Genomic DNA, 72089 nt, shown 5'->3' on the forward strand with positions numbered 1-72089 from the left:
GCAATGACATAAGCCATAGCAAGGTACTTAGCCTCGGCAGTGGAATGCGCAACAATAGTCTGTTTATTTCTCTTCCAAGAAATCAAGGAATCACTAATAAACATGCAGAAGCCAGTGTAGAGTTACGATCGGTGACATCACCAACCCAATCAGAATCAGCATAAGCCACCAAGTCCAAAGAGGAAGTAAAAGACAACAGTAAATCCTGAAAGATAGTACCCCGAAAATAGCAAAGAATCCGAACCAAAGCAGCCCAATAGGTAGAACGAGGAGCATAAACGAACTGACTAACCATATGAACAGCTTAGGCAAGATCAGGGTGAGTAACCGTCAGATAAACTAAGCAACCCACGAGCTCTTGATATAAAGTAGGATCATCTAGAAGAACACCATCAGCAGTGGTAAGCTTCACATTAAGCTTAATGGGGGTATCAGAAATCTTAGGGTCAGTAAAACGGGCACGATGAATAACCTCATTGGCATACTTGGCCTGAGATAGAGAGTAGCCCTTGGAAGAAGAAACTACCTCAATACCAAGAAAATACCGTAAGGGGCCCAAATCTTTCATTTCAAAGGTACAGAAAATATGCTACTTGACCTCAAATATAACAAAAGAGTTAGAGCCAGTGATGATCATATCATCCGCATACAGTAATAAGGTAACAAATCCAGCAGAGGTGTGGAGAAGAAATAAAGCAGAGTCCTGAGCATAAGGATGAAACCAAGTGCAGTAACAGCAATGAAAGCAATCATACCAAGCACAAGGAGACTGCTTCAGACCATACAGAGCACATGTAAACCTCCTCGGTGAGATGGCCATTAAGAAAAGCGTTCTTAACATCCATCTGATAAAGAGGCCAAGAACAAACAGCAGCGATAGAGATTAAAGTACAGACAATAGCCATCTTGACAACAGGAGCAAAGGTTTCCTCATAATCAATACCATACTTCTGTGAGAAACCTTTGGCAACCACACGAGCTTTGTAGTGCTCAAGAGAACCATCAGAATGAGTCTTGACTTTGTAGATCCATTTGCAACCAACCAAATTCTTACCAGCAGGTAAAGGAACCAACTCTCAAGTACTAGTTTTCTGTAAAGCAGACAACTCATCCTCCATAACTTAAATCTAATAGGGATCCTAACAGGCCTCCTTGTAAGACTGAGGTTCTGAAAAAGAATAAATACCAGACAAAAAAGTACGATAGGAAACAGAAAAACATGTATTAGACCAATCCAACCTGTTTGGAGGATGACACGCTCAAGTAGGATATCGATGTGCAGCAGGATCAAACGTATAAGGATCAGCATTAAGAGCAGAGACAACTAGTGGAGGGAGAGCGTGGCAACGAGAATAAAATAACAATAGAGTAGGAGGAGGAGTAGGTTGGGGAAAATGAGGAGACAATGGAGAAAAGTCGTGGGGAACAGTAGAAATGTACTCACTATGAGGGACCTTAGAAGGAAATGGATCAATGTAAACCAAATCCTCTTTAGAAACTGAAGCAGTGATATGAGGAAGCTGAAAGTAAGGCAGACGTTTGAGAAAAGAAATATGACAGGAGACGTAAAGACGACGGAAAATAGGGTTGTTACACCGATAGCCTTTTTGAGTAAGACTATAACCCAAAAAGACAAATATGACAGACCGGGCATTAAGTTTGGTCTAATCTTTACGGGGAAGAAGGACAAAACAAGCAGACCCAAACACACAAAGGAGGGAGTAATTGGGAAGTTGAGAGAACAGAGCTTCATAAGGAGACCAACCAGAAAGAAGAAGAGTAGGTATGCGGTTAAAAATAAAAGCAGCAGTAAGAACTGCCTCTCCCTAAAACGAAGTTGGAACTGAGGTAGAGAGAAAAAGAGACCTAGTTGTCTCAAGAAGATGACGGTGTTTACGCTCGGCTCAACCATTTTTGGCAGGTGTATCAATACAAGAAGTTTAGTGAATGGTACCCAAATTGGCCAAATACTCACAGAACTCAGTTTTAAAATATTCCCCATCCAAGTCATATCATAACAATTTAATGGTAGTCCCAAACTGTGTAGTGATCATAAACTATGATAGACTTATTTATTTTGATGATTTATTTAATTATGTTTTAATTTATTTGGAAGAGAAAAATATAATCAAAATTTATTTTACTATTTCTTACTAAACTTTTATCCTAAATAATGTTAGAATGTATTTAATATCCTAAATGTTGTTAGAATGTATTTAATATTTGCTTAAATCAGGAGTTCATTTCAAACAAAAAACAGAGGTTCAAACAGTCCAAAATAGAGGTTCAAACAGCCCAGCCCAGCACAGCAGGAGTTCAAAAAGTTCAAATCAGTAATGATCTTGTCTCCCACAAGTTCAAATTAGTAATGATGGAGTGGAAGATATTCAAATGAATACAACAGCTATAAGTTTCATTTTATACCAAAGCCTCTGATGTTAACAAGACACAGCAACTACAAACAACTTACAGAAACCAGAAAATATTCTTTGATCTAAAATCACTCTCATCTATTTTCTGAAAAATTCTTTGAGAAGTGTGCTTCAATTTTTGTTTACATCCTCTCTAAAAAATTATACATTGAGTCATATAGCTTTAAGCCCATCTTTCCTATGTGAGGGTTACAGAAAAATCGAAGTTTTATTTTTATATCTATCTTTGAGAGGTAATTCTTATAGCTTTTTGTGAGAGCAAAAACACATTCTTTTTAACCCTGTAAAAGTGTAGTACACTCAGTGTTTTTGGACTTAGAAAGTCTGTGTAAAACCTGTGGAGGATTGCTCCATCTGTGAAAAGGCTGCTAGCACCCAGTGTAGCTAGAGAATGGTGAAAAATCTCAAGTGAAACTTGAGGAGTGGACGTGGGTCGAGTTGAAGCCGAACCACTATAAATTTGTTTGCCTCTCTCTCTCTTATCTCTTTATTTTGTTTAAATTTCCATAGCTATATTTCATATTTTTATTGTGCTAAAATCATTAATTGACATAGTTGTTAGAACACTTGTTTTAATTATTTTTATTTCATTAACTATATTTATTTACTGTGCTAGTCATAATTTTTATTAGGGTATTATTACTTTTATTTGTAAAAACCTAATTCACCCTCCCTCTTAGGTTGTCTTTTGGGTAACAATTGGTATCAGAGCCTAGACTCTTGTTTTAGATTTAACCGTTTGGGAGTTTCGATCCGTGGCAACCTTAGCTGAAGGACAAGCCACAAATAGGCCACCATTGTTTGATGGAAACAACTATAGTCATTGGAAGGATAAGATGACCCTATACCTACAAGCCACTGATTATGCTATGTGGATTATTGTCACCAAAGGTTTAAAAATTCCTACCAAATTAGTAGACAATATTAGTATACCTAAAATAGAAGATGAATGTGATGAGAGGGATCACAAATTATTGCAAGCCAATGTTAAAACCAAACTCACCCTTGTTTATGGATTAGACTCTAAGGAGTATAATAGAATTTCAAGTTGTGATTCGGAAAAAGAAATTTGGAACAAACTTGAGGTAACATATGAAGGTACAAACCAAGAGGAGGAATCTCATATCAATATGCTTGTTCATAGTTATGAATTGTTTAAAATGAATTCTGATGAATCTATTTCAAGTATGTTTACTAGATTTACTGAAATTGTAAACTCTTTGAAATCTCTTGGCAAACTTATACTAACAATGAGTTAGTGAGAAAAATTCTTAGGTGTTTACCAAAGGATTGGAAAGCAAAGGTCACCGCCATTATAGAAGCCAAAAATCTCTCCACACTTGAATTGGATGAGCTTATGGATTCTCTTATGACTCATGAGATCACCATGAAAGGACATGAGGATGTTAAAAGCAAAAAGAAAAGTGGAATTGCATTCAAAGCCTCATCAAATGAAGAAGAACGCGAAAACTCCAGTGAGGATGAAAGTTATGACATGTTTAGTAGAAACCTCAAAAAGCACTTCAAGAAAAACAATTATGGAGGAAGAAGACCTTTCAAGAAAGAGTACAACAAAGATAACAAGAAAGAACCTATTAATTGCTATGAGTGCAAAAATCCTGGACATATAAAGATGGATTGTCCAAAATTGAAAAATCATGGAAAAGACTACAAAAGGAACAAGAAGGTCATGGTAGCAGCATGGGGAGAAAGTGAAGATGAAAACTTAAGTGATGAAGTTGAAAATGAAGTAGCCAACTTGTGTCTCATGGCTCTTGAAGATAAAGACTCTACTCAAGATGAGGTAACTATTCTTTATGAAGAACTTGAAAGTGCATTCGATGAATTACAAGATGAATTTAGAAAAGTTTGTGCAAAAAATAATGTGTTAAAAAAATCTGCTGCATCTTTATCCAGTAATGTAGAAGAATTAAAGAAAGAAAAAATTGTTTTGAAAAATGATTTTGATACCATCTCTAATGAGAAAACTACTTTGAAAAACAATATTGATGATTTAACAAAATCGCTTGAAAATTTTGTAAAATGTAGAAATAATCTCAATATGCTTCTTGGAAATCAAAAATGTATTTTCGATAAAGTGGGCATTGGATATGACCCTATTAAGAAACAAAAAAATCTTAATACAGTTTTTGAAAATGCACCTCTCATGACACACCTTCATATTACTTGTCATTATTGTAGAAAGAAAGACCATTATATATCTTATTGTCCATTCAAAAAGAATATGAGCATGAGAATCAAAAAGATTTGGATTATTAAGGGATCTAACAAAACTAACCAAGAAGAACCCAAGAAACTATGGGTACCAAAAATCAACACTTGATTGTCATCTTGTATTTGGTTTGCTTTAAGTCCAAAGCTAAAGAAGGGAAGTGGTACCTTGATAGTGGGTGTTCCAGACACATGACCGGAGATAAATCATTCTTTACTAAACTATCATCGAAAGATGGAGGATTTGTTACTTTTGGAGACAACAAGAAAGGAAAAATCATCAGTATTGGTAGCATCGGTATTTCTCCTAACCCTTCTATTGAAAATGTTTTACTTGTTGATGGACTTAAGCATAACTTACTTAGTATTAGTCAATTATATGATAAAGGTAATCGAGTTATTTTTGATAAATCACATTGCACAATTGAAAGCACAAATGATCATAAAGCTTTATTCGTTGGTAATCGTCATGATAATGTTTATGTTTTTCATGTCAATGATCTCTATGCTAGCGAAATGTTTATATGTTAATAATGAAAATAGTTGGTTATGGCATAGAAGACTTGGTCATGCTCATATGGATTTAATTGCTAAACTTTTGAGAAATGATTTGGTTATTGAACTTCCAAAAATTAAATTTGAAAAAAATCATCTTTGTAGTGCTTGTCAACAAGGAAAACAAACTAAAACATTATTTAAATCAAAATCTCATATTTCCACTACTAGACCTTTACAACTATTGCATATGAATTTATTTGGTCCCTCAAGGACATCTAGTCTAGGTGGTAAACATTATTGTCTTATTATAGTTGATGATTATTCAAGATTTACATGGGTTATGTTTTTAGCACACAAAGATGAAACATTTTCTTCTTTCACAAAACTCTATCGTAGAATTCAAAATGAAAAAGGCTTTCTTATTACTAATATTCGAACTGACCATGGTAGAGAACTTGAAAATGAGAAATTTGAATTGTTTTGTGATGAGCATGGTATTGGACATAATTTTTCAGCCCCTAGAACCCCTCAACAAAATGGTGTAGTAGAAAGGAAGAATAGAACTTTAGAAGAGATGAGTAGAACAATGCTTTACAAAAATAATCTTCCTAAATATTTTTGGGCCGAAGTCGTTCACCCGCATGTTGTATTTTAAATCATGCATTGATTAGACTTATTCTCAAAAAGACTCCTTATGAACTTTGGCATGATAGAAAGCCCAACATTAGTCACTTGCATGTTTTTTGTTGTAAATGCTTTGTGCATAATAATGATAAGTATAACTTAGGTAAATTTGATTCAAAATCTGATGAAACAATTTTTCTTAGCTATTCCTTAACTAGCAAAGCTTATTATGTTTTTAATAAAAGAACTCTTGTTGTGAAAGAATCTGTACATGTGACATTTGATGAAACTAACATCTCTGCTGAAAAGCAAATTGTTGGTGATGATATAGATTTGGAACTAAATGTGGAAGATTCAAGTATCTACAAAGAAGAGAACTAACCATGTAAGTTGAACAAAGAGATTGAACAACCTATTCTCCCACCTCAAGAAGAAGGAGGAAACAATGATGATTTTCCAAGAGAATGGAAGTTTATTCATAATCACCCTAAGGATTTAATCCTAGGTGACCCTACAAAAGGTATTGAAACTTGCTCTTCACTTAGAAACATTTGTAGTAACTTGGCTTTTCTCTCACAGATTGAGCCTAAAAACTTTCAAGAAGCCGAATTTGATGAACATTGGATGATAACTATACATGAAGAGCTTAACCAATTTGAGAGAAATAAAGTGTGGGAACTTATGCCAAAACCTAAAGATCATACCATTATCGGTACCAAATGGATCTTTCGAAACAAGCTTGATGAATCCGGCACAATTATAAGAAACAAGGCTAGACTTGTTGCACAAGGATACAATAAAGAAGAAGGTATTGATTTCGATGAAACCTTTGCTCCGGTTGCTAGATTAGAAGCCATTCGCATGTTACTTGTATTTCATGTTTTAGAGATTTCAAACTTTATCAAATGGATGTAAAAAGTGCCTTTTTAAATGGTTTTATAAATGAGGAAGTTTATGTTAAACAACCCCTAGGTTTTGAAGATCATGCTTTTCCAAATCATGTTTTTAAACTATCAAAAGCTTTATATGGTTTGAAACAAGTACCTCGTGCATGGTATGAACGATTAAGTAAATTTTTGATTGAAAATAATTTTTCTAGAGGAACGATTGACGCAACACTTTTTGTTAAAACTAAAAATGATGATTTATTTATTGTGCAAATATATGTGGATGACATTATATTTGGTGCTATTAATGAAATCTTGTGTAAGGAATTTGCTAAGTGTATGCAAGGTGAGTTTGAGATGAGCATGATGGGGGAGCTAAATTATTTCCTTAGGCTTCAAATCAAATAATGTAAGGAAGGAATTTTTATCAACCAAGCTAAGTACACAAAAGAACTACTCAAAAAGTTTGGTATGTATGACTCAAAAGTAGTTGGAACACCTATGAGCACATCCATTAAGCTTGACAAGAATGAAAAAAGTAAGTCCATTGATCAAACAAAATATCGAGGTATGATCAGCTCACTTCTTTATTTAACTGCAAGTAGACCTGATATTATGTTTAATGTTTGTATGTGTGCTAGATATCAATCAAATCCTAAGGAATCACATCTTAGTGCTGTTAAACGAATTTTTAGATATCTTGTTGGCACTCAAAATTTAGGACTGTTTTATCCTAGAGGTGTTGCATTTGATTTAATTAGTTACTCGAATGCTGACTTTGCCGGATGCAAACTTGATAGAAAAAGCACCAGTGACACTTGCCACTTTCTTAGTAACTCATCAGTATCTTGGTTTAGTAAAAAGCAAAATTTCGTTGCTCAACAGCCGAAGCTGAATATGTATAGCTTCCGGAAGTTGTTGTGCCCAAATACTTTGGATGAAACAACAATTGGAGGACTTTGATTTGCATTATGATCATATCCCTATTAAATGTGATAATACTAGTGCCATCAATTTAAGCAAAAATCCAGTTCAACACTCATGAGCAAAACATATTGAAATTCGACATTATTTTTTAAGAGATCATGTTCAAAAAGAGGATATTGTACTTGAATTTGTAAACACCGACAAGCAATTGACGAATATTTTCACAAAATCCCTAAGCGAGGATCGCTTCAATTTTATTCATAGCGAGCTTAGAATGTCGATTTTTACTTAAAAAGTTTTGTTATGACTGTGAAAGTTGAATTTTTGTTAAAATGATATATATGTATTGCTACATTGATATGGAAACATTTATATCAGTTAAATGCTCTTCAGTCCTTCATACATTTATTCTCCTTAACAATTTGTTATTCTCAACTATGTAATTTTTTTTGAGTTCTGTATCTTGAGATAAAATTAACTTTACATACATTGATTTTCTTTAAAACCCTTATGGTATTTTTTTTTTCATTACCCTTCCAGCAACACCGACGTCTCATTAAGTATAATTTCTGCTGGTATTATTTTATTTTTTTTGTTTTGCTAATAGGCTTCATTTTTTTTTTCTTTTCATTATTTATTATTATTATTATTATTTTGTTTTGCCGTTAGGCTTAATTTTTATTTATTATTTTCTACACTTTAATTTCATCTTCAAGTGCTTACATTAAAAATAAAAATAAACACAAATTAAAATATACATATTTACATAAAAAAAAATATATATATATATTCCTTTCATTTTTCCGCCCATTGGCCGACCTCACTTACTCGCATCTTCCGCCGATCTCTTCTTTTTTTTATCGCCTTGGGCGACCCTTGAAGACTCTGCCTCCGTGTTTTCACTGAGAGCGACGACTCCCCGCTGACTATCAAAGGCCAAGTACGACGTTGCTCCAAATCGCGCCATGGAGGTGGTCTTCCGTTTAAGCTCTTTATTTTCGGCCTTCAGTGCGCAAATCTCTGCTCGCGCATCCTTGTACATGCGTTGGAGCAGAGAGAGTTGACCTGGTGGAGCACACTCGTTCTGTTCTGCAGTCGATGAGCCAATTTTGTGACTGCAGTCACCGTCTCCATACAGGATGTCAATGTGAAATGATTGGTTTCAATATCTAATTGCGTTGCTATTATTTGCTCAATCAACATCATAGGAAGGTTGGGAATAGTAGGAGCCAGGGCACTCGGCCCCGCAGCGCTTGAGGGATCATTCAAGTCTGGAAAAAGAGTGAGGGGACGGAATGCGGCCATGTGGTAGCCGAGAGAGATGTACTCGAAAAGAGAAGAGGGTGATTAAGAAGAAGAAGACGGAAGAGAAGAAGACAAGAGGGAGAGAGAGCCGAGGCAGTTGATTGACCCGTTTCGCTTTTATCGGTCGGCTGATGCAAAAGCGAGGCCGCATGTCCGACGCAATTTTCGACGGAAAAGAGAGGTGTGCGCGAATCGTATATATATGCATATATATGTTTTGATTATCTATTTTTAATGCCATTTATCATTATCATTTTTCTCTTCCTCCTCCTCCTCCTCCTCCTCCTCCAAATTCTGAGCCATGATTTCTTTTTGATAATGTCACAGGGGGGGAAAATTAATGATATTATATATTATGTATTATATTCTGATATTATGTATTATGTATTATATTATGATGTCATGATGTTATATATTATGTATTATATTCTGATATTATGTATTATCTATTATATTCTGATGTAATGATATTATATATTATGTATTTTATTCTGATGTTATGATGCTATATATTATGGTATTTTTTTTCAAACTAATATGATGTTATGTATTGTGGTATCATGGTAGTGTTTTTTTTAAACTGATATAGACCAACTAATATTTATAATTTTTTTTCTTTTATAGTTGGTTAATCTCAAGTCTCATATCATGTCTCTGATTAAAACTTATTTATTACACATGTGCTAACCTATGTATTTAGAAATGAATTCAGTGAGCATGACTTGAGGGGGAGTTTTTCTTACTCCCAAATCAAATCAAAACATCATTGCGTGTCATCATAAAAAATGGAGAGATTGTTAGACTTATTTATTTTGATGATTTATTTAATTATGTTTTAATTTATTTGGAAGAGAAAAATAGAATCAAAATTTATTTTACTATTTCTTACTAAACTTTTATCCTAAATAATGTTAGAATGTATTTAGTATCCTAAATGTTGTTAGAATGTATTTAATATTTGCTTAAATCAGGAGTTCATTTCAAATAAAAAACAGAGGTTCAAACAGTCCAAAATAGAGGTTTAAACAGCCCAGCACAGCAGGAGTTCAAAAAGTTCAAATTAGTAATGATCTTGTCTCCCACAAGTTCAAATTAATAATGATCTTGTCTCCCATAAGTTCAAATTAGTAATAATGGAATGGAAGATATTCAAATGAAGACAACAGCTATAAGTTTTATTATATATACCAAAGCCTCTGATGTAAACAAGACACAGCAACTACAAACAACTTACAGAAACCAGAAAATGTTCTTTGATCTAAAATCACTCTCATCTATTTTCTGAAAAATTCTCTGAGAAGTGTTCTTCAATTTTTGTTTACATCCTCCCTCAGAAATTATACATTGAGTCCATCTTTCCTGTGTGAGGGTTACAGAAAAATCAGAGTTTCATTTTTATGTTTATCTTTGAGAGATAATTCTTGTAGCTTTCTGTGAGAGCAAAAACACCTTCTTTTCAACCTCGTAAGAGTGTAGTACACTCAGTGTTTTTTGACTTAGAAAGTCTGTGTAAAATCCGTGGAGGATTGCTCCATCTGTGAAAAGGTTACTAGCACCCTGTGAAGCTAGAGAATAGTGGAAAATCTCAAGTGAAACTTGAGGAGTGGACGCAGGCCGAGTTGAAGTCGAACCACTATAAATTTGTTTGTCTCTCTCTCTCTCTCTCTCATCTCTTTATTTTATCTAAATTGGCATAACTATATTTCATATTTTTATTGTGCTAAAATCATTACTTGACATAGTTGTTAGAACACTTGTTTTAATTATTTTTATTTCATTAACTATATTTATCTACCATGCTAGTCATAATTTTTATTAGGGTATTATTACTTTTATTTGTAAAACCTAATTCTCCCCCCCTCTTAGGTTGTCTTTTGGGTAACAGACTGAAATGTACGATATATTTGGTAGAAGTCAGATTTATGAGCCATAAGATAAACCCAAGTATAACGGGTGCAATCAACAACAAAAGACACATAGTATGCGGCACCCCCTTCAGTGAGAGTATGAGAGGGTCCCCAGACATCAATATACACAAGAGAAAATGGAGAAATAGAAACTGAAGTATTTTTATCAAAAGGTAAAGTTGTCATTTTGACAAGTTTACATCCCCGACATTCATCAATTTGGCTAGGAGAAACTTTACCCAATAATCCTAACTGAGCTAAAGACCGTAAGTGGTCAACAGACCAATGACCTAGGCGAGAATGCCATAAGTAAAACTGACTCGATTGAGAATCTAACTAAAATGAGAAAAAAGCAACAGGAGAGGTGGATAGAGGGAGATGCAAGCTTTCTACCACATAGAGATTTCTAACTCTACGGTCGGTCCCAATCTGCTTCTTGGACACCCGATCCTGCACACAACAGACAGAAGAGGAAAATGTAACAACAAAACCAGAAATATCAAGTTGACTGATAGATAATAAACTAACAGATAGCTGAGGAACATAAAAAACAGAGGGAATAGTAACAACAGACATGGCAGAGGGTAAGACAGACCCGACAGATAGATCATGCATACTAGACTCATTAGTAGTATTAACAGTAATAGGAGAGGAATGAGGGATACAATTTTGAAGTAAGGAAAGGTGATGAGTCATATGATGAGAGGCACCAGAGTCAAAAAGCCAAACAGAGGAGGAGATACTTGAAGATGACCCAAACAAATCTGAATGAAGAGAGATAAAAGCAGAGACAGAGGAGGATGGCTGAGAGGTGGACATGAGATGCTGAAGCTGAGCCATTTGGGCACACAAGGAAGCCAAGTCAGGATCAGAAGTCGAAGCAGATGCAGTATAAGCAGTAGGAGGTCGAAACTGTGTTTGAGGCGACTGAGAAAACTGAGCAGACTGACGCCCCTTCTTGGGACAGTTGTACTTCCAATGGCCCTTCTAGTAGCAAAAAGTACACTCATCAAAGGCTAGTGGCCCCTTCTTGGGCTTTGCATTGCCTTGAAGCTGATGAGGTAGAGGGGTCGACAATAGAAGAGGCTAAGTAGGAGCCAAGAAGACAGATGGAGACAAAGTCTGACTGGCTGTCTTAAGACAGGTTTTCTCGGAGAGGAGCTCATAAACAATAGCATCCATAGAGGGAAGAGGTGACTGGTGAAGGATGCCACCACGGATAGCCTCATACTGAGGGGAAAGAGCCATTAAAAATTGCACCAAATGATCCTTTTCCCGAAACTGCAGATAGACATCTAGTACCTTAAGACTAGATGGTTCCATGAGAGCAAGCTGATCCCAAAGTCCCGTCATCTCAATGTAGAAATCCTGAATAGACCGATCTCGTTGATGAGCATTCTAAAGAGCTGTTTCCAACTCATACCGTTTGGCAAAGTTGGACTGTTGATAAACCCCCTGTAAATAGACCCAAACCTCCTTGGCAGTAGTATATTTGGAGAACATCATCCCAATGCGATCATCCACAACATTATGAAACCAAGTTAGAACTTGGGCATTGTCACGATCCTAAGTGTCATAGGCAACCTAATATCCATCCGTTTTGGGATCTGATGGACGAGAGACAGAATCAAAAACATATCCTCATTTTTTTCGACCAAGCAAAAAAATTTTCATAACAGTGGACCAATAAGCATAATTGGCTCCAGTAAGTTTGCAAGTTATAGATTGACTTTTGTCGACTGACATGGTGACAATATTATAAAAAATTAATTATAAAGGACCTAAATGAAGTATAGTAAAACCAGTTAGGTCAAACTTATAATATCTAGAACCTAGTTAGTTCCAAATACTAATAAGCAGAGTTTCTAGAAACAGTGGTTTGACCCAAACACAAATATCAATCATAGAGATCCAGAGAGAACCTGAAGCCGAGACGAGAGAGAGATCGCGAACCAGGTGCGAACCAGAGAGAGAACTCGCGAAGCCAAGATGAGAGAGGGAGGCCACGAACTAGGTGCGAACCAGAGAGAGAACAGGCTTGCGCAAGGTAGAAAGCAGAGAGTCGCGACTTGACCAAAGATGTCGTGACTTCAGACCAGTGATCAGAAGTATGTCGCGACTTCGACGAACCACAGAGAAGACCTTCGCAACACAGGAAGGGCTTCCACCAACGAGTTTGAATGAAACCCTAGCTCTGATACCATATAAGTTTCTAAATCTTCCAGTATATTCAGCTTGTGCTAATACAAAGATTACAACCAATATTTATAGCAATCCTAACCTGAAATAGGAAATAATAACCCTATACAATCAATCTAATATTCACACAATCAATCTAAAATATACAATCAACCTAATTGATATATTTCCATAATTAACATAATATTCTCACAAAAGCACCTTCAATGAGAGGAGTATTAGAAAGCCCGGGTGTGGACCAGAAATATAACTAATCTTTTGCATCCTATTTTTTTTAGTTTAACTGTTGATAAGCTGAGTACTTCTCATTCTTGCTTTTACTATCTGATGGTAGAATATTTGAGTGAAAATTTTCTTCAAGGCTACATTTCATGAACCGGACCCCAAATTATATGGATATGCTTTTATTTGCTACCATTCCCATCATAAAGTTACAATATGGTTAAGTTTTCTCCTTGATTAGGTATCTTCTGCCAAAAATTGATAAAAATTCCCGCAGTCTTGAATTTAGGGTTTGGTGTGATGTTATTACACGAAGCATAAAATGAACATCGGTATACAAAAAGGTAGCCCCAGTGCATGAGACTATCTTCATTGAGAGTTTGGTTGGGATATAACTTGGTATAATTTGACTTTTAAGATCTGCATCAGCAACTTCTAGTCCAGAATTTAGGCTCACTCACTTGGAAGTCAGGTGGTTGCTGGTACACAATTGATGCTGTTCTAATCAGAATACCAGCTGTTAAAGCCCATATGACATAATTCACTCCATTCTCTATTTCATGATCGAAGAAATGCAACAGGTATTTGTCACCCATCCATTCTCTCTCCTCTGCTCTCCGATTTTGATCCTGAAAACCCGGCATGAAAAGAAATCGCATAAGAAAATCAGAGCTGAAGTGAGAAAGAATTTCAGAGAGTGACTAATACCTTGAGAAACATGGCTAAAGGGGCATCAAATATAGATTCCACTTCTGCTGTGTTTAGAGTTGGATTGAATGCTCTCTTGTCTGGAAGTATGCCAACCACTGGAACTACAGTAATACCAACCTGCACAAGAACAACTACAAAAAATTGAAGTCCTAAATTCCATATCAAAGCTAAATGTGCCACAATTGTTTGGTTGTGTTTTCGTTTTCTTCATTTTTGTTTTCTATTTTTGTTTTCATGTTTTCGGAAACAAAATAGTGAAATCTTTGAAAAAAACATCCATTGTTTTCATAACATTTTTGCTTTTTGTGTGAAAAACATCTTTCCAAGTTTTGGAAACTTCTTTTTGGGGTTTCCTAAAAAGTGGTGTGTTCTTGAAATTTCATTCTAAAAACTATTTTCAGAAAGTTCAGCAAACAAATTTGTTTTCTGAAAAAAAAAAAAAAACCCTCTAAAACTTGACAATGACAAGGCTCTAGGGAGATTCGGTTGCACCATTTCAATTGAGGGACCCCAAAAAAAGAAAAAAAAAAAAGGAAAAGAGAAAGAGAAATCTCTTAAAATTCTTTAAAACCAAAAATTCTTTATCTAAATATACAGCAAAAGGAAATGAAAAGACACTTGCGTTCTCTTTCTTTTCTATTCATTCAAATAAAATGATGAGAAACTACAATCACACTTCACTACCAGAATCCTTCATATATATATAATCTATCAGATCATAAGTGTTAGGTTTTATTTCTTGGTAATCCTGTTTGACAAAACTCCTTTGAGTTGTAATTTTATTCACACTTTTTATTTCAGTGAGGCTATGAGTGTTTAGATGTGAATCCAACCCGAATTGTGCTTTTAAGAGAAGTTTGTGATGATAAAGCATTCAAGATTGCCACTTCGCTGATTATGACGGGGATCGAGCTGCCCGGTCAGCTCGCGGGGGTCGAGGGGGCAGCGCCCCTTGGCGGGTCCGGGGCAGCGTCACGGCGGGGTCGAGGGGCAGCGCCCCAAAGCAAAATGCAAAAATGCATTCAAAATTGCCTGTCCGCTCGAGCGGACATACCCGCGCTCGAGCGGAGAATCCCTGGTTCCAGCAGTTTTGGTCGCCTGCAAAAGTACTGAGATATGTGATTTTGCGCTCGAGCGGGCTTTCTGGCGCTCGAGCGGACCTCTGTTATATGACGCGCATATTTTGCTGACGACGCTCGAGCGGGCTGTTGGGCGCTCGAGCGGAGATCGCGGGACAGATTCTATAAATTCGCGTGTTGAGTCAGATTTTAGGATTACTACTCCAGATCTTCTTTTTGGATTCTAGGGTTTATATCTGGGGATACTTTGTGAGTTTTCTTTGATGTTTTATTGAGTATTCAACTCATGGTTTAAAGAGAGTACATCAAAGGTTGTGTTTTGTTCTACAAAAAAGAGAGTTGTTCTTCGGTGGATTCTGAAGAATTCGAGCCTGAAGCTTTGGTGGATTCCGGGGTGGCTCATCGTAAAGACAATTCCAAGGTGAAGACGGGTTGGAAGAGGCACATAGAGGTTGGTTCAATTAGGCGTGGATTCGCTAGGTAATTGAGAGTATACCTGTGTAATTCCTTTAAATCTTCTTAGTGGATTGTTTTGTGGCTGTTGCCCGTGATTTTTGATCACAGTTGGAGGTGTCCAATTGTGGTTTTTTCCACGTAAAATCGTTGTGTTTCTTTGTCTTGATTGTTTGATTGGGATTGTTATATTCTGCTTAAAATTGATACATAATCACAAATCAACATCTAGGGGATTTCTAGATTTTTCAATAAGCATAGCACTGTATATAACCCTATCAAGGGATAGAGTGAGTAATTACTTACTCATTTACTGTGAACAATAAAATTTATATGGGGACTTAATAAAATTTGAATAGATGGTTAACAATACGGAGTAATGAAAGGAAAAAAAACTATGTATAAATTGAATTGCACATCTGAGAAATATAACCTTTGTTACCAGGGGATGTAAAACAGTGACAACAATGACAAGTGAAGGGTCCAAGCCAATCTCTTCCTTGGCCTCCCTCAGTGCTGTCTCAACATCATTGGCATCCCCTTCATCTGTCTTCCCACCTGGCAAGGACACATCCCCTGTAACCAAACAAACCCCATAGGGTGTGTGCACAAGTGGTTTTGGGTTAATTTTGAAGAAAAATCATCACTTGTGGATTGAAATTGTTTTTAACTTGCTCACTCATTCTTGAAATGAACAAGTTGAGTGAATATTTTAACGATTTCTAATCAACGATATGAGCATGTTATAAATATATAAAATGAGAAGAAAAAAAAAAAAAAAAAGCAATAGTAAACGTACGACCATAACTTTTTATAGAATTTTAAATAAAAAAAAAATATTATTTATTCTAAATTCTGACACAAAATCCACGACTAATTGAATGCAAGATGTTAATCAAAATCACACCTCACAAATCAATAAACAAAACAATTAAACTTTAAAAAAAAAAAATCAATGAAAATGATGTGTTTATCATCGTTTTTTTCATAAATTAAAATTTTATAGCACTAACAAGAACAAGATTCCAATAGAAAAACTCAACTAAAAAGTACATAGTAAGAGGTTGTTTGGGGTGTCCTAAATAAGTGTACTTTTTGTATTTTTAGACTAAAAAGTTGAGGTTGAAAATATGAATGTTTAGGTTAACTTTTTGACTTTTTATGGAAAAATATGTATTAAAAAATTATATAAATTAATGTGTATGGAAAAATTAGTATTAAAATTGTGCAGTCGTAATTGTTGACTTTTAATAAATAATGATAATTTTTTAACTTTTTAAATAACTTTTTAACTTTTTAATTTTTTTTGAGACTTTCTAAACTTGACCTAAAACACTGCCCACACAACTACCAAAGGAAATTTATATAATTACTGTAACAATCTAATAGAAATGCCTCAGCACATGAGACAAATGTAAAGTAATTTCCCTTATAGATGGATCCAATACTTTTGTGTTGGTAAAAAAGTATTGGTTTATGCTGTGAAATATTACTCTACGATCACCAAACAACCTTTTTCGGGTCAGAGGGCTTAGCTCTGCAAAAAGTTGAAAAACACTGTATATATATGAATTACATGGATTAGTGTAATAAATTAGTTGGACCTTTCCTAATAATATATTACTAGCATATCAACTGTACTGTGGCCTTGTTTGGGAAGTGACTATTTTAGTAGGTTATTTGGTTTTTTGATTATTTTAATAGACTATTTTAGTTTTTGTATTTAGGAAGATGAGATGGATTTTATTTGAGTTGTTGTATTGAAAAATGTGTTAAAATGATGTTTGAAGTTAAAATGACAAATTTGTCCATAAAATTATATTTTTTTAAATTGATGAGAAGGGGCAAAACCGTAATTTCCCACGTGATAACAACTTGTCACTTTGACAGTGCAGTGAACCTATTTTTTTTTTTTTAAATAAAAAAGAATGAAAAGTGAGCTTTTTGGCTTATATCTCATTTGAGGCTATAATAGCCTCACTTGCCACTTTTCAAACAGCGCCTATATACGAATTATATTTATAATTATCTATATATGTGAATTGTGATTTTTAATTTTTTGTTTTAAATGTCTTTTTTCTTTTTTTATATTATATTAAAGTTTAATATTTTAATAATAATCATATGTGTTGGACTTTTCAAGGAATTAAATGACTTATTTTTTATTATATTATATTAAAGTTTAATATTTTGATAATAATCATATGTGTTGGACTTTTTAAGAAATTTTTTTATACTTGTTCTTAATGCATTAAAATGTTATTATGAGGGATAATAATCATATGTGTTTGAACTTTTCAAGAAATTTATGTGTGTTGGATTTCAAAAAAAAAATTTTATGCTTGTTCTTATTGCATTAAAGTGTTATTATGATGGTAAAACTTGAGAGTTAGGAGAAGTTAATAAATGTTAAGATAATCATATGTGTTGGACTTTTGAAAAAAAAAAATTTATGCTTGTTCTTAATACATTAAAATGTTATTATGAGGGATAATAATCATATGTGTTGGGACTTTTTAAGGAATTTATATGTGTTAGATTTCAAAGAATTTTTTTTATGTTTGTTCTTAATGCATTAAAGTGTTATTATGATAGTAAGACTTGAGAATTGAGAGAAGTTAATAAATGCTAAGATTTTTTTTTTTAAATCAAAAAATCAAAAAATTTAGTTTGAGAGATTGGAGCTCCCATAAAGTTTGGGGTTAAAAACTTCATTTTACTTAATATATAATATAGATAGATTTTGTTTTGGTAATTGTTTAGTTTGAGAGATGTGACAGTCCATTCAGAAAAATTAATTAAATTATTTTTTTATTTTTAAATTACATGTTTTCTCAGATTTTGTATCTCTAATTTGTACATATACTTTTTTTTATTTATTTATGTCCAGTCTCTTTACATATTTAATGTTTAATGCCTATATGCATTAAGCTTACATTCATGAATAATTACATGGGTTTATAAGTCGGACGGTCTCCAATCTAGATCTAGGACAGTTCTGTTCAGTTCGGACCATTAGACTTATTTTTGGGTTCCTTTTCGATAATCAAAACCGTTCACATTTTAGGATTTGTTGAGTACATTATTCCTGTAAAAAATCACGTCAATTGAATAACGGATACTATTTAATAAGATCACTATTGTCTGAAAGAAAATGGATAGTCAAAAAATTAACGATTCATAAAAAAAGTAATCCAAATACATAGTATCCATTATCCGATTGACGTAATTTTTTACAAGAATAATGTATTTAATAAATCTTAAAATGTGAACAATTATCGAAAAGAACCTAAAGATCAACCCAATAGACCGGATTGGACCCTCTAGCCTAGATGGTAGACTGGAAGCAACCCCAGCCTTATAAGAATTAAGAAGTAGATAATAATATGTTTAAACTGAATTATTATTGATTTTTTAATAATTTTTAATTGGTTGATATTAAATTATTATTATTTTTAAACGTTTTAAACCCAACTAACGAGAGCCCGGTTCATTTTTTTGGCCGCCAATGTTGAAATCCTTGCGCCGCTCCTACCTACTTACTAATTTGTATTATCTAACCCGCTCGCCTTCTCAAACCGCTAATTTGGAATTGGATCATATTGCCAGTTTATTTGCACACACCAAATTACTAAGAGCATTGAATTGAATTTTAGGCAAACTGACCTGAATTAGTGGACAGTGTTGAAGACCTCTTGGTAAGAATGACTCTGAGATCTCCTCTTTCATCTTCAAAGAGGCAGATCAGAACTGCAGCTCTCTTGGATCTGATTCTTTCAGGTGGGTTTGTTGCAGATTCTGAATTTGTAGTCAGATCTTGAGGAACAGCCTTGCCTGCACTGTCTTTGATTGTTGGGTCTTCAATGGGGTTGTAATTGGTGTGGAAGAGTCGAAGCTGTTGAGCTATGTTCATTAGTCTCCCTGCTGATCCAATGCTGTTGGAATCCATGAGCTCTATTAGAGGAGAGAGAGAGAGAGAGAGAGTTGTAGTTGAGTTTGATTGGTTGATGATGTCTGGGTCAAATGTAAGCTTTTTAGTCAACCCAGCCAAGTTATTACCAATCTTGCTTCTTTCAAAGAGTTGTGTTTTGACATGGTCTGTATTTTTTGACTTTTTATGCAATATGGATTAAGTATAGATTGGGTTGAAGTGATGTGATAGAGAGGTGATATGACTTAAATAAGATAATGTGACTTAAATAGGATAATGACTTTTTAATTTTTTTAATATATGCCAAACAAGACCCAATGCTGTTGAGGCTTGTAGCTTTACTTTGGAATTCATCTCAAATTTTAATTTTGTAGGGATTTGTTAAGAAGGTAATTAATGTAAGTCTCATCTGATTATTAATATTTGACAAACTTAATTTTTTTAGGGAGTTTTTTTGATAAATCCATTTTCTAAGAGTTTTATTCCATCCAACCCATATTCTTTTTGACTATTTTATTAGGTCCAATTTGAGATAAGAACCAAAATACCCTTTTCATCTACTTATGTTCCATTTAGTTCACATTATTTTCTTATATTTCAATAAGTCCTATGGGTGACATAATTACCAAAATACCCCTCATGTGAATGTTCACACCGTCAATGTGAATGTTCATATCGTCAATGTGTAGGGGCCCGACCCATGTCAATCCTCGTGGGTGCTCAGAAAAATTCGAGACGGGCTGGGCCGGCCCACATGCCAAAAAAATAGGCCCAGCCCGGCTCGTTGATAATGTGAATATTCACATTGACAAGTTAACATTCACATTGATAGGAGTGTAAAATTGACCCGCGGCCCGTGGGCGGCCCGAAGCCAGCCCGCCGCCCGGGGCGTGCCCGGGCCGGCCCGTTCATACTGTGAATATTCACATTGACATATTAACATTAACATTGATAAGCGTGTAAAATTAGCCCGTGACACGTGGGCAGCCCGAAGCCTAGGCCCGGCCCGTTGACAATGTGAATATTCACATTGACATGTTAGCATTCACATTGATAGGAGTGTAAAATTAGCCCGCGGCCTGTGGCCGGCCCGAAACCCGCCCGCAGCTCGTGGGCTGCCTTGGGCGAGCCCGGCCCGACCCGTTGATAATGTGAATATTCACATTGACATGTTAACATTCACATTGATAAGAGTATAAAATTAACCCGCGCCCCATGGCTGCCCGAAACCAGCCCACGGCCAGTGGGAGGCCCAGGGCGGGCCCGGCCTGGCCTGTTGACAATGTGAATATTCACATTGACATGTTAACATTCACATTGATAAGAGTGTAAAATTGACTCGCGTTCCATGGGTGGCCCGAAGCCCGTAGGCGGCCCGGGGCGAGCCCGGCTCGGCTCGTTGACAATGTGAATATTCACATTGACATATTAACATTCACATTGATAGGAGTGTAAAATTGGCCCGTGGCCCATGGCCCGTGGGCAGCCCGAAGCCCGCCCGCTGCCCAGGGCGGGCCTGGCTCGTTGACAATGTGAATATTCACATTGACATATTAATATTAACATTGATAACAGTGTAAAATTGGCTCGTGACCCATGGGTAGCCCGAAGCCCGGCCTCGGGCCGGGGCCGGCCCGGCACGTTGACAACGTGAATATTCACATTGACATGTTAACATTCACATTGATAAGAGTGTAACATTAACCCGTGCCCCGTGGTTGGCCGAAACCGCCCACGGCCCGTGGACGGCCCGAGGCGGGCCCGGCCCGGCTTGTTGACGATGTGAATATTCACATTGATATGTTAACATTCACATTGATAAGAGTGTAAAATTGACTCGCGTCCTATGGGCGGCTCGAGGTGGCCCGGGTTTGGGTCCAGGCTTACCGCGGGCCGCAAGCGAGCTTCGGGCAGCAGACAAATTTTACACTCCTATCAATGTTAATATTAACATGTCAATGTGAATATTCACATTGTCACGGGTCGGGCCAAGCCCGCATCGGGCTGCGGTCTGGCTTCGGGTCGCCCACGGGCTGCGGGCCAATTTTACACTCCTATCAATGTGAATGTTAGCATGTCAATGTGAATATTCACATTGCCAACGGGTCGGGCTCGCCCCAGCCCGAGGTCGGGCTTCAGGATGCCTACAGGTCACGGGCCAATTTTACACTCTTATCAATGTGAATGTTAACATGTCAATGTGAATATTCACATTGTCAACAGGTTGGGCCGGGCCCGCCCCGGGCCACCCACGGGTCATGGGTGGGTTTCGGGTAGGCACGGGGCGCGGACTAATTTTACACTCCTATTAATGTGAATGTTAGCATGTCAATGTGAATATTCACATTGTCACGGATCGGGCCAAGCCCGCCTCGGGCTTCGGTCAGGCTTCGGGCCGCCCACGGGCTGCGGGCCAATTTTACACTCTTATCAATATGAATATTAACCTGTCAATGTGAATATTCACATTGTTAACGGGCCGGGCTTTTGGTCGCCCATGGGCCGCAGGCCAATTTTATATTCTTATCAATGTGAATGTTAACATGTCAATGTGAATATTCACATTGTCAACGGGCCGGACCGGGGCCGCCCTGGGTCGCCCATGGGCCGCGGGCGGGTTTCGCGCTGCCACGGAACGGGGGCCAATTTTACACTCTTATTAATGTGAATGTTAACATGTCAATATGAATATTCACATTGTCAACGGGCCGGGCCGGGTCGGGCCCGCCCTGGGCTGCAAACCAATTTTATACTCTTATCAATGTGAATGTTAACATATCAATGTGAATATTCACATTGTCAACCGGCCGGGCCGAGCCTGCCCCGGTTCGCCACGGGCCGTGGGCGGGTTTCGGGCAGCCACGAGGCGTTGGCTAATTTTACACTCCTATCAATGTGAATGTTAACATGTCAATGTGAATATTCACATTGTCAACGGGCCGGGCCTGCCCCGGCTCCCAGGCAGGTTTCGGGGCGCCCACGGGCCAATTTTACATTCCTACCAATGTGAATTTTAAAATATGAATGTTCACATCATTAAATTGCTAATCGTTCAAAAAATACTTATAAGGGTATCAAAATTGAATATAAGGGCATAAGTGTCCAAAAAAATAGTATAAATCAAGAAAATGGACTTTATGGAATAAAACTATACATATATAGGACTAAATGGGTTAAAAAATTCCTTGATGGATTTCTTAGGTTAAAACACTTCTAAATTGGACTTATCAATAAAAATTCCATTTTTTTACATTAATGTTTTTTTTTTTTCAATAGATTTTACAAAATAAACAACTCAAATTATTTAAAATAGACCCAAAGTGGATTCATAGCTCCAATAGAACCACTCTGATTGGATCATCAGCCAGAGGATACCACAACCCTAGGTGAAAAAAATATATAAATATATATATACGAGTGTACTGAAATATGTATATTTGAATGTCACTTTTTTAACACTATTTGTTTTTTAACCAATGCTCGTTAGAAAAATTTGACTTTGGAACCTCAAACTATTACATTTGTCACACTATACTCTTTGAACAATTAATTTAAACAATTACACCCTCAAATTATTGACATTAATTAAGTTTATCTAGTATCATTACCGGAGTTAATATATATGTGTATATATATATAAATACTTTTTTACAGAATATCATGCTTGTGCACATGATTTACTTACATTACTTGTATACAAAGATACTAATTTGTTACTATTGGTTGTATTTTATGTTTTATTAAATTTTTTTTTTAATAATTAACTGTGTTTTGTTGTATTGCATCTGGATATTTGTCTCCTTATTATGGAGCAAAGTGAATCAATACCTTCAATTAATCACATGTGCTGGCAAGTGTAACATTCTATCAAAAATATTAACCTTGTTATTTTTTATTTTTTGATAAATAAATATTAACCTTGTTAATGATTTGAGATAAAGTAAACTAATGTCAATAATTTAAGAGAGTAATTGTTTAAATTGATAATTTCAGAGCCAAAATAACACAAGTATCATGGTTTGAGGAGGTAAAGTGACTTTTTCGTAAATTAATTGAATTGGTGTTTTAACAACACCAATTCAATGTAGTTTAGTTTTAAAAATATGATTTCAAAACTAAAATGATGTGTAAATATATTTGAATTTTTTTTTAAATGTTTAAAAATAAATTGAGACCAGTTATATATATATATATATATATATATACATAAATACGCGACAATAAAATAAAATAAATAAAACAAAACAAAACAAAACAAAACAAATTGTACAAATGATCATTGGTTGAGAGGTGAGGTGACAACTCAAGACCACATAAGCTTGAGGAACCCAATAGGCCAATCCTTTAAGATCATTCCAAAAAAAATCAGTTTAGAAGACCCTCCCTCTGGTCAAAGATCACTTAATTTAACTTTTACCCCTTATTGCAATCCTACAAATCCAACCTTTTCATGACACTAGCATTAGCATCAATGTTTGAGCCTCTCAAGTGTTTAACATTGAAACTGTTTCGCGTAATTTATCTGAGTTGTTTATAATTTTTATTTTACTTTATTTTATTTTATTTTTTGAGTCCATGCTAAACTATTTAGTACTTACACCTTATTAGATAAAAATAATTTAAACAAATTAAAAATAAATAAATAAATTATAAATAAAAAAAAATTGATTATCTAAAAATTAAAGAAGCGAAACGGTGCTTTTGACTTCTTTTATTATTATTATTAAATTTTAACTAAATAGACCCATTGTATGTTGAGGTTGAATTGCCTTGATGAAACTAACTAGGATTACTCTAAAGTAGTTTGATCATTTGTGAGTTACTTCTTGCCTTAGATATCCTTGTGACACCCCAGTGGCAATGGAACAATCTCACCATTGCGCCAATGTCCACACTCTAATTCAAAACATTAGAGAATATCCTTGATGAGTTTCCCTTATGCTGTATTTGGTTGGGGGATTTGGGGAGGGATTTAGAAAGGGAAAGGGAAAAGGTGTGTGAAACTATGTGAAATGTAAGTATATTATTTTTACATTTCACCTACTTTTTTCATTTTTCTTTTCAAATCCCTGCTCAAATCCCTCAACCAAACACAGCATTAATGTTATTGTGTTGTTTGTAGAGATTTTTTGATACACAAGTTGAGCTCAGATAAATGCAACTAAGGGTTTCTCAATTATTTAAGTGTTATGGGGGGGTTGGAATGTTGTGACTTACCATCTTTGCCCTTCATGTTCATAAGCATTGGCACAGTATAAATGAATAGAACGGTTAATGTGTAATGTAAAGGTGTATGCACAACCAAACAAGCTTCCTGAACTTGCAATAGGCCCTGCATGAATAACAAAACAATTAAAACCGTACACAAACAATTTTCTAAACTCATTTACAATGCAGTAAGTCTATGGACACAGAATCTACCACATAAAAAATAAGTAGCGCAATCTGAGTGAAACTTGATTTGTAGTTTAGGATGACTCACCTGAAGGAAGATCAGCCACACTCTCACAAAACACTCTCCACTAGTTTATCCTTTTCGACAGTAAATTTCCTAGTTGCTTCGTCGCTTCTGAAATTTTTTAGCAGCAATTTCTTAACATCTTGATCTAAATGGTTTACAGCAGGAAGACTTTTTTTTTGTCTCAGTTTTAAGTATATATTCATTTATCTTGAACAATGTTGCTAGTAGTTTTATTGCACACAGAAAAAATACAGCCTGATCAAATTTGTATTGAATTTAAGGCATTACAGTATGTTTGTCTGCAATCCTAGGAATCTTGAATTTGGGATTCTGCTCACGAAAAGCCGGTGGTCTTTGGTACACAACTGATGCCGCCCTAATCAAAATCCCAGCAGTTAAACCCCATATCATATACTTCTGATTATTATCTGTTTCATAGTCGAAGGAATGAATCAGATACTTCTCACCCATCCACTCTCTCTCCTCTGCCATCCGATTTTCATCCTGAATCAAAACATTACAAAATGGATGTCTTTATTAAAATCGAGTTGCGAGTTGGTAAATAAAGGCAAATAAAACAGCAGAAGTCAAAAAGCAGAACCTTTATAAACATTTCCAAGGGAGCATCAAATACTGCTTCCACTTCAGCAACATTTGGAGCAGGATTGAATGCTTTTTTGTCGGAGAGTATGCAGATAACAGGAATTACTCGGAGGAGATGCTGCATAAATAATGAAGATGTTACTAAAAGGTATGCCCAGTTTAGTTCTAGAAATAGACCTAACATTTGACATAATTTGTACGAAGTGGTTGCCCTTAGGTTTGAACCCACAAACTCAAGATTAGTAGGCCGAGTAGGGTTGCCAAAGGCCAAAAAGAAGGGTTAAAACCTTAAATACAACTTTACGATCCAACTTACATAGTCATAAGGTTATATTAAAATATGGGATTTTAGTAATAAGGCGAAGAGAATGTAAACATCATAACAGATGCTAGAAACAAAAAGCACTTCATTTTAGAATCCATAATAGCTGTACAAAAAATGGGATCTAATTTTTGAGCTATCGAAACCAGACAGTTTATGTAACATCTTGAGCTTGTCATGTAAAAGAAGTCATATGAATCCAAATAAACTCATGCAGCCTCAACGCCACTTCTACAAAGTGCCAAATCATAACCAGAAAAGAAAAAACTGCACACAGAATAGAGTAGATTCATCAGAACCATTTTAAAATACCAAGAAAAGCACTCTTTTATTTGGATAGTTTCTAATTTGCCACCACTTTCAATATGAATCCTTTATGGCAAACAGCTAACCCAGTCTACTATCTACCATTTTTCTCCGTGACAGAGAATTACAACCTGCAATATCCTTATGCAACTTCAAAACATAAGGCACAGCGACTATTTGACCTCATCTCTAGATATAGAGCCAACTACTGTTATATTAATCAAATAAATCTATGAACTACGACTAAACCAATTCTAAACTAATCCAACCAACAGTTCAATCTGGAATAGAATCATCTGAACCTAAACAACTCACCAGTTAATGCAAGTCTCAATTAGGCTCAAAGATAGCAGTCCCAAGTCCCAAATTTAGACTAGTTCTTAATGTGTTCCTAACATAGAAATTCACATTAATCATGACTAAGCAAAAGGAAGTATGGACCACAATGCTCAGATGATTAAGAATCCTAGCTGTGCTTTTCATTTTCATACAAAGAAAGTTACCAAAATCATATTGATCTTGCAGTAAGTTCTCTGCATACCAAAATCATGCTTATACTTCCAGAAAATTGGCATTAAATCAAGTTCCATGATACAATATTCGGGTGGCTAGTGCATAAATATGAGTCAATATCTCATGGGCATGGCTTTCTTCAAATTGTGACAGGATCCTTAGTTGGCACTTCTTTGCAACAAGTTTATTTTTGAATAAAGATTTTTATTTCCATTCTTTAGTGAAGATGTGTGAACACTTGGCTTGTGTGCTGAGCATGCCGGGACCAAGTGTGGTCCAAGTGTAAGAGTGCACATAAGTGTGCTACTGACTTCTACCAAGTAACCGTGTATAACTTGGGAATGAGCGACGTGCTCTTTTTTTAAGTCAACAAGAAAAGGACTTTCTATTTCCCTAGTGTAAGAAAATAATGCTAAAAAATAAAGACTAAAGAGTTGGTGTCTGACGGGTTTCTATGTGAAAATCGACACCATAAATGCCAGCATTGCTTCGTTACTTGCATAATTTGAATATTTTGCAAGAGCATGTTGCATTAGCTGTAGGGCACTAGGTTTTCAAATTGCACAATTTGCCCTTGATGAGTCTTGATTTTTACATGTTGAAAAAATATTCAAAATAGGCAAAATAACAAAGTTAGAATGAGCAGCACACTTTAGCCTGATTACAAAATCGGAGATCCTACAACCTGCGCCCAAAGTTCATGTACGAAAAGAAGTCCAAATTGTTTTGTACTTTTGTCTAACCTATATAGTTGGACTACATTTTCTGTTTAGGAATCCCATGAATTTTAGCAGCTTTCAAGTGAAAGAAAAACCTTGTTTATTCACAAGTCTTCAAAAGTCTTTGAAACTGTGTTCTTTAATATTTGAATTTATTTATTTATTTTTCATTATTACCCTAACATGTTTGAGAGCTGTAGATTGAGATTTTTTTTTTTTTTTAAATAAAACCCCACACATTTAATTGTGCACTTAACTTTTGGTTGTTTGGATAAATAAGCAGCGAGTAGAGAGAGGAGTTCATGGGACTGTTAGATCAAAAGTCTTTGAGCGACAAGAAGTAGAGAGCAAGTCAGGAGCTTAGCCAAAAAATAAAATAAATAAATAAATAAAGATTAGAAAAAATAGGGTTCAGTTGAAAGCACTTTATTCTTGAGTCATGTAAACTCTTGGTGGATGGTGAATTTGGTTAGTTGAATGTTCTATGGTTTTTCTTGGAGGATTGTTGTCTTCAAGGTATTCCATTTAAATCGTTATGTTTTTTACTAAAATTTATGTGTGGTTGCCAACTTGCCATTATTATTACTTGATATATATGTGGTTGCCATTAAGAGTTATTGATATATGGAGCAATTTAATCTGAACACTTTCTTAAATCATTGAACTTGGAATTTCTTTTTTAAATTAATAACAATTCCTTAGATTTTGGCCTACCACGCCCTTACGGTACAAACTTCCTCATCTCTTAGTTGCAAGAACCACCTACTAGGGAGGTGTTTTTGCTCTAGAACCGCAATTCTGTGGTTTAGCATCAGAATTGAGTTAGAACCAGTGTTCCCTTTGAGATACAATCATGACTCCGATTGGGATGAGAGTCAAGACAGCTCAAATTTACGAATCCTAAATGAACAAATGAAAAAACCATCAAGGCATATGAAAATATGTGGAGAACAAATATAAAACATGCATGGTAAAAAGTGACATATGTATCAATCTACATCTTAATCAAATAACAGCAAAAGCATGAAGACCAAATTAAAATAGCATATATTACCCAAATCTCTTGCCTTTTGCTCATCTTTGAACAACTAAGCAAATATATATATATATATATTGTGAGATATACATAAATGCTTCCATAGGTGTTCTCAACCTTCGATTTTTCTATGAGCCCTCGCTCTCTAGCCCCCAACCCAATTCGTGCGACTAAGGTCCTTCGTCTCCAAAACAGAATTTTGGAAATAAGCATTTGAAAGGGAAGCACTTGCCAATTCTACTGCAAAAACTATAGCTCTTTTATAAAAGTCCTTTAATTTGGCATCAAATTTTGCATACTCCCATCTCTTCTACCAACTCTTCTGCTTCCTTCTAATCAATGTTAATTTTAGCAACACTGGGCTACTAGAATTTCAAACAGCTCCAACAAGTTCATCAATTAATTTACACACATTCTTTCATTCTGTGGAAGTAAAATACAGAAGCAACCTTATTGAATTAACACACAACAACAAAAAGCCCATGACCTTTCCAAGGAGCAACTAAAGAGCAAAAATGAAACAGCCATGACACAAATATCTCCGGCTGTAGCAAAATAAAAAATTTAAACTAATGATACAGACCCAATTTCAAGTTCACTGAACTGGAATAGCATTTGGATAAAGACAGATCATTGAGATCCAAATATTGGGGGGGGGGGGGGGGGGGGGGAGAGAGAATGGCATCACATACCTTGGACAAAAATGGTTCAAGGACATTCACAACACTCACGAGAGAAGGGTCCAACCCTATCTCCTCCTTTGCTTCCCTAGTTGCTGTCTCTGCATCGTCTTTATCTCCCTCCTCTGCTTTCCCACCTGGTAATGCAACTTCACCTGCAACCAAAGACAACAAATAGATGAAATCAACAAAACACAATACCCTAATGCTATGTTTGGTTCACTAGAATGAAAGGTGAATGCTCATTGCTTAGCCTCCCTACGGAATGACCATTTATTTCTAATGGTGAATGATGATTTTATTTGTATTATATTTTTCATTGTTTTTTTAGTGAACCACCATAAGAATGACCATTCTAATGAATGATAATTTCATTCGAATGAACCAAACACTACCTAAAACAATTATAAGCATCTAGAGACCCCACATACTGAAATGAACAAAAACCCACACTTTACACACAACCACCATCATCCGAGCAAAATCACCACCTTAAATGAGTAAAATATAAAAACACAAAAAATAGAAACCCAATTGGTAAACTGCACAAACCAACATTTCTTCCAAATCCTAGTCATCTCTAGATAAATTATGTTGTATATACCATAATCATCAACAACAAACACACCCATTTGCTAAATCAAACAAAACCCACTTGGTTAATTGCACAATATCCCAACAAATGCTCACCAAAATGATCATCATCAACCAAAGACACCCACTTGACAGTCCAAACACAGATACAAATATACACATACACATATACATAGATGTGATTTCAACACAGTTTGAGTAACCTGAGTGAGTGGAGAGTCTAGAAGATCGCTTAGTGAGAATGACACGAAGATCACCATCGTCCCCTTCAAAGAGACAGATCAAAACAGCGGCTCTCTTGGGTTTGAATCTTTCGGGTTGGCTTGCAATTGGGGTTGCAGATTCCACAAAACCCACCTGAGAAACCAACTTTCCTGCACTTTCTTCGATTCTTTGCTCTTCAATATCGGATTCATCGAAAGTTGGAGGGGGTTTGTACAATCGAAGATGCCGAGCTAAGGTTGTGAGCCTTTGGGATCCCCCAAAACAGTTGTTTGAATCCATCATGAGTTTGGATTTGGAGAGATAATTTGAAGATGCTCTTCTTAACATAAACAATATTGTCCAAAAATTGATTGCGACCAAAAAACAATTCATAAACTTCACCACCCAACCCCCAAAAAAAGATAAAGGTTGGTAGCTCGAAAATCGTGGCTCGTAATCGGCTCGAATTGTAAAATGATGTCGTTTTGTAATTTGATTTTTTTTTGAGGGAGCCTCCGTCGCCTCTGCCCGCCGTCCTCGTCGCGAGGAGCTCGTCGCCTCCGCCGCCTTCGCCCGTCGCAGAAGCTCCAATCGTCGCAGCCCCGCACAGCCCCGCCCCCAGCCCCGACTCCTCCTCCAGCTATTTTTATGGCCCCCTCCCCTCCCTCCTCCTTCCTCCTCCTCCTCCTCCTCCCACATCCCTCCTCCCTCCTCCTTCTCTTGCTGAAAACAAAAATCGAGCCATTCTCGAGCCACAAGATTCGAGTTACGAATCATTGCCGAAAAAAAAAATTGATAATAATAAGATACACCCTGGAAGGGCACACATGATTATGGTATTTTCTTATTTAATTATGATTGGTGAATTTTTTAATTATAACTCAAAAAAAGTATGAAATTATATTATTATTTTTTTTAATTATAAGGTGTATATATTACATATTTTTTGAAAGATATATTAAAAATAAATAATACTTTTTAACATAGTTTGTTATTAAAAAAATTAAAGTAAATTATTAATAGGTCATAATAGTTAAACTTAATTCTCATCCAGCCTTATTGAAAATAAGTTATAGTAAATCGTCGCTAAAAATAATTTTTTATGACCATTTTTTGCATATGTCGTTAAAAATTGACAATTAATAATTTTTTTGTCACACTTTTTATAAATTATTGCTAAAACTTATAATTAGTGACGTTTTTCTATGATGAATTTTTCAAATTGTCACTAAAAGTTAAAAATTAATAATTTTTTGTGATTTTTAAACTAACGCTAAAACTTATAATTAATAACATTTTTGTGACAAAAATTTTAAACTGTTGCTGAAAATTAATAATTAGTGGCGTTTTTAAATACTATTTAATGAAAAACGCCACTTCTCACAAAACATATTGAACAATAAGTCCACCTATTAAGATTTATACGTAAGTTCTCCAAAAAATTAAAAACAAATAAACAAGTGCTACACAAGAGTATCAACATCAAATTCGTTAAAATTTTATTATATTTTAAATTAATAGTTACTTTTTTATTTTAATTTTACATTTTTTTAAATATATTCTCCAAGAAACTCTCTATTATTTCTTTATACTATTTAAATATTATTTTTTATAAACTCAACACAATTAATTTCAAAATATTAAAAGTAATACTTTTTAAATATTTGATTAGGCTAAATCACTAACTATATTTGTTGAGTCAAAACCATCAAAAACTAGCGTGGCTAATTTTATAATATTAGTTTGATAGATGTGAAATTTAGTGATTTATTAACTATTTTAGCTAAAAATAAATTAAAAATAATTAATTTAATAAAGATGTTTTAACAATTTTGAGAAGAAAAAAAATTATATACGTCATTTCTTTGGACAAACCATGTTTAGCTTTGGAGACTATAGGATGATTGGTAGAACAATTTTTTGAGTTGAAAAGTATAAATTAATATTTAACTCTCTTAATATATATTTATTCATTAGATTAAATTAGATGAGATTATAAATATAGTAGGTTTGAATGAGGGAATTATTATAATAGTGATATTAGATTGAAAATGTAAGATAAATTATGTTGATTTTGTATATGCTAGTGTAGTGATATTAATGGAATTTAATTCTTTTGTAATAATATCAAAATATCCTCTTTCTCTTGTGTTAAATTTTATTTTATTTTATTATTTTTTTAGACCTGTTTTCAATTATGAAAATTTAAAAATTAGAAAAATCAAGGATTTTTTTTCATTAAAAGCGAAAATAAATCAAATTCTATATAAATAAATAAAAATCTAACAAAAACTAAATTATATTTGTCTTTTCTAAACCTTTTTCAAAAAAATTTAACTAGAAGATTTGAAAAGTAAAAAATTAAAAATTAAAATTGTGTAATTATTTTTTTAAAAATCACCAAAGACAGAAATAAACTATTCCTTTTAAAAATCTTACTAAGCCTCCGTTTGGAAAGTGGGTTGGCTTTTTGACTTTTTTTTGACTATTTTAGCTTGTGCTAAAAAGCTTGATTTGGGAAGGACTTTTTGATTTTTTGATTTTTTTGACTTTTTTTGTGAGAGAATAGTGTAATGATTATGGGTTGGATGTGATGTTTTGTTTGTTGTGGCTAAAATAGCCTATTTTGTCTTTTGTGGCTATTTTAGGCCCAAAACCATTTTTTTTAAATCTACATTTTTAAAACATGTTTTCAGAAGATCAGTATTATTATTTTAAAAAAATTTATTTAATTGTTTAATTGAAGTTCAAAGAAGTCTTTATACTTTTAAGATATTGAGTCAAAATCACAGTCACTTGTTTTCTTTGTTTAATTTTGGTTGAATTTGTTGCTCAATTACTGCTAATTGAGAGTTAACATAAATTTTACTAATTGTGGGGGCCGAATATTGGGAGTCTTAGAGATTTCAGGTAGACGAACATTGAAGAATTGAGATTCGAAGTATTCGGCCATTGCCACGGAAACTCGGACCCAACCTTATTCGGCTAGATAGCCGACTAAGCAAGGGGCCGAGTGAAGAAGCGGTTATTTACAGAATACGCCGAATAGTAGGTTGGATTTGGAACTAATCCTGAGGCCCAAAGAAGAAAAGATATAAATAGAAGAGACATCAGCCAAAAAGAGGTATGTGATAATTGTGGAGTTTAACTTAGAATACAAGTAATCTAGAACGAGAGACTAACTTGTCCGTCAGAGTGCTAATTTCGACACTCCCGATCGGAGTGTTTAATTCATTTCAGGTGACTATCGGTGGATCACGAGCGTCCCTTAGGATCGGAAGAGTATTTCCAAAAACCACTTCCCCACAACTGGCGCCGTCTATGGGAATACTCAAGCATATCCATGGCGGACGTGACGGAGGACCCTCTAATAGTCACTGATGAAACGACGCACGGACTGGAGCTCATCCCAGCAAGACGCGTCTTGAACTTTGCCTCATCTTCGACTCCCGAACATGAGGCAATGCAAGCGATCATTGAGCAAGCAAAGAAAAATGAGCAGAGGTTGGGAAACTTGATCGATGAGAACGAACGCCTCCGTCAGGATTTAGCTTTGGAGGTAGTAAAATCCAAACTAGCCGTGCCCCAAAATTCCGAGCGACCTCTAAAAGCAGGTGATCGACAACCTCGAACCCGGCTTCAAGACACCGATAGCAGCTCCGACTTATTATCCCCGGATTCCAAGAAGAATGAATGATCTGAAGTTTCCAGTTCCTCCGCAGAAAGCCCGCATACAATATGGGCCCCCTCGTTCTACACTAGGCCATCAGAAGCGGTGGCACCTCCCGACACGACAAGAAGGGATAGGCTGTGTGAATATCGTGAAGATCCCGATCCAGACAGTAACCACCCCATGAAAGACCTTCAGGAGTTGGTCTGAGATGTTCAGTCCCAGCAACATGCCCAAACGTGCGCATCCAGACCAACTGTACTTCAGCGGGAATCACCTCCGCTTGCAGTCATCCATATGATATATAGCCTGCCAATACCCTCAACTATGCATACAATTCAAACGCACCCGGCACCCCAGAAGCAACTCACGCTGGCGAAACGGCCGCATGAAGCCCCGAGTATTACCTTCGACAATTCTGATCTTATCGGCATAACAGTCCCTCACATTGATCCACTGGTCATCGAACTACGTGTCAACTGATTTACTATCGAGCGCGTTCTCATAGACCAGGGAAGTACTTTTGAGGTTATGTATTACAAGACCTTCATCAAACTTGGCTTTAATGAATCAGACTTGTCTTTGGCTCCTTATCCATTATTCAGCTTCAATGCAAACCCAGAATACCTGTTGGAAAAAATCATACTACCCATCCAAGCAAGCTCCCGAACAGTAGATGTGGAGTTCTTGGTCGTCAGGCTGCCATCGCCGTACAATCTCATCATGGGGCGAACTTGGTTGCATACTATGCAGGCTGTCCCAAGCACCTATCATCAACTTTTGCGCTTCCCGACAGAATACGGCATTTCCCAACAATCGGCACAAGCATGCTATCTCCTCTCCGGAAAGACGCCAAAGGATTTGCAAGTTAATCCCATCAAGGTGCCGGATCATGAAAGCCTCGACGATATTGGGCGGCTCCCGAATGAGAAAGCCACGGAAGACTTAGATCGAATTGAGATTGATAACAATCTAGAGAGATTCTTCATGGTCAGCGCCTCCTTGAATCAGACCGACAGACAGCAGCTAGCATCCTTCATGCTCGATAATCTTGATGTATTTGCATGGACTCCATATGAAATGCCGGGTGTCGACCCAACTGTTTTCGAGCATCGTTTGAATGTTGACCCTAAGTGCAAACCGATCGTTCAGAAAAGCCGGCGATTTGCTGCAGAGCATACTACCGCCGTGATTGAAGAGGTTGACCGGTTGCTTAATGCAAGGGCCATCAGGGAAGTTACCTACCGCACATGGCTCTCTAATACTGTAGTTGTGAAGAAGAAGAACGGTACATGGCAAGTCTGCGTTGATTTCATGGACCTAAACAAAGCCTGCCCCAAAGACTGTTTTCCTCTCCCAAGGATAGACCAACTGGTAGATGCTACAGCACGCCATCAGCGCATGAGTTTCCTCGATGCTTACAGAGCCTACCATCGAATTGCCATGCACCCGGAGGACCAGGAGAAAACTGCATTCCTCACCCCAAGAGGAACCTACTGCTATAAGGTTATGCCTTTTGGGCTGAAGAACGCCGGGGCAACCTACCAGAGACTAGTCACCACCATGTTCAAGAAGCAACTCAGTTGCACAATGGAAGTGTACATTGACGATATGGTGGTCAAATCAAAGGTAAAGCAGAATCATGTAGTCGATCTTGACGAAACATTCGGCATCTTACGCAAATATGGAATGAAGCTGAATCCTTCCAAATGTGCCTTTGGAATCGGCTCTGGCAAATTCTTGGGATATATCGTCAATCATCGAGGAATCGAAGCTAACCCAAGGCAAATCACAGCAATCCTGGAGCTCAGTTCCCCCCGATTAGTAAAAGAGGTTCAAAAGTTAATGGGGATGGCCGCCGCACTCAACAGGTTCATCAGCCGTTCCACAGATCGCTGCCGACAATTCTTTCATACACTACGGCAGGGCAAGGCTTTTGAATGGTCCTCCGAATGCGAAGCCACTTTCAACGGCCTTAAGACTTACCTCCGCTCAGTACCACTCTTGGCAACGCCCTCTCTTGGTGACCCGCTCATTATCTATCTAGCAGTTTCCGACCGGGCCGTCAGCGCCGTGCTGATAAAGGAAGAGCTGGTAGAGCAACGACCGGTTTATTATGTGAGCAAGGCAATGGTTGATGCCGAAACACGCTACCTTCCACTGGAAAAGCTCATCCTAGCCCTAGTCATGGCGGCGAAGAAACTGATGCATTACTTCCAGGGTCATAGTATTGGAGTGCTAACAGACTATCCCCTCTGGTCTGTACTACGCAGTGCAGAAGCTTCCGAACGTGTTTCAAAATGGGCTCTAGAACTCGGCCAATACGATATTCAATTTTTACCCAGAACCTCAATCAAAGGGCAGGTGCTTGCCAACTTTGTCGTCGAATTCACTGGTGTCCTGACCGACTTCAAGCCTGACGAAATTCAACCAAAGCTAGGGGTGCAACTCGGGCGGGTTCGGTCGGGTTGGGAGGTTGTCCAAGCCCAGCCCAAGTTGTGCTGAGACTTGCCCAAGCCCGAATTGTAACCTGAGGTTGTCTGCCCAAGCCCGACCCGAGCTAAACCCGAGTTGCCCGAATTGTAAATGAATTTTAGTTTTTATTTTTTATTTTTTTAAATTTTTAGTTATAGAAAATCATTAATACCATCAAAACAAATAATTTATATAATGTAAGAGAGATGCCACTATACTAGTCCTTACAATTTATGAGAGAAAATAAAAAGAAAAAAAAATAAGATTTTATGTTATTTGTATATATAATATATATTCAATATGATTTAATAACATAAATTACTTTAATATCATGTAATGACTACTAATTTATATTTATATTTAATATTTTTATATATCTATATATGTATAATTCGGGCTTCGGGTTGCTCGGGTTGTTTAACATCTTTGCCCAAGCTCGTCCAAATTTAATTCGGGCTTCTGAATTTTCGCCCAAGCCCATACTGAATTTAAAAATATTTTGTCCAAGCCCTAAAAAAATTCGAACTGGGCTCGGGTTGCTCGGGTTAACCCTGCCCAAGTTGCACCCCTAACCAAAGTCGAATTGGAGGATTTATGTTGGGGATATTTGGCAGTTGTATTGCGATGGATCGTCCAATCAGCGGGGCAGTGGAGCCGAAGTTGTCATCATGTCTCCTGACGGCGCAATAATTGAGCAGGCCGTCAAGCTTGGCTTCGAAGCATCAAATAACGAAGCCGAATACGAAACCCTCCTAGCCGGTTTACGGAACGCGCACGTTCTCGGCGCTCGGCGTTTGCATGTGTTTTGTGATTCAAAACTGGTGATCAACCAGCTAAAGAGGGAGTACACGGCAAAGAACGACCGCATGACGGCCTACATGAAAACGGCCAATTCCTTGTTGGCAAAATTTGACCATCAAGAGTTGAACCAGATAACACGTGATCAGAACACCCATGCAAACGCCTTGGCTTGCCTAGCCTCTGCCATTAACTCAGAGATTAAATGGACTATTGAAGTAGATTTCATCCCGGAGACAAGCATTGGCCCTTCGGAGGAAGTCCAGATTAACGCCATAGAATCTGCCCTAAGCTGGATGGATCCCATTGCTGCTTTCCTGTCTTCTGACCAACTCCCAGAGGACAAGAAAGAAGTGCACAAGTTGCGAAACAAAGCCATGAGATACTACTTGGATCCGCAATAAGGGCTCTATAAAAAATCCCTCTCTGGTCTATATTTGGAATGTGTGCACCCAGACAAAGTCGAAGAGCTTCTAATTGAGATACATGAGGGCAGTTGTGGTGCCCATTCTGGTGGGCGTTCGTTGGCCCATCAAGCTATAACGCAGGGGTATTATTGGCCGGCCATGAGAGCGGACGCCGAGTGTTATGTAAAAAGGTGTGAACAGTGCCAGAAGTTCTCCCTACTAACCCATTTGCCCGCTGAAGAGCTGAACTCTATTACCAGTCCCTGGCCGTTCGTCCAGTGGGGGCTCGATATTGTAGGACCATTGCCGAGGGCCCCAGGGAATAAGCGACACTTGATCGTCGCAACAGATTACTTCACGAAATGGGTCGAAGCGGAGGCATTAACACACATTCGAGATGTTGATGTTAAATGCTTTGTGTGGAGGAACATCATAACACGATTCGACATTCCAAGAGCCCTTATTTCAGACAACGACACTCAATTTGATTGTGGTGTTTACCGAGAACTGTGCGACAAATATAGTATCCGACCGTACTTTTCTACGCTGGCTTATCCCCAAAGCAATGGTCAGGCCGATGCTTCAAACAAATCCATCCTGGACGGCATCAAGAAAAGGCTGGAGAAAGCCAAAGGCAAATGGGTTGAAGAATTGCCGAGTGTATTGTGGGCTCATCGAACAATGCCGAGGAGATCAACTAGAGAAACTCCGTTTGCCCTATGCTTTGGCAACCAGGCGATCTTACCCCTGGAGATCGGCCTCCCGACCCTCAAGTCGCAAGTTTTTGATACAGACCGAAATGACATGATGCTGGCTTTGGATTTGATTCTAATCGAGGAACGAAGAGACCGCCCCTTTGTGTCCACGGCACGGTACCAGCAACAGTTAACGAAATCATACAATCAACGAGTTCAGCTGCGCCGCTACACGCCAGGAGAATTGGTCTTGAAGAAGGTGCTTCCAGCCGACAGGAAGCCGACTGATGGAAAGCTTGGTCCAAACTAGGATGGCCCCTTTCAGATCGATTCCATCGTAGGAACAGGGGCATATCGGCTGAAAGATATGACAGAAAGGAGTCTTCCAAGGCCTTGGAACTCAACCAACTTGCGAAAGTTTTATCATTAAACCCGACCTGTTGAGAATGATTTGTGTTAAACGATTCGCCATGTACGAATTCCACTTTTGTAATACGAGGACTCTTGTCGAAAATTGTTCTAAAAGTGTTCCAAAAAAGCCTTCGGATTCAGAGCGCCCTTCGTAGATATCACGATCGGCCACTAAAAGCCTCTGGATTCGGAGCCCCTTCGTGGATATCACGATCGGCCGCTGAAAGCCTCCGGATTCGGAGCCCCTTCGTGGATATCACGATCGGCCACTTAAAGCCTCTGGATTCGGAGCCCCTTCGTGGATATCACGATCGGCACTGAAAGCCTCCGGATTCGGAGCCCCTTCGTGGATATCACGATCAGCCACTCAAAGCCTCCGGATTCGGAGCCCCTTCGTGGATACCACGATCTGCCACTTAAAGCCTTCGAATTCGGAGCGCCCTTCGTGGATATCACGATCGGCCACTAAAAGCCTCCGGATTCAGAGCCCCTTCGTGGATATCACGATCGGCCACTAAAAGCCTCCGGATTCGGAGCCCTTTCGTGGATATCACGATCGGCCACTCAAAGCCTCTGGATTCGGAGCGCCCTTCGTGGATATCACGATCGACCACTAAAAGCATCCGAATTCGGAGCCCCTTCGTGGATATCACGATCAGCCACTAAAAACCTCCGGATTTGGAGCCCCTTCGTGGATATCACGATTGGCCACTCAAAGCCTCTGGATTCGTAGTGCCCTTCGTGGATATCACGATCGGCCACTAAAAGCCTCCGGATTCGGAGCCCCTTCGTGGATATCACGATCGGCCACTCAAAGCCTCCGGATTCGGAGCGCCCTTCGTGGATATCACAATCGGCGACTCAAAGCCTCCGGATTCGGAGCCCCTTCGTGGATATCACGATCGGCCACTCAAAGTCTCCGGATTTGGAGCCCCTTCGTGGATATCACGATCGACTCAACGCCTCCGGACTCGGAGCCCCTTTGGCGCATGACGTCATTGGAAGCTCATCGGCCAAGCCTGAGTCTGGAGTCGAATAAGTACCTAAAGAAAATACCGGATTCGGAGTCTTATCAACACTATTTTTGGGCAATGTAACGAGCATACTAAATAAATATTTAGTGACGTACTCCATTATGACAAGTCGGCTAAAACCGTTTATTAGAATAAAGCACAAAACATGCAAAACGTATATACGCCAAAGAGTCACATAATTACGCAATTTGACAAGTAATTATAAAGCAATAGGAATATTAACAACAGAGCATTTTATTCATCTTACAAGTAAGTACATAATTTTCGACGCAATCTGCGCCTGAATATTAACACAATCCGCAACAAAACATGCAAAACATATATACGCCAATGAATATTTTTATGCGGCTTCTCCCTCATCGTCGCTCTTTTCAACCTCAAAGGCAGAAAAAGGAAAATGATTGCGTTGGTACCGCAGAAACGCCAAATCGACAACCTTTGCTTAAAGAGCCTCTATGGCCTGAAGTGCCGCGATCCAACCGTGCTTAAAGCCCCGATTCTCGTATCGACAGACCTCCTTTGCAAGCTTCTCCTTCATTTTGTCAATCCCAACCTTTCGGCCCGCATGAAAGCCTTGTTCATAGCCTTTGGATCTCGCATTTTCTATGGCAAACATGCTAGCCTTATCTCGATCGGCAATAGCATGACTCAATAGCCGTTGGGTCACCCTCTCGTCCACGATTGGATTAGATTGACTCGCCACATGCAGCTCGGCGGCTTTAGCCATCCTAAGCTCATTAAGTTCGCGTTCGGCTTTCTCCGCTTGAGCCTCCGAACTACGAACCCGTTCGTCCATCTTCTCTAAATCTCGCCGCGCGGCGCGCAAGCGCATGCTAACTTCGTAAGTGGTATACAGCCCCTTTACCGCCCCGTGGATTCCCTCTCGAAAGACGTCGAAATCTTGTCGACCAACCATCGACTGTTACACCTCCGGTGGAAAAATCTGTCGAGCAAATTCGACCGCCACCATTGGATCCCTTATAATGGAGTCTGCCTCCGTCATCGGTCTGTTCTCCACAACTGCGAAACTCAACGGTCGCGATCGCGGAGAGTTTTCTCGTTGCTGTTTCTCCTTTCGGGGTGATCTGCTTCGACGACTTGGAGGCTGGCGTTTTTCCCGTTCTTTGGATGCTCCACTTCCCGCACGGCCGCGATTCATTACAGTATCAAGCTCAGCCAAAGTTCGACCTTCCCCTCTGCTGTTGAAGAAAACTCTATTTGCCATTCGCGATAAGTTGCCTTGAAAACACAGCGAAGTTATTGGCACAAACAGCCTCCCCCATTTATTTCTAATGCTTGCAGCGCCCCCGAGGCAATCTCATTAATGCTACTCTCCAACCGACCGCGTACCCTGGCCTCATGCCGATCGATATATGCCGCAGCTAGTCTATTCACCAATTTTTGGCTTTAAAAACGGTAATTTTTGGTCAATGCGTTTGAAGCTCGTGCACTGGCTGGGGCAAGGGCAGATTTATTAATCTATCCGGCCGCGTACCCTGGCCTCATGCCAATCGATATGTGCCGCAGCCAGTCCATTCACCAATTTTTGGCTTTTAAAATGGCCTAACTATCTAAACGAAAATTTTTGATCAATGCCTTTGAAGTTCATGCACTGGCTGGGGCAAGGGCAGATTTATTAATCTAGCCGGTCGCGTACCCTGGCCTCATGCCAATCGATATGTGCCGCAGCCTGTCCATTCACCAATTTTTGGCATTTAAAACGGCCTAACTATCTAAACGACAATTTTTTATCAATGCCTTTGAAGCTCGTGCACTAGCTGGGGCAAGGGTAGATTTATTAATCTCGCCGGCCGCGTAGCCTGGCCTCATGCCGATCGATATGTACCGCAGCCAGTCCATTCACCAATTTTTGGCTTTTAAAACGGCCTAACTATCTAAATGGCAATTTTTGATCAATGCCTTTGAAGTTCATGCACTTGCTGGGGCAAGGGTAGATTTATTAATCTCGCCAGCCGCGTACCCTGGCCTCATGCTAATCGATATGTGCCGCAGCCAATCCATTCACCAATTTTTGGCATTTAAAACGGCCTAACTATCTAAACGGCAATTTTTGATCAATGCCTTTGAAGTTCATGCACTGGCTGGGGCAAGGGCAGATTTATTAATCTAGCCGGCCGCGTGCCCTGGCCTCATGCCAAGCGATATGTGCCGCAGCCAGTCCATTCACCAATTTTTGGCTTTTAAAGCGTCCTAATCATTTAGTCGGCAATTATACAACATTTGACTCAAAGCAATTCCATTAATTAGTAACAGCAAGGTACAAAATGCATTTTCATTGAGTAAGTTGGGCACAAATTGTAACCATTTTACATATGAAAACTACTAAGCAAAAAACTGTAAAAAGCTGAAAAATACACGCAAATCCTAAAACAAAAAACAAGTGCCTTTGAAATTAACCATCGGAATCAGACTCCAGTGGCTCAACATCCACTTGCTTATACGAAATTGGCCTAGCCAAAGACACATTAGCGGCAACAAGGGCTTTGAGCCAGCTGTGTTTAAAGCCCCGATTTTCAAACTTGGGGACTTCGTCCACGTATTCATCATAAGCAGATTTTTTCCTGGCATCAAATGCGCTGGAAGCCTTCAGGTCAGCTGTTTTCTTCAACGCCTTCATCTCTTCCAACTCAGCCTTCAATTTAGAATTCTTCTCCTAGGCCAATTTTAGCGCGGCGTCGCTTGCATTCACCCTCTCCTCGGTGACCGATCTCAGATCTTCAGCATTATGGGCTCTCTCCACCTCAGCCTCGGCACGAGCCCCCTCGATCTGCACCCTACTCCTTTGGCCCTCAACCTCTGCTTGTAAACGGTCAATCTGCTCCACGACATCATGATAACGATGGCCCATGTCGGCTATCCTCCCGACGGTCTACAAAACACGAAGTTAAAACCAAAATAATGTGTAAGGAGAAATAACAGAGTCAAGATATGTACCAAAAGAGCCAATTGGGCGTCCAACGCAATTGTAACCGGATCCGGCTCCGCCCGAAAAGTCGCCTTATCAACAAGCAGTGAAACGGGCGTCGCCAAACTAAGTGCAACCGTTGGATCTTTGATTACTGAAGCGTTGGAGAAGATCGGCGTATTTTTCATCTTCGGCTGAATAACAAAAGGTACAATCACATCCGATTCTTCCAAACGAGGCCGCTTGTCGGCGTGACTTTCTTCTGAGTCGGCCTCGACATCAGCAGGGCGCTTCTCCACCCTTTGCTCAGCTTCTACACTGGCCTGCACCAAGGGTTTCATTTTGGTGTTTCCTTCTTTCGCCGTCACTTCCTCAATAACGGGCAAGGAGGACTGAGACTGAGACTGGGATTCGGTAGCCCGAATCTCCTCCGCCCTTCGCTGCGCAGCCATCCTTTCCGCATTCGCTTTCTTGGCAAGCTTAGTGAGGCTCAGCCCAACCATATTTTCTGGGTATGCGCCGGGAAGATCCTCCAGATCCTGAAAAATATCGTCAAGTGGACGGTCCTCTCGACTCGAAGTGGACGAATTATCAGCCGAATTGAGGCCGGCCTCCTCAAATGCTAATTTCAAAGCCTCGTCAACCTCTGTCTCGGATTCATCTGATTCGGCGGCCTCAACTACTTCCGGTCACTCCAAATCTAATTCCTCGCAACCGATTTGCCTTAAATTTTTGAAGTTAGTCAAGATACGGGCGACAAGAAAATCCTCACCGATTGGAATTGGCATATTCTCCGCCGCCGAAAAGGTCGTATAAGTCAGCTCGTAGCAGGGCAGAATGTGGGTCGCCCTCCCCTGCTTCTGAAGACTCCGTCGGCTGAAGTACTTGAGTGCAGTCTTGATTTCTGAAAGGACGGCGTCGTTAGTTGAGGTCAAGATTTTCTTCAAATTGTTCCCTGCAAAAGCAAATCCATAAGGTCCCAAAACTAAAGCTTTATAAATTTAGCGAATGAAAAAAAGATGATACTCGGCCACCTGGTTCGCCCCTCCGTCTGGGAATATGATCAAGGCGATCCTCGCCTTCGCCGAATTCCCAGTTTCCTTAGACGACGACCATAACATCATCGACTCGCTTTCCAGAGTTGGAAAGCATAGTCACTAGTTGATGATCGGTGTCTTTGGCTCTAAGAAAATAATGCCCGTGTCGACCAGAAGACTTGGCCAAGGCGTAGCAATGCCGAATAACGGGGATGCCAAGGTTAAGCCCAAGGCGACGGTTTAGTGCGACAATCCCTATCACAATCCTAAAAAAATTGACGTTAGGCTATGAAGGGATTAACTCCCAATGGCAAAACATGGCCATAAGGAGTGGGTGAAGGGGGAAATGGACCCCACCCTCTGCGATTGATAGAAGAGGGAAGACGATTGTGGTTTCATCAACCATCTCCATATCGAGGGTGCTGTCTGCCATAAAAGATAGACGGACGTCATCAGGAATGGAAAAATGGCGTCAAAAACTAGAAATTCGATCCGGTGAGAGGAGATCTTTTAAATGTTTTGCCATTCTCCCCAGCCAATATGATTACGCTAAGCCAAAAAACAAAGCAAGGAAAGAGATTCAAAGCAAAGAATGAGAGAACTTGCAAGTGACGAAGGAGATAGAGAAGAGTAGGAAGTCGCAGGGATAGTTCGAAAGGCAATCTAGCGATGGGCGTCTAAAAGCGTGTATCTATTTGAAAAGACGTCGAAATTTTAAATCACAATAAATGAGTTTACGAAGAGGTGGGAAATTGAAATGATAACTGAGAAGCGTGCGGACAGACACTTGCATTGGAATACGGTCAACCGCCGAATTTCGGCTCTGACTCTTCGAGTTCAAAGCCAAACACTCTAGCCAACTGCCGCTAGTGGAGTGCTTGGGGGGCAATTGTGGGGGCCAAATATTGGGAGTCGTAGAGATTTCAGGCAGACGAACATTGAAGAATTGAGATTTGAAGTATTTGGCCATTGCCACGGAAACTCGGACCCAACCTTATTCGGCTAGATAGCCGACTAAGCAAGGGGCCGAGTGAAGAAGCGGTTATTTACAAAATACGCCGAATAGTAGGTTGGATTTGGAACTAATCCTGAGGCCCAAAGAAGAAAAGATATAAATAGAAGAGACATCAGCCAAAAAGAGGTATGTGATAATTGTGGAGTTTAACTTGGACTACAAGTAATCTAGAACGAGAGACTGACTTGTCCGTCGGAGTGCTAATTTCGGCACCCCTGACCGGAGTGTTTAATTCATTTTAGGTGACTATCGGTGGATCACGAGCGTCCCCCAGGATCGGAAGACTATTTCCAAAAACCACTTCCCCACAGCAATAAATTCAACTTCGGTAGTTGAGAGAGAAATACATTTTTTTTTTATTTAGATTTCCATGCTACAGCTCCCCTTGCAAACGTCATCATATATCTCGAAGTAGATTTCCTAGAATTAACATCACCGACCATGTCAGAATTCGTGAACCCATCAAGCATCGGCGTACTATCTCCAAAACAAAAGCACACCTTCGAAGTCCCTCTAAGATATCTTAGAATCCACTTCACCGCTGCCCAATGTTCTTTGCCCAGATTAAAGAGAAACCGACTCACCACACCAACGGTGTGAGCAATATCAGTCCTTGTATAAACCATGGCGTGCATCAAAGCATAAGGAATTTTTTGCATCTCTTCCTTGTCTTTCTCACTTGTAGGACATTGATTCGAACTAAGTTTTAAGTGACTCGTAAGTGGACAACCAACCGACTTTGCTTTATCTATGTTGAATATCTCAAGAACTATTTCAATGTAGCTTTTTTGAGACAACCCAATCAGCCTCTTTTTGCGATCACGAACAATTTTCATACCAAGTATTTTCTTTGCCAGCCTCAAATCTTTCATAGCAAAAGGCTTGCTTAACTCTAATTCCAACCTGTTAATCATAGTATAATCTTGATCCACAATTAACATGTTATCAAGATAAATCAAAAGAATAATAAATTTGCCATCCAAATTTTTTTTTTCACAAACACACAATGGTCTGAAGTTGTTTTAGAAAAACCATTATTCATCATGAAAAATTCAAATTTTTTGTACCATTGCCGCGACGCTTGCTTGAGGCCATACATACTTTTCTTTAATTTGCAAACAAATTTTTTTTTTCCCTTTTCAACAAACCCCTCCGGTTGCTCCATGTAAATTTCTTCTTCAAGATCACCATGAAGAAATGCAGTCTTGACATCAAGTTTTAACAGCCCCGACCTCTGATTAACTATTAAACCATGATTAAGAATGCCTAATAAGTAAGTAAGGTGAAATTCTGAATAAATGGCATGTGTGTTACATTCTTTATGTTTATATCTGCTTATGGTGGGAATATCTGTCTGTATTTCTGTTTTGTTCTACAAATTGAAGGCTTTTCGGCATTCGATCATGAAATTAACTTGATTTATGTCTTATTTGGAATTTTTAGAATTTTATGGTAGGTTTGATTGGAATTCGATTCAGAACGAAATAATTAAAACAAATGATGCTTATTTGATTAGTGGTAAGCCTAATTAATTAATTTCCCTTAGCAAGCCTATATAAGGCCTATGTACCACTTAGACTCGTCTCATCTTCATCTTTTTGAGCCTATTAGATGTGAAAGAGAGGAGGAGGCCAAGAACTTCACATCTAAGCTTCAAAATTGGAGAGACTTGGAAGGGAAATTAAAGAATTGACTTGTGAGCTCAAACCATCTTTGCATAAGCCATAATTGAGCACCTAAGGTAAGAAATCAAACCCTCAGTTGTGTAATTGAGTTAGTTCATGTAAGAATTCAAAGGTAAGAAATCAAACCCTCAGTTGTGTAATTGAGTTAGTTCATGTAAGAATTCAAATGAAAGAGGTGGATTGACATGAGAATTAAGCTAAAATTTAAGAATTACAACTCAAGCCATGCATGTATGCATAGTTCATGGCATTAAGAAGTTGATTTCATAGAATTTCCCTCTTGCATGTCTTTATTTTGGTCTTGTTCTAAGAATTCAACATGTCTTTGAGTTCAACACCTCATTTGATCATGTTTTGAAGGCTTTGAAGTCAAGAATTACTTGCATGTTAAGTTCATGTGATGTTTTCAACATTTCAAGCTTGAGTTTGCACAATTGGCATGCTTTGGGGCTTTGATTTTGCGAAATGATTTTGAATTCACCATGTTTTACAAGTTTACACAAGTTTCTTTAAGTTTTTGTCCCAAAAGAACATAAATTGCAGCTTTGAGTTGAGTTTTGAAGCTTGGAAGCAAATCTGAAAATTCTAGAATTCTACTTCTGCGCTCGAGTGACAGAGCCTATGCTCGAGCGACTAATCTTTATTTGGCACTTCCACTCGAGCGACCAAAAGTTGGCTCGAGCGTAAAATGCATGCTCCTAGAAGTTTACAAGTTTTGCAGACCACTCGAGCGACCAGAGTTGCGCTCGAGCGAAGACCTTAGTCTTACGCTCGAGCGACCATTGAGCGTGCATCGAGCAGAAAAATCAAGTAACCAGTACTTTTGCAAAGTTTACGGACCACTCGAGCAACAGAAGTTGCGCTCGAGTGACCACCCTTATTTTTGACTCTCCGCTTGAGTAAACGAAGCTACGCTCGAGCGAGGACCCTGTTTTCATCAAAATTGACCAAGTGTTGAACAACATGTTTTGACATCCTCATTGCATCCTTGGCATTCTTAGGCCATGATTAAGACATAATAATGAGGATAATGACTAGAAACACACTAAGAATGAAATAAAATAAGTCAAGTACTATCCGAGTGTGTGTTTTAATAGGTGTATTTGTTATGTTTGTGTAGGTCATGAGCCATAAGCTATTTGATTTGTTTGCTTTGTCTGTCTGCTTCTGGAGCCATCTGCAAGTAATAATTTTGTAAAGCTATATTCATGTTTAAGAATTTTTCTTACATGATATGATAAGAAATGATATGTTTTCTGAAATGCTATGTTCTGTATCAATGAATAATTGTCCAATTTCTGACAAGTACTCGTGACATCCTTAGCACAAGGCCCTTGCCCAGGAGTAACAATACCGTGGTCTATGAACATAAGGCCCTTGCTCGGGGCTAATAATACCGTGGTCTCATGGCCCACCCTCGGGGGTAACAATACTGTGGCTTAAATATGTTATCTGTTCCCGGTACCAAAGGTTCCTTTATGGAACTGGTCAAGTATGACCCTGAATGCTCTGTATCTGATCTGTTAGCGCTAATGGGTGTACCACGTTTGATCCTCTGTGAAATTGAATAAGTACATGCTTTTGAACTCTAAATAAGAATATGAATCTGTTTCTGCTTTCTGAATCTGATATGGGACATCATTCATTAAACTCTTTACTCTGTTATTATTCATTAGGCTTCCGCTCACTGTTTATATTATGCATGTATGTGTTCAAGCGCATGACCATGCCTAAGCTACTTCCTGGAGAGTTTGGGTCAGCCAGCCACCAAGCCTCCCAGGGAGGTTTCCCTTTGAAGAAGTCAAGTCTTATGAATCATATTAAGGATGTTTTTATTTTGTTTTTGTTTATATGTACACTGGGCTAAGTCCATTTTGATAATATCTGTATGGTGGTGCATGACTTATGTAATTTTTGCGTCATATGTCTATATATAAGTTTTACTATTATCGTCTCATGTATGTCTACATAGCTCTATGGATATTCTATTTTATATATTTTCTTCCTCAGTCGCTTATATTATGATATTCAGGTTAGAGGCCTTTGGTAATCCTAGGATTACTGGCCGGTTACGACGCTAAACCTCTAGGGGCGGGTTTGGGTCATGACAGAGTGGTATCAGAGCACAAGTTATACCGTACACATGAGTCCATATGAGCTATAGGATGTCCTAGTAAGACTTAGGAGCATTCTATCTGCTTGTGTAGGTGTGTGAACTATTTGAACATACTTGAACTAAAATGAAATAATGTGAACATATTTGAATCAATATGAAACGAATTGAATTGGACTTGAACATAGAAAACGAGATTATTCTGCCTATGTGTATTATTGTCCTGTTTACCTATAGTAATGGAAAATACGAGAAGTGATGATACAACTGGATCTTCTGAGGCTCGAATGAGCCAGATGGAACAAATGTTAAAAGTTTGACAGAAACAATCAGACAACAACGAAGACAATAACCTGTGATCCCTCTACTACCTTTAGTGCCAGTAGAGTTGGAAAACACTGACATTATTTCACTGACCCAAAAGTTTAACAAAATGAAGCCGCCAATCTTTCTGGGTGGTATTGAGCCGTTGAAAGCCAAAATATGGCTACTGGATACTAAAAAGATATTTAAGGTATTCCCATGCTCAGAAACGCAGAAAGTTCTTTTGGCCACCTATGCTCTGAAAGAAGAAGTTAGACAATGGTGGATGCTTATTCGAGATAACGGTGGGACTATGACGTGGAGTCAGTTTAAAGTAATATTCTATGAAAAATATCTTTCCCAATGTTTTAGAGACCGTAAAGTGTCAGAATTCTAAGAACTCAAGCAAGGCAAGATGTCCACAGCCGAGTATAAAGCTAAATTCACTGAGTTAGCCAGATTTTCTCTTCATATGGTCGACACAGATTACAAAAAAGGCTTGGAAATTTGAAGGGGGCTTAGATCTGGATGTGTTTGGTCGAGTAGGCGTTTTGAAGTTGCTTACATATGTGGAGGTACTTGATAGAGCGTTGATGATAGAGGTCACCCTAGTAGTAATGAAACAAGCTAAAGCACCAATAACAGAATGGCGAAGTAAAAGATCTGGATCCAATTTTCAGAAGGGCCATTCATCTTTTTCACATAAAAAGCAAAATACGGGATCTTCAAGCAATTTATGCCAAAGCAGTGGCTCTATGCCAGTTTGTTATGAATGTAGAAGGAAGCATAAAGGCACGTCTTACCGTGCATCTGGTGCTTGTTTTCTGTGTGGCAAGACTGGCCACATGATTAGAGATTGTACGATGAGATTCGACGATGCTAACCGTCCTGCAGCAAGTTCAGCCGAATCCACTCCTGCACCAAGAACAAATGTGAAAACCAATACCGGGAGAGAAACTCTGAGGCAAGGTCGAGTGTTTGCATTAGTACCTGGAGATGTACAGAACACTGAGTTAGAGGTGTCAAGTATGATCTCTATTTGTGCTCAACGTGCCTATGTGTTGATAGATTCTGGTTCTACACACTCTTTTGTGTCGCATGCCTTTTCTCGAAAATTAACTAGACCATTAGAACCTTTGAATTATTTGTTATTCGTAATTGCACCATCTGGAGGCTCTATGGTATGTGCTTATGTGTATCATGCGTGTCACTACCCGAACCCGCCCCTATGGGTCAAGGCCATAACCGGCCAGTAATCACGAGATTACCTATGGCCTCAAACCAAATAAAACGAAACTCATCAGAGTAAAAGGGCCAAACGGAAGCAAATTCAAAACTTTGTCCATAGAGTTGTGCTTGTATGCACACCATCACATTCTAAACATTTCTGTGTTAATGACTCACATCAAAATATGAACCAACACAGAAAATTGTGCATACAGGATCATACAAGTTTAAGTCAGTCGAACCCAAGACTTATATACAAAAGTAGTCCAATGCTTTCGCCAACATAACAAAAACAATGAACAAAGGACAAAAGCGAAGACAATCTCGTGCATGAGACGTTTGGGTTGACTCCTCAAAACTCTGACTGTTTCTCACAATTTCACCGAGGCTGGTTCTGGATGTCCCTTAGCTCACCTACATGTACATGAATGAGTGTGAGCAAAAGCCCAATGAATAATATCAAATAAGGTAGATACATAAGCAATCTTTGAAATTGTTACAGCAAACGGCCTTCGGCCCAATCACTGGGATCAATCGGCCTTCGGCCCAATCATTTATGTCAATCGGCCTTCGACCCAATCATTCATGTCCATCGGCCTTTGGCCCAATCATTCATATCAATCGGCCTTCGACCCAATTATTCATATTAATCGACCTTCGGCCCAATCATTCATATCAATCGACCTTCGGCCCAATCATTCATGTCAATCGGCCTTGGGCCCAATCATTCATGTCAATCGGCCTTGGGCCCAATCATTCATATCAATCGGCCTTCGGCCCAATCATTCATATCAATCGTTGTCCACCATTCAAATTAATGAACTTACAAAACTTACATAGAAGTAAACAATTGGACAACAGTATATTTCAAATATCTTGTTAAGATATTACTCACAGTGATCGGCTTGTGGATTTGCCTTAGAGCTTGACCCTACATATCACATAACACATATGGGTCACAAATAATTCAATTCGTTCTTTAATTCACATGTTCCTCTTTAGGCTTCATTCTTATCTCTTTAATTCAATTACAATCCTCAATGTATGCCTAAGAGTGCTTAAAAGTGAAAGGGAACGGAAAACAAAACACAGAAAGCATTTTCAAAATTTCAGAAAACAGGGTCCCCGCTCGAGCGGACCCTTGAGGCCTGAAAGAGTGCTAGATATGACAAATTTACGCTCGATTGTGAACTCTGGCGCTCGAGCGGAAGGCCTCCCTACATGGCTCCCCGCTCGAGCGTGAACTTCCCCACTCGAGCAGGAGTCATGTCTGCAAAATATGTTGGGAGCACGAATTTCACGCTCAAGCGGCGGTTTCCCGGCTCGAGCGGACATCAATTTTCTGGGTTTCCCAGCTGAGTTCTTGAGTTCAAATCCAGCATTCAAACCAATCCAACTTACATTTTATGGCTCAAACTTCAAATATTTTTATGCTATCATGATACAAACACCCATTTACATCAATATGGAGCTCAATTTCATAAATCAAACACATGCATGTCCCAATTGACACCAAACTCATTTCCAACATGCAAATTCATGCATTCATAGCTCCTATTCTTATAATTTGTACATGCATGTGATGTATTACCCTTATTCTCAACCTAGATGATGCAAATGGTGTTTATTCGCATGAAACTCAACAAAAACATGCTAGATTGTGCAATTTCATAGCAATTATATATATGCATGCATACATTGACCTTCAATTCAACATAAACAACTCAATTCCACTTCAATCCTTACTCTTGATCATTAATCCACTTTGAATAGACAAAATTACACATTAAACTCATGGATTCACTTACCTAGAGGCTCAATTCTTCCAATCTATAGCAAATTCTTGAGTAATCTTCCAAAATCTCCAAGCCTCAAGACCAAAACCTCAATCTCCTACACTCTCTCTCTAAGACGACCCTCTCTTCTTTTCTTTTGAGTATATGATCAGTCCAAATGAAGCTAAGGAGAGAAATTGAGTGTATTAAGGCCCTCACTCAATACATTATTTTATTATAAAACAATTGGGCACTCAATTCATTAATTTAATCTAATTAATTTGATCCAAATCAATTTCCAATTAAATTTCACCGTAGGCTCTAAAAATTACGCTAATCACAATGGCGTAATCAATTTTGGGTTCTGTGGCCGATAAGGCCTTCAATTTAATTTCCAAAGCAGACAATGAAACAGATATTCCTACGGTGAACATATAGAAATTCAAAACCACATATTTTCACGTAATAGCACACAAAATCATATTAAACACATAATCATACTCATATAAAGGACCAATTAACATAATACAGAACATGGGTATTATAATCTTCCCTCATTTAGGAAGTTTGGTCCTCCAAACTCATTTTACCTTCGTCGAGAAGCAAATGTGGATAGCGTAGTCGCATTTCATCATCTTTTTCCCATATAGCATCCGTCCCATAGTGTTTTTTCCATTCCACTTTCACCATTGGGATGGACTTGCTTTTCAATTGTTTCACTTGCCGGTTAACAATTCGTTCCGGCCATTCGACGTATTTCATATTTTTATCAATAACTACCTGGTGATAGTCAATCACATGAAACGGGTCTCGGAGGTAACCCCTCAACATCAACACATGAAACACATTATGGATTTGCTCGAATTCGGGTGACAAAGCAACTCTATAAGCAACTGGACCAAGCCTTTCCAAAATCTGAAACGACCCAATGTAATGGGGCGACAACTTGCCCTTCTTTCCAAACCTAACTTGGCCTTTCATTGGGGGCACACGAATGAACACATGGTCACCGACCTCATACTCAAGAGGTCTTCTTCGAACGTCTGCATAGTTCTTTTGTCGGTCTTGAGCTGTTTTAAGCCTTTGTCGAATAGTTTTGATTTTCTCAGTAGTGTCTTGCACAATTTCAAGCCCAAGTAAAGCTCTATCCCTGACTTCTGTCCAACAAATAGGTGATCTACACCTTCTATCATACAAAGCCTCATATGGTGCCATACCGATGCTGAAGTGGAAGCTGTTATTGTAAGCAAATTCTGCAAGTGGCAAATAGTCTTCCCAGCTCCCCTGAAAATCCAAAGCACACATCCGAAGCATATCTTCCAAAGTCTGTATTGTTCATTCTGATTGCCCATCTGTCTATGGGTAGAATGCAGTACTGAACCTTAGTTCCGTCCCCATAGCTTCCTGCAAACTCTTCCACAATCTAAATACAAATTTCAGATCTCTATCCGACACAATAGATACCGGAACTCCGTGTAAATGGACGATCTCATCAACATAAATAGTAGCCAATCTATAAGCATTAAATGTAGTTTTGACAAGCAGAAAATGTGTAGATTTAGTCAGTCTATCAACTACAACCCAAATAGAATCCATACCTCGAGAAGTACGAGGTAGGCCAACAACGAAATCCATAGTCACATACTCCCACTTCTATTCAGGAATAGGAAGAGGTTGAAGTAGACCGCCTGCTTTCTGATGTTCAGCTTTAACTTGCTGACATTGAAGACACTTGGACACATATTCTGCAATTTCCTTCTTCATTTTAGGCCACCAATAGGTTTGTTTCAGATTCCGATATATTTTATTGTCACCCGGATGCATAGCAAATACGGATCTGTGGGCTTCATCTAAAGCCCTCTTCTTTAATTCCGGAATGTTTGGGACACACATTCGGTTTCGAAATTTCAACACTTTATTTTCAATACTGAACTCTGCCTTCGGACTTGTCTCAAATTCATCAATCACTTTCTTGAGGAATTCATCATCTTTCTGTTTCTGCTTGATTTCATCAATAATTGTCGGCTCGACTGTATTAGCGGCTATCAGTCCGCCCTGTTCACACATTACCACTTCAATTTCGGATTTTCCAAAATCTTGCAAGATCTCTTTCTGTTCAGTAAGCAAACAAGCCATACTTCCCGTTGATTTTCTACTCAAGGCGTCAGCAACTGTATTAGCTTTCCCGAGGTGGTACTGAATCTCTAAATCATAATCCTTTATCAATTCCAGCCATCTCCTCTGCCGCATATTCAACTCCTTCTGTGTGAAAAAGTATTTCAAACTTTTGTGATACGTGTAGACTTCACATTTTGCACCATACAGATAATGCCGCCAGATTTTCAAAGCAAAAACAACTGCGGCCAATTCTAGATCATATGTTGGGTAATTTTTCTCATGTGGCCTTAACTGCCGAGAGGCGTAAGCAATAACCCTTCCGTTCTGCATTAACACACAACCTAAACCTTTATGAGATGCATCACTAAAAATTACAAAATTTTTCTTACCTGAAGGCAGTGTCAAAATTGGTGCAGTGGTCAATCTTGTTTTCAATTCATGAAAGGCTGATTCTCTTTCATCGTTCCACTCAAAAGGTTGCCCCTTGCGTGTCAGTTGGGTAAAAGGCACAACTATTTTCGAAAAATCTTTCACAAACCTCCTGTAGTACCCAGCTAAACCTATAAAACTACGGACTTCTGTTACATTGGTCGGTGTAGGCCAATTCACAATTGCCTCTATTTTCTGTGGGTCCACTGAAATCCCTTCCTTGTTGATCACATGCCCTAAGAAAACAACTTCATCCAACCAAAACTCACATTTATTTAGTTTAGCAAACAATTTCCTTTCCCTAAGTATTTGCAGGACAGTTCTCAAATGTTGTTCATGTTCAAGGTTATCTTTAGAGTATATCAAAATGTCATCAATAAAAACCACAACAAATTCATCAAGGTAGGTTTTAAAAATTCGGTTCATTAGGTCCATAAATGTTGCCGGAGCATTAGTCACTCCAAATGGCATAACAAGAAACTCAAAATGTCCATACCTCATTTTGAATGCGATTTTCTCAACATCTTCTGCCTTTACTTTTAACTGATGATACCCGGATCTCAAATCAATCTTAGAAAACACCTGTGATCCCTGTAATTGGTCAAATAAATCATCAATACGGGGTAAAGGGTATTTGTTCTTTATCATTACCTTGTTCAATTCCCGGTAATCGATGCACAGACGCAAAGTCCCATCTTTCTTTTTTACAAACAAAACTGGTGCACCCCAAGGTGAAGTGCTAGGTCGGATAAACCCTTTGTCAAGCAGGTCTTGCAACTGTTCTTTCAATTCTTTCATTTCCGCTGTAACCATTCTGTAAGGAGTTTTAGAAATAGGCTGGCTGCCTGATACAGTTTCAATAGTGAATTCTATCTTCCTATCCACCAATTCCCCTGGTAGTTCATTTGGAAACACATCTGGAAATTCTCTAACAATAGGGATATCATTCAATTCAACATTTACAGATCGTTCAGACAACACATAGCACAAATAACCCTGACACCCTTTCCTGATCAATTTACATGCTTTCATTGCAAATATCAAATAAGGTGGAGGCACTACCTCGTTACCCACAAACACAATTTCTTCTTGTTCTGGTGGTCTAAACACAACCCGTTTGGTCACACAGTCAATGGTGGCACAATATTTAGTTAACCAGTCCATGCCCAAAATTATGTCAAAGTGCCTAAAGTTCAAGGGTAACAAGTCCACATATAGAATGGCATTTCCAATTCACATGTCACAAAAACGATAGACAGTTTCACACAATACAGATTCCCCAGATGGAGCAGACACACATAGTAGATATGGCAATAATTCTAGAGGTCTACTCAGTCTAGATGCAAATGCACATGTTACAAATAAGTGTGTTGATCCAGAGTCAATTAACACAAAGGTATCCTGATTACATATAGAAATGGTACCTGAGACAACTGCGTTGGCATTCCGGGTATCGCCCGGAAGAAGCGCAAAAACTCTCCCTTGTCTTACGGTATCTTCGACGGGAGTAGATCTCGTAGCATTTCCTGGTTTTGGGACTGATGCTGTCGAACTAGCAGCAAATTTTTCACTGTTCTGTTTGCAATCTCTGGCCATATGCCCCTATTTACCACAATTAAAATAGGCTCCTGACACACGGTAACAAACCCCACGATGCCTGTTACTACAAATAGTACACAATGGGGTTGTATCTCGGGAAGAATTAGAAGTATTCAAGGAGCCCGTATTTTGCTTCTTTGAAAACTTCTTCTTTGAAAAGAAGCCCTACCTTTTGTTTCCTTTCTATTCTGTCGTTGGCTTGGCCTGTCTAGCTATGTTAGCCTCTGTTGTGATAGCCTTATCTAGCACCCCAATGTAGGTTTCTAGCTTCAAAACATTTACTCTTTCTAAAATGTCACTTCGAAGCCCACCTTCAAAATGCCTCGCCTTCTTATAGTCCGTATCAATCACGTGTGGTGCAAACTTGGCCAATTCACTAAATTTGGCCTCATACTCAGCTACAGTCATACTGTCTTGCTTAAGTTCCATGAACTCTACTACTTTCCTATCCCGGACACACTGCGGGAAGTACTTGTCATAGAAAATTTCCAGAAATTTTGCCCAATCAGCATCTTTGTAATTCTCACGCATTAACATCCACCATCTTCTTGCTTCGTCTTCTAGCATAAAGGTGGCTAGAAGCACTTTCTGTGTATCCGAATATGGAAACACTTCAAATAGTTGTTCGATGCCGAGGACCCAAGCTTCAGCTTTCAAAGGATCTAATCCACCATAGAACTGTGGTGGTTTCATTTTCTTGAACTCTTTGGTGAGAGCTATGATTCGGTCATCATTCTGATTATCTGGCACGGGAGGTGCCGGAGGTGGCGGTGGAGGTGGTGGGTGTGGTTGCTACCACTGTTGTTGCCACTCCTGTTGATGTCTCAAAGCTTCTGCCATTTCCTGTATCAGTCTTTCCATTCTGTCTATCCTGGTAGTAGAGGATTCCTCTATCTCATCACCTCTTGTTCTCACCATCTGATTAAACTTACATTATACTTTGTACAAAAGATTCACAGGTATGCATATATTACAGAGCATATATATTCAAATAATTGCAAAGTAGCAATTCAAAAATTTATAACACATAGTTGTTCACATTGAAACATTCAGATGCATTCTCGACACTATCAAAGTCATACTTATCACATGAATGCATCCTAGGTCTTTTCTAGAAGCTTATTGCTCTTTTGGACAAGTGTGTGAGTTATTAACTTGTGCTCTGATACCACTATGTCACGACCCGAACCCGCCCCTATGGGTTAAGGCCATAACCAGCCAGTAATCATGAGATTACCTACGGCCTCAAACCAAATAAAACGAAACTCATTAGAGTAAAGGGGCCAAACGGAAGCAAATTCAAAACTTTGTCCATAGAGCTGTGCTTATATGCGTACCATCACATTCTAAACATTTATGTGTTAAGAACTCACATCAAAATATGAACCAACACAGAACATTGTGCATACAGGATCATACAAGTTTACGTCAGTCAAACCCAAGACTTATATACAAAAGTAGTCCAATGCTTTCGCCAACATAACAAAAACTATGAACAAAGGACAAAAACGAAGATAGTCTCGTGCGTGAGACGTTTGGGTTGACTCCTCAAAACTCTGACTGTTTCTCACAATTTCACCGAGGCTGGTTTTGGACATCCCTTGGCTCACCTACATGTACATGAATGAGCGTGAGCGAAAGCCCAGTAAATAATATCAAATAAGGTAGATACATAAGCAATCTTTGAAATAGTTACAGCAAACGGCTTTCGGCCCAATCACTTGGATCAATCGGCCTTCGGCCCAATCATTTATGTCAATCGGCCTTCGGCCTAATCATTTATGTCAATCGGCCTTCGGCCCAATCATTTATGTCAATCGGCCTTCGGCCCAATCATTCATGTCCATCGGCCTTTGGCTCAATCATTCATATCAATCGGCCTTCGGCCCAATCATTAATGTCAATCGGCCTTGGGCCCAATCATTCATATCAATCAGCCTTCGGCCCAATCATTTATATCAATCAGCCTTCGACCTAATCATTCATGTCAATCGGCCTTGGGCCCAATCATTCATATCAATCGGCGTTTGGCCCAATCATTCATATCAATCGTTGTCCACCATTCAAATTAATGAACTTACAAAACTTACATGGAAGTAAACAATTGGACAACAGTATATTTCAAATATCTTGTTAAGATATTACTCACAGTGATCGGCTTGTGGATTTGCTCTGGAGCTTGACCCTACATATCACATAACACATATGGGTCACAAATAATTCAATCAGTTCTTTAATTCACATGTTCATCTTTAGGCTTCAGTCTTATCTCTTTAATTCAATTACAATGCTCAATGTATGCCTAAGAGTGCTTAGAAGTGAAAGGGAACGAAAAACAAAACACATAATGTATTTTCAAAATTTCAGAAAATAGGGTCCTCGCTCGTGCGTGGACTTCCCTGCTCGAGCGAACCCTTGAGGCCTGCAAAAGTGCTGGATATGACAAATTTACGCTCAATTGCAAACTCTGGCGCTCGAGCGGAAGGCCTCTCTACATGGCTCCCCGCTCGAGCGTGAACTTCCCCGCTCGAGCAGGAGTCATGTCTGCAAAATATGCTGGGAGCATGAATTTCACGCTCGAGCGGCGGTTTCCTGGCTCGAGTGGACATCAATTTTCTGGGTTTCCCAGCTGAGTTCTTGAGTTCAAATCCAGCATTCAAACCAATCCAACTTACATTTTATGGCTCAAACTTCAAATATTTTTATGCTATCATGATACAAACAGCCATTTACATCAATATGGAGCTCAATTTCATAAATCAAACACATGCATGTCCCAATTGACACCAAACTCATTTCCAACATGCAAGTTCATGCATTCATAGCTCCTATTCTTATAATTTGTACATGCATGTGATGTATTACCCTTGTTCTCAACCTAGATGATGCAAATGGTGTTCATTCTCATGAAACTCAACAAAAACATGCTAGATTGTGCAATTTCATAGCAATTATATGCATGTATGCATACATTGACCTTCAATTTAACATAAACAACTGAATTCCACTTCAATCCTTACTCTTGATCATTAATCCACTTTGAATAGACAAAATTACACATTAAACTCATGGATTCACTTACCTAGAGGCTCAATTCTTCCAATCTATAGCAAATTCTTGAGTAATCTTCCAAAATCTCCAAGCCTCAAGACCAAAACCTCAATCTCCTACACTCTCTCTCTCTAAGCCGACCCTCTCTTCTTTTCTTTGAGTTTATGATCAGTCCAAATGAAGCTAAGGAGAGAAATTGAGTGTATTAAGGCGCCCACTCAACACATTATTTTATTATAAAACAATTAGGCACTTAATTCATTAATTTAATCTAATTAATTTGATCCAAATCAATTTTCAATTAAATTTCACTGTAGGCTCTAAAAATTACGCTAATCACAATGGTGTAATCAATTTTGGGTTCTGTGGCCGATAAGGCCTTCAATTTAATTTCCAAAACAGACAATCAAACAGATATTCCTACGGTGAACAGATAGAAATTCAAAATCACATATTTTCACGTAATAGCACACAAAATCATATTAAACACATAATCATACTCATATAAAGGACCAATTAACATAATACAGAATAAGGGTATTACAATGCGCGTGACATCATGGTTGGGGATATGTTATTATATGCTGATTTGCTACCACAGGATATTACTCATTTTGATTGTATTCTGGGTATGGATTAGTTGATGAAATACTATGTCACCATTGACTGTGTGAGTAAATCTTTCATGTTTCGACCACCCGGTGTGCCTGAGTTTGTCTTTACTGGGAATAGGGTAGTTCATCCGCCGTACTTGATTTCATTTATAAAAGCTAGGAAGTTGTTGAGAAAAGGTTGTCGGGGTTACTTGTGTTGTGTATTGATTGTGTCTTCGGTTAGTGCTAATGTGGAAACTAGTCATGTGGTTAATGAATTTCTTGATGTCTTTCCAAATGAACTACCCGAGGATCTACTTGATAGGAAAATTGAGTTTACTACTAACGTAGTCCCTGGAACACAACGTATTTCTAAAACCCCTTACAGAATGTAACCTCAGAACTGAAAGAATTGAAAATCTAACTTCAAGAACTGCTAGATAAGAAGTTCATCCGACCGAGTACTTCACCTTGGGGTGCTCCAGTTTTGTTTGTTAAAAAGAAAGATGGGTTCTTGAGGCTATGTATAGATTACCGAGAATTGAATAGAGTAACTATCAAGAATAAATATCCATTGCCGCAAATAGACAATTGATTTGACCATCTCCAAGGAGCCCAAGTGTTTTCTAAAATTGACCTTAGATTGGGCTATCATCAATTGGAAGTTAAGGCAGAAGACATTGAGAAAACCGCTTTCTAAACTAGATATGGGCACTACGAGTTTTTAGTAATGCCTTTGGAGTAACTAATGCACCTGCAGTATTCATGGACTTAATGAATAGGGTGTTTAAACAATTTCTTGATGAATTTATTGTTGTATTTATTGATGATATACTGATTTACTCCAAAAGTAAGGAAGAACATGAAAATCATCTGAGAGCTACCTTACAGATCTTGAGAGAAAAGAAGTTATATGCAAAATTTTTGAAATGTGAATTTTGGCTCGACAGTGTAGCATTTCTGGGACATGTGAGCAACAAGGATGGTATATCAGTGGACCCAAAGAAAATTGAAGCCATTGTGGATTGGCCAAGGCTAACTAATGTGACAGAAATAAGAAGCTTTTTGGGACTTGATGGCTACTACCGCAGATTTGTGAGAGATTTCTCAAAACTTGCCTACCACTAACATAATTGACTCAGAAAAATGCACAGTTTGATTGGAACAACCAAAGGGAATCTGCCTTCCAAGAGTTAAAGACCAGGTTAGTAACTGCACCAATTTTCACTTTGCCTAATAGTACTGATGGGTTTCAAATTTACAGTGATGCTTCGTACAAAGGTTTGCGATGTGTATTAATGCAAAATGGAAAGGTGATTGCTTATACTTCTCGACAGCTCCGCCTACACGAAAAGAACTATCCAACCCACGACCTTGAACTTGTAGCTATGGTTTTTGCTTTGAAAATCTAGCGTCATTATCTTTATGGTAGAACTTCTAAGGTATATACTGACCATAAAAGCCTCAAATACTTCTTTACTCAAAAGGAGTTAAGCATGAAACAAAGACGATGGCTTGAGTTAATCAAAGATTATGACTTGCGAATTCTTTGCAAGATATGCTCAGAATGTGTACCCTAGATTTCCAAGGCAATTTGGAGACCTACTTACCATTGGTCGAATTTGTGTATAACAATAGGTATCACTCAAGTATTAGGATAGCTCCTTATAAAGCTCTGTATGGTAGAAAATGTCATTCTCCGATCTGTTGGGCAGAAGTAGATGATAAACCTCTGTTGGGACCGGAACTTGTGTAAAAAACAACAGAAAATGTGAAATTGATTCAATAAAGATTGAAAACTACACAAAGCCGCCAAAAGAGTTATGCAGATGTCTGAAGAAGAGACAGAGAATATGAAGACAGGAATCACGTGTTTATCAAAGTGACTCCAATGAAAGGGCAAACTCGGTTTGGTGTGAAAGGGAAACTGGCACCGAGATATGTTGGGCCATATGAAATCCTTGAGAAGATCAATCCAATGACGTATTGGGTAGCCTTATCGCCGGTCATGGAACATATGCATAATGTTTTTCATGTCTTAATGCTTCGAGAATATTTGCATGATCCGCACCATGTAATTGAACTAACTCATGTGCTTCTGAAAGACGACTATACGTATGAAGAAATGCCAATTCAGATTATGAATCGCAGAATTAAAAGATTAAAGAACAAAGAAATACTTTGGTGAAAGTTGATTAGCAAAACCACAGAGGGACTTATGCAACTTGGGAGACTAAAGAAGATATGATGAAGAGATACCCTGATTTATTTCCTTTGGATTCGATATTCTTCCAAAACGAAGGTAATTCGAGTTTGGAGAACTAAACTCTTTAAGGGGGGAAGACTATAACAACCTCGACCTATAATTAACTGTTAAACTATGATTAAGAATGCCTAATTAGTAATTAAGGTGAAATTCTAAGTAAATTGCATGTGTGTTTCATTCTTTGTGTTTATATATGTTCATGGTAGGAATATCTGTTTGTATTTCTGTTTTGTTCTACGAATTGAAGGCCTTATCGGCATCCGACCACGAAATTAACTTGATTTATGTGTTATTTGGAATTTTTAAAATTTTGCGGTAGGTTTGATTGGAATTCGATTCAGAACGAAATAATTAGAACAAATGATGCCCATTTGATTAGTGGTAAGCCTAATTAATTAATTTCCATTAGCAAGTCTATATAAGGCCTATATACCACTCAGACTCATCTCATCTTCATCTTTTTGAGCCTACTAGACGTGAGAGAGGGAGAGGAGAAGGCCAAGAACTTCACATCTAAGCTTCAGAATTGGAGAGACTTGGAAGGGAAATTAAAGAATTGACTTGTGAGCTCAAACCATCTTTGCATAAACCATAATTGAGTACCTAAGGTAAGAAATCAAACCCGTAGTTGTGTAATTGACTTAGTTCATGTAAGAATTCAAGTGAAAGAGGTGGATTGACATGAGAATTAAGCTAAAATTTAAGAATTACAACTCAAGCCATGCATGCAAGCACGCGTAGTTCATGGCATTGAGAAGTTGATTTCATAGAATTTCCCTCTTGCATGTCTTTATTTGGTCTTGTTCTAAGAATTCAACATGTCTTTGAGTTCAACACCTCATTTGATCATGTTTTGAAGGCTTTGAAGTCAAGAATTACTTGCATGTTTAGTTCATGAGATGTTTTCAACATTTCAACCTTGAGTTTGCACAATTGGTATGCTTTTGGGCTTTGATTTTGCGAAATGATTTTGAATTCACCATGTTTTACAAGTTTACACAAGCTTCCTTAAGTGTTTGGCCCAAAAGAACATAAATTGCAGCTTTGAGTTGAGTTTTGAAGCTTGGAAGCAAATCTGAAAATTCTAGAATTCTACTTCTGTGCTCGAGCGACTAATCTTTATTTGGCACTTCCGCTCGAGCGACCAAAAGTTGGATCGAGCGTAAAATGCATGCTCCTAGAAGTTTACAAGTTTTGTAGACCGCTTGAGCGACCAGAGTTGTGCTCAAGCGAAGACCTTAGTCTCACGCTCGAGCGACCATCGAGCGTGCGTCGAGCGGAAAAATCAAGCAACCAGTACTTTTGTAGAGTTTACAGATAGTTCAAGCAATAGAAGTTGCGCTCAAGCAACTACCCTTATTTTTGACCCTCCGCCCGAGCGAAGGGAGCTACGCTCGAGCGAGAACCCTGTTTTCAGCAAAATTGACCAAGTGTTGAACAACATGTTTTGGCATCCTAGGCATTTCTAGGCCATGATTAAGACATAATAATGAGGATAATGACTAGAAACACACTAAGAACGAAATGAAATAAGTTAAGTACTATCTGAGTGTGTGTTTCAATACGTGTATTTGTTATGTTTGTGTAGGTCACGCGCCATAAGCTATTTGATTTGTCTACTCTGTATGTCTGCTTCTAGAGCCATCTGTGAGTAATAACTTTGTAAAGCTATAACGTTTATGTATTTTTCTTATATGATATGACAAGAAATGATCTGTTTTCTGAAATTTTATGTTCTGTATCAATGAATGATTGTCCAATTTCGGACAAGTACTCGTGGCATCCTTAGCACAAGACCCTTGCTCAGGGGTAACAATACCGTGGTCTATGAGCACAAGGCCTTGCTTAGGGTAATCATATCGTGGTCTTATGGCCCTCGCCCAGGGTAACAATGTTGTGGCTTAAGTATGTTATCTGTTCTCGGTACCGGAGGTTCCTTTATGGAACTGGTCAAGTATGACCCTTAATGCTCTATATCTGATCTGTTAGCGCTAATGGGTGTACCACATATGATCTTCTGTGAAATTGAATAAGTACATGCTTCTAAACTCTGAATAAGAATATGAATCTGTTTATGCTTTCTGAATCCGATGTTTTTGTTTATATGTACACTGGGCTAAGTCCTTTTTGATAATATCTGTATGGTGGAGCATAACTTATGTAATTTTGGTGTCATATGTCTATATATAAGTTTTACTATTTCTGTCTCATGTATGTTTGTACAACTCTACGGACATTGTATTTTATATATTTGCTTATATAGCCTCATATAGTATGATATTCAGCTTAGAGGCCTTCGGTAACCCCAGGATTACTGGCCGGTTACGATGCTAAACCTATAAGGGCGGGTTCGGGTCGTGACAAAGTTGTTCAACTTAAAGGTTCATACTTGCAGGCATGCCAAATACAACTTGAATAGAAGACATCTTAACAACCAACGAGAAAAATTCATCAAAGTCAACACCTTTCTTTTGCCCAAAGGCTTTCACAACAAGGCATGCCTTGTACCTTAAATTCTTACCACCATTCTTCAATTTGAAGACCTACTTATTTTTCAAAATTTTCCATCCCTTAGGCAATTTCACCAAATCGTAAGTGTGATTTTCAAGCAAGGAATTCATTTCTTCTTCCATGGCTTTTTTCCAATCATATTTCTTTGCATGCTCAATTGCTTGTTGGTAGCTCTCGGTCTCCGCTTGATCAGAAATCAACACAAATTCATTGGGAGGATACTTTTTCGAAGGTTGCCGGTCCCTTGTAGATTTCCTTAACGCAAGTTGTGGTGGAGGATCTTGAGTTGAATGTTCTTCCTCAATTTTTGGCTCAACTTCATTAGGATTACTATCATCCTCCACACCTTCAATAGGTGGCTGCACATCTCCACCATTTTTATCATCCACTGAAGATGAAGGAGATGGATTGTCATGACCCAAACCCGCCCCTATAGGTTTAACGTCGTAACCGGCTAGTAATTCTAAGATTATCTACAGCCTCTAAAATAGATTAACAAAATAAGGGGGCTAGCAAAAGCAAATACATAAATATAATAGTCCAATGAGCTGTGCTGACTTATATGAAATAGAATATTTAAAACTTTATATATATATCCAAAAGTCATTCTTACATTATACCCATACACATTAAAGCATCTTAAGTATAGCCAACAAAAACAAACAAGTCTCATATACAGAAACAACCAGAACTTATAACATGTGACATTTCCAGAACCTCCATGTGAGGCACAATCATTGGCTGACAACAGAACACAGATCCCAGACAAAAGTCTTTAGGTCTGATCCCCAGAATGCTCATATATATATACAAACAGTGAGCTAAAGCTCAGTGAATAACATCAATGTAAAAGGTTAGTGAACGAATTCCGAACATGTCATATTCATAAACAGATCATGACATAATCATCCTCATATCCGAACATAATAATGGTACATCCAATAGAACATATCACATCGTCTTACGACTAGAGTAATCGGTTCTGGATACCGATTAAACGCATCACCACTTTGACAAGTGGCTAACGAGATCTCGCAATCACATATATGTCATGGACCGCATTAACATGTCGTCCCCTATGACTTGGGACTATCTATGGATGCCATAATAGATTTCAAACATAGGACATTCGTTTACGTAAATAATCATCATTTCAGAAATCATAACTTATCAAATCACATTTGGAACATAATTCATATGAACATATCTTTACAATAATGTTACTCATAGTAGGCTTCCAGAAACGGTTGGTTAGGCTCCCAACGTCGACCTACAAACACAAATGTAAATAGCACAAAACATGTCTTATTATCACTCATTCATATGGCCATACATGGCTTAGCTTTCTTGCTTTAACTTTTTATTCATTCCATGTCACATAACTTGTTCATATTGAACCACATACTTGGATTCGACACATAATTTCTAATTTACTTACTTACGTTGTTTCTTAGCTTATTAATCTTTAATGGCTCATAAATCGTGCCTAAGAATGCCCGAAAAGAGATAGAAGCGAAGATATGTACTTAAAACATCTTTTGAAAACATACTGAAAATAAGTTGTTGGCTAGAGCTAGCTTTTCGTGGCTAGAGTCAGCTGAAGGCAAAAACTGAGCTCACTCGAGCCACCACTTCTTTGCTCGAGCTAGCTTTTGCAGAGTACAAAATACTGGGAGCTCGTAATGTTGGCTCGAGCCACCACTTCGTCGCTCGAGCCAACTGTGAAATTCTTTGTTTTTAAAACGTAAAGTTTGAGCTCCAAACACAAACACAAAGCCTTAGGTTATGCATAACTCATTCAAAAACACAAAATTACTTTAGAAAACATATGTACATGACCCCTTAAAAACCATTTGCTTTGAAATCTCATGAATTTACCAAAATTGAACTCGCAGCTCTTGCATGTAAGATTTTCAAACTATTTTCCTAATTTCTTCAAAACATGCAAATGGTTGTTATGAACCCACGAATTTCCAAAACATTATGCAAGATATGAACTCACATGCTTGCAATGGCTTCAAAATTCAAACTCAAAATGATGGCACCAAAGGTTAATCTCCAAGAATGAATATGCAAGTCATCTACAAGCTCAAAGACCCATTTCTCTTACTAATTTCATGAAATTAGTTCAAAGATATGTTGAAATCATGATGCATGGAGGATTTGCAATAGAAATTAGTCATAGAATTCTTACCCAAAGCTTTAATTTCATAAATGTGAGATGAGTCTTCCTAGTTTTCTTCTTCTTTTTCTTCAAACTTTTGAGCTCTCTCTCTCTCTAAAGCCAAACTCTCTCTCCCTCTCTAGCTAGAACTCTATCAACATAAAGAATCAAATGAGCAAAATGAATAATACAAACATTCCCTCACTCAAGCTAAATATACACATACACACACCTCACTTCTTATCAAAAATGCCCATGTGGTTATGTATGCAAGGCTCCAACACACATAAGGGTTGTGATCCCCTACACTCAACATCACCAAATACCCAACTCAGATTTCTCAATACACCCACACAGATTTCTCAGCACACACCCACTAAAGGATTTTAATCCTCCACACCTAACATTACAAAATGCCTTAGCACATCATACACTTAATCACATCTTGGATCATTAATAGGATTAGATTAGGTACCAAGCATACATCATTTAAATCAAACACAAGTAGCCATACCTAACCAGGGTTAGCACAAAATTCAATTAATCCAAAATAGTTCCCATTAAGGCCTTGTTTGGGGAGTAACTATTTTAGCCAAAAAGTCAAAAAAGTTGCTATAAGTTATCACATCACTCTCTTTACGTTTCTGCACATCTTTTCGTAAAAAGCTAAAAAGTTACTGAAATAGTTTGTTCCCAAACGAGGCCTAAGGCTCAATTTAATCACATATCTTACTAAATTGAATCAATTTTTAACAAAACTACTCATATGGTTCCAAATATTTCCATTACTCTCTTCATGTACTCAAATTCGGTTTCTGAAAGCATTTAAGCTATCAATTTCGAGTTCAAAGCAAAAATCTTGACAGATAATTGTACGAGTAACAGATAGAAAGCCAAATAGCACATAAAATACACAATTGGCACATAATTCCGTTCTAAAAACTTATTTAGCATTCTTATTTACGGATTAATAGTTAATTATGGATTGAGGTTGTTACAGTCTTCATACCTTAAGAAGTTTGGTCCTTCAAACTTGAGTTACCACACACATACTGTAGACACCCCATTTGACCGTCCTCAAGACTTGGACGTCACCGTTTGAACACCTGGTGATCATCCATGTTTGTGTTCGTTTGGAGTTCCCGGAGGTCTCGGCCACGTGCCTTGCCCCAGGATCTCCGAACTCGACTGTTTAGCGTCTGGTTTTGCACCAAATACTTGTGTTTTGCCTTGGAGGGGCAGGGAATGGCTTGTGAGACATCCCCACACATCACCGGCCATGGCTAGAGGCCACCGGCCAGTGTTTTGTTGCCATCGGCCATTGGTGATGGCCGGTCGACACTATTGATGGTCAGTCGGTACATTTTGTGGTCGGTCGGCCAACTTTGTTGGCCGATTAGCCACCTTTTCTGGCCGAGGCCTTTTCTTGAGAGGGTTTGAACCTTTTGAACCCCCTGTTTAGCTTCTTGAGGAAGCTTGACCCTTTTGAACCCTTGGTTTTAGCTTCTCCAAGAAGCTTGGACCTTTTGAATCCTTGGTTTTAGCTTCTTGAGGAAGCTTGAACCTTTTGAACCTTGGTTCTAGCTTCTCCAAGAAGCTTGAACCCTTTGCTCCAAGCTTGTCCAAGAAGCTTGAACCCTTCTAAGCTTCCAAGAGAAGCTTGCACCTTTTGTACCCTTGTTCTAGCTTCTCCAAGAAGCTTGGCCTTCTTGGCCCTTTTGCTCCAAGCTTCTAAGAGAAGCTTGACCCTCTTGACCCCTTTTTTGTTAGCTTCTCTAAGAAGCTTGGCACCTTGTCTTGCTCTATAAATATAGAGCCTATCCTTCCATTTAAGAGGTTCCAAGAATTGGTCTAAGGCTCCACACATATATCTCTCTCCATATCTCCTCCATTTTAGCTCCAAATTGCTTGGTTCTTGGCTCCTTTGCACACCAACCCCTAGCCTAACACCTCCATCATCAACCTAAGGAGCTTGGAGGCCATTTTTAGAGGCTAAGGGACTGGTTTTTTGTCCAAGAAGCTGCTGGTTTCATTGGTCTACAAGGATGAGCCTTTAACCCTCTTTTAACCCCCGTTTTTGCACAAGTTTTTAGCCTATCTTGCTTGCTGTTTTGAGCTTTGTGTATAACATAAAAAAGTTCTGTTTTTTTGTGTTTAAGATACTTCATTAAGGACACTTTTGTGTTTGGGGTCGTTTACCCCCTCTTAGACCTTGTTTGGCCCCATTTTGTGCTATTTTTGGTGAGCTTTGGGACCACCTTATTTGGGCCTCCCCACCACTGAAATCAAGATTTCAGTGGTGAGGATGGTGTTTTAAGGTCCTAATAAGGAGAGGGCCATCCCCTCTCCTTGTTGTCTTCAAAAAATGCCATTTTAGCCTCATGTGTGAGCACCATTTTTAAGTTCATGTTGGCCATGTCTTAAGTGTTATTTGTGCTTATTTTTTCATGATATAGCACTGTTTTAAGTTGGTTTAGACACACCATGCTTTCCTTGCATACTTGTCTTGTAATGCCATGAATTGCCTTAACATGTGCCTAGCATTTAGACCACTATGCTTACTTGTTTTGGCCTAACTTTGTGAAGCTTTAATGCTTGTTTTAGCATGCTTAAGGTCTGTTTTTGGTTATTTAGGCCATCCATGGCTTGCTTTGTATAGCTACCATGTAACCCCCCTTGGCTTGCCTTGTGTTTTAGACCATTGTTGCATACTTAGCTTGTCTTGTTTACTTGGCTTTGCACCTTCTATAATATGATTTCAGAGCTTTCTATGCATGCCATACATCCATGTTTATCCTCTTTTAAGTGTGCTTAAAAGTTGCTCTTTGGTGCCTAAGTGTTGGACTTTGTGTGCATGCATGCTTGTATGTGTTTTGGCCCTCATTTCCATGGCATTTGGCCACTCATTTGGGCCTATTTGAGAGCTGCCCATTTTGGTTTAAGACCATTCCCACATGTCATTGCATGCTCATCCATCTTGCTTGCTTGTTAGTTTGCATAACTTGCATGCTTGCATGTTTACATTGCTTGTTCACATGCTTATATTGCATGCTTAGCTTCCATGCCTAGGTTGCATAACATTAAGCATGCATCTCTTGCCTCTTGAATTGATTATGATGGAGGTTGGGGCCCATTGTTTGTTTTGTGCATTTCATTCCATATTGAAATTGCCCACTTTGACTCTTTGGGCCATCACGCATTGAAATGCGCGATTGGTGGTCCGAGAATCGAGCACCATACCCCTTTGAGTCACAAACATGATAAGGGATGTGGTGGTGCATACATTTACTTGAAATGCATTGCCATGCCATGTTTTGCCCTCTGCTGCTGTCAGCTGCAGGTTTCAACAGGAAGAATTGGCCGGCCGGCAGTGTTGGGTGCCGACCGGCAAAACATGTTTGGCCGAGAGGATAAGTTTGCGGCCGGTGACCATTCTCTATGGCCGGTGGTATTCCCACTTGGTCGGTGGTGCTCCACAGCACTCATAGAAGCAACCTTGGGAGTTGTGCAATTTTCAGAGAAGCAGAACAGTCAGAGCAGAGGCAACTTGTGCATGGCAATGGATTTCCGGGCGAAGCCAATCCAAGCTTGCATGCATCCCTCTTCCCGAGGCCATTTTACTGCTTTAAATAGCTTAATTAATTTGTTAATTAGTTAAGGGTTTGTAATATTTAATTAGCTTGTAGGTTAATTAATTTGTATTATTCTTTCGATCCCTCCGAGCGAGGGCGAATTTGTAATAAGTGTGGGTGCGTGTGTGCATGTCTTCCAACCCCCACTTCTTTCTCCCTTTTACTTACTTGCTTTTGATGGTTAGTATTAGGTCATATTTAAATTAGCATACCATATGCTATGCATGCGTGCATCCATACATTTGTCTTGCATGCACCGGGCTCGGCACATCATACTAACTACATTGTATTTCTATTCTAAGTTGAATACGTGTTAGTTGTAGCATCATCATATGCCATCCATAGATTAGCCGAGCCTATTGTACCTGCATCATGCATGTATTGCATTAGCCATCTTAACATGAACTAGGATCATGCATATGATTACTAACTAGTTTCTGTTTTGGCTTGGAGTACTCGGTGAGCATTTATGTTTTAGCATCCTTGTATGCGTGTGAGTGTTGCCATGACAGCATGCTTACCATGAGGTTACTTGCTTATGTGATATAACTGCTTGAATGCCTGTGGGTGGAGGTTGAATTGCCTAAATTGGAATAATGCATTAAAACTGTGAGTTTTAAGCCCACTAGATAGTGGCAAAACCATCTTTTCTAAAAGCCCACTTGAGGGTGGAAAAATCTGCATTTTAGCCTACTTGCGAGTAGCAAACTATTTTCAAAACAAACATGCAATGTTTTGTTCCAATTTAGGCGATTTGGTCTATACTTGTTTGCTGTGCGCGTAACATAGTAATTCTAGGCTAATAACCGGAATAAGAACGCATAATGCTTTCAAAACAAGATATCACGGTTAGTAGAGACCGATCTTTGATCGGGCGAGAGGGGGTGCTCATAGCTGACCTTCCCTAATCGTACCCAAGTTCCCGAGCCGAGGCAACTTTGGTGATGACGGACACGTGGCCTTTGGCACCGAGTCAGGGTTTCCTAAATTTCCCAAAATGAAATATTTAGGTGGCGACTCTGTATCTGGCAAAGCAGTCCATGTTTGGCACTTGTTTTCAAAAATCTGTCTCTCAAAACGATTTGCTGGATTTAGACTCTTTGGTTCAGATTAAGAACCGTGACACAAAACGAGCCCTAACTGTAGCGGGGTCCCTCGCGGACGCGTCTACACATACATATATATATATATATATATATATATCAGATGCAAATTGGATGTCTTAGGTTCACACTGTTTCCATTTTCGTAGTGGTTTCCTCCCTATTCAGCTTGTTACAGGGACTTGATTCGTTTCCCAATCATTCAATAGTTCGTTGTGCAATTTAGTATTCGATTCAACAATCCACCATAGTTATTCAAAGTTATTAAGAAGTTATCAGGTATACAAGGCAAATTCATATATTAACCACATAGCAATCAATGCAATTCTGAAGTAATCATTCATATATTGCTCATCAGCCTTAGTTTCCACAGATTCAATTGTATTACACGTTAATACAGAAGCAGTCATTCACAGAACATACTGTTTTTATATAATTCCATGTAGTCAGGGTTTACAATTAAACTAGTATGCTGTCAACAAGTCCCATAGCATCAAATTCTAAGTACAGTAACATAAAAGCAACCATATATAGCTCATATGGACTCATGTGTGTGGTATAACTCATGCTTTGATACCACTCTGTCACGACCCAAACCCGCCCCTATAGGTTTAGCGTCGTAACCGGCTAGTAATCCTAAGATTACCTACGGCCTCTAAAACAGATTAACAAAATAAGGGGGCTAGCGGAAGCAAATAAATAAATATAATCGTCTAATGAGTTGTGCTGACTTATATGAAACAGAATATTTAAAACTTTATATACATATCAAAAAGTCATGCTTACATTATCCCACACACATTATAGCATCTTAAATACAGTCAACAAAAAAAAAAAAAAAACAAATCTCATATACAGAAACAACCAGAACTTACAACACGTGACACTTCCGAAACCTCCATGTGAGGCACAATGGTTGGCTGACAACAGAATACAGATCCAGACAAAAGTCTTTAGGTCTGATCTCCAAAACGCTCACATATATATATATATATATACTCCCTCCGTCCCAAAATATTGGTCCCTTTTGGGGAATCTAACTTTTTTTGGTAGTACACTTATTGCATTTGAAAAAAATTAGTTTTCCAAAATTACCCTTTTGATAGTACATTTTTTGGGAATATCAATGTCATAATTGTACTTTTTAAATTATTTATTAGTTTAAAAGAATGGCAAAATAGAAAATTTACATTATTTTTGTACTTGAT

General features: G+C 38.4%; 1 protein-coding gene across 4 annotated transcripts; it reads right to left on the reverse strand.

Moving 5' to 3' along the window:
• Nucleotides 1-13377: 13377 nt before the first annotated feature.
• On the reverse strand, nt 13378-30346 carry LOC114308864 (uncharacterized). Of its 4 annotated transcripts, none has more exons than XM_028254553.2 (9): nt 29845-30346; nt 29060-29202; nt 25470-25589; nt 25157-25372; nt 24625-24739; nt 19143-19430; nt 15910-16052; nt 13942-14061; nt 13378-13862 (listed from the first exon to the last, which is right to left on the reverse strand). In XM_028254553.2, exons 1-9 carry the CDS (start codon nt 30236-30238, stop codon nt 13659-13661), a joined length of 1743 nt encoding a protein of 580 aa, XP_028110354.2. In that variant the 5' UTR covers nt 30239-30346; the 3' UTR covers nt 13378-13658. The 4 variants fall into 4 exon arrangements, with proteins under 4 accessions (XP_028110354.2, XP_028110357.2, XP_028110356.2 ...); XM_028254556.2 differs by having other exon boundaries at nt 15919-16034; nt 29845-30345; XM_028254555.2 differs by having other exon boundaries at nt 15910-16034; nt 29845-30345.
• Nucleotides 30347-72089: the final 41743 nt, after the last annotated feature.

The sequence above is a fragment of the Camellia sinensis genome, chromosome 9 (assembly GCF_055761805.1).
Source record: "Camellia sinensis isolate YWXY chromosome 9, ASM5576180v1, whole genome shotgun sequence".
Lineage (NCBI taxonomy): Eukaryota > Viridiplantae > Streptophyta > Magnoliopsida > Ericales > Theaceae > Camellia > Camellia sinensis.

Bases quoted from the DNA above. Each gene is read 5' to 3' on its own strand.
- LOC114308864 (XM_028254553.2), bottom strand. From the start codon at position 30,238: ATGAATTGTTTTTTGGTCGCAATCAATTTTTGGACAATATTGTTTATG. The intron at 19,431-24,624 runs GTAAGTCACAAC...CTCCTCTAATAG, and splicing joins GAACATGAAGGGCAAAGATG to AGCTCATGGATTCCAACAGC. The intron at 14,062-15,909 runs GTTATATTTCTC...GTTCTTGTGCAG, and splicing joins TACATCCCCTGGTAACAAAG to GTTGGTATTACTGTAGTTCC.